The 72089-nt window shown below is 36.4% G+C and overlaps 2 protein-coding genes across 2 annotated transcripts; one reads left to right on the forward strand and one right to left on the reverse strand.

Annotated features, from left to right (window-relative positions):
* The first annotated feature begins 14709 nt into the window (after positions 1-14709).
* LOC120275356 (acyl-carrier-protein phosphodiesterase PptH-like) lies at positions 14710-35229 on the forward strand. Its single transcript, XM_039281898.1, has 6 exons — positions 14710-15505; positions 15594-15713; positions 15809-15862; positions 34088-34251; positions 34642-34818; positions 34899-35229. Exons 1-6 carry the CDS (start codon positions 14768-14770, stop codon positions 35101-35103), a joined length of 1458 nt encoding a protein of 485 aa, XP_039137832.1. The 5' UTR covers positions 14710-14767; the 3' UTR covers positions 35104-35229.
* Positions 35230-58473: 23244 nt separating this feature from the next.
* LOC120276171 lies at positions 58474-59457 on the reverse strand. Its single transcript, XM_039282897.1, has 2 exons — positions 59393-59457; positions 58474-59050 (listed from the first exon to the last, which is right to left on the reverse strand). Exons 1-2 carry the CDS (start codon positions 59455-59457, stop codon positions 58474-58476), a joined length of 642 nt encoding a protein of 213 aa, XP_039138831.1.
* Positions 59458-72089: the final 12632 nt, after the last annotated feature.

The raw sequence follows: 72089 nt of genomic DNA on the forward strand, positions 1-72089 counted from the left end.
GTGGTGAATGTTAATTAATTATTATTAATATTAATACTTTTAAAAAAATAATTTATGAAAAAAAAAGATTGGCGATAACTCTAATCCAACTCAAGGGGCTTGGCTAAAATAATCTGATCTCAAGATAAACAAGACCCAAGCTTGAGTATTGCAAGAGAAAATAAATAATGAATAATTATTAAATAAAAGTAGATATTTATACCTGCCTCCAGTCATATTATAAATATATGTTTGAGTTATAATTATAGCCTAAATGATTTGTATAGCCTACCCATTAAATGTGTCACAATGAGATTGAACTTCCTAACAAGAAACTAATCAAAATTTATTTAACTTGTCCAACTAACCATATTAGTGTATCAATATGCTTATATTTCTATACATTTATTTTGCATCAGTGATATGTCATATTTATGTGTTTTGATATAAATTTGTTATATTAGTTTACATTAAAAGGCTTTCATAACTTAACAAATAGTAGATGAGTTTTTAGTTTTCCACTCAAGTGGAATTTCATTTATAGATCCACCAATATGTGTGGCTTTTATTCATAATAGTACTTAACTTTTTGATGTTCTATATGTGGATATGCTACAAAATAATTTTGGGATTTTAATAATATAAATAATTTCAAGATTATGAAATTGAGTAATATATATATATATATAATGCATCATTGTAAAATTTTATCATTATTGGTGTACTCATAAAATTTCTCTATTCATATATATAATTTTAAAAATAATAATTATATATATATATATATATATTGCCTCTCATGGATTGTTAATTGCATGAATAATAACAAATTTTAAAATTTTAAAAATATAAATCTAAATGATTTATGTAATATTTGACTTAAAAAAAAGAACATTTCTCTTTTTTTTTTGTTAATTATTAAATAATAAGTATAATTAAGTTGATGCACAAGGTATAAATGGAGAAATCTCTACTCTATGTTTGTTATATGTTGGAAGTAGAAACTATAAATACATGGCAAATAAGAAAAAAAAACCTTATTTATTATTATTATTTTCAGAATCTTTTGGAGAACCACAACATAACTTGATCGTGAATAGATAAATAAATGGAACTTTAAGAATTAATAAAAAAAAATAAAATGCTTAATTTTTTAATCAAAATATTTTCAAAGGATGAAGATTTTTTTGTCCTCACTATATTTGATTAATTAGTCTTATTAAGTATAGAGGTGCACTAATCACAGTGGTTTATCGGCCCAAAAAACTTATTAACTTGGGCAGGCGCCACATAAAGCAATGAAAGTCCGTCATGTGTAAATTTAAAAAATTTGCAGGAACTATACTAAGTTAATAACCCCTCCTCCTACCATATGACCCTGGAGGCGAGAGATGTGACTCCTTGCATAGGGACCATCTTTTAATAAATTTAAACATTTCCTATACCCAAAACAATAGGTCTATAATACTACTTCGGTATCATGGCACAAAGTTTTGACTCTGCACCTGCCCATCCACTATTGTGTAATCGACCTGATATGCATTCTACCAAAAACTATCGGCCACAATAATTGCTTTTGTAAATACTGAATGACATAATTTTATTTTAATGAATTATATTTTTGGACAAAAACAATGTTTGTGGTTGTTTATTGACTCCAATATGATGTTATAGGACTTTAGAGTTTGAATACTAAATTTTTAATTTGAGAAAAATGTTTATTTTTCGTGTTTAATATATATATTTTTTAAATGTATTGTGTTTCTGATTAATTTACAAACTTCTTAACTTAGGTACATAGTTTATTTCAAATTATATGAATAAGATCATCTACATTTTGAAGGGTACAAATGTTAAGACAGTTAATAGTACACCAAAGAGAAGAATGTTGGGTTAGAGTTTGGTATAACAAACAATAAAAAGTGATCAATTGTTTAACCACATGCTCAATAAAATTTGTTTGGATGAAGGTTTCATGAACTCTTTTAAGAATTTAGTAAGTTTAATTGAATGAATTTTTTAATTCAAATGTTCAACAACCACCAACCAACATGAATTATGAAGTTATTTAGAACTCCATTTACATGCACACAAACACTTTTGAAGTTTCTATTGTTGTCCTTGATAGTTTGAGTAGTTATCTACTCTCATATGAGAAAGAACATTAATTTCACAAGCTTGAATGATTGCTACACTTCTATTTATCTCGCAATTGTCACATCATATTTATTTTACTATACAAAAAAAAAAATTATGAACCTGAAAGTAAATTAATCCTATCATGAAGTTTTGCAGGGCCATGAAGATAATTCAAATATTCATAATTATCATAAATTATTTGTAGTATTGTTTGACTCTATTTATTTAAATCGAAGTTTGAATAAGATTTGATTATTATAAATTTGGTGAAGTTTGGGGTTTTTATGATTCATAAAAATAAATTGTATTGGTGATTCTGGAGAGTTGTTGATCAATTTAAGCTTCTGTTTTTTTATAAAAGTTGAGCTAGATTGTGCTATTTTAAGGGAATTCTCCACATCTGTTTTTTTATGGGATGTTGAATATGTTTAATGTAGCCATCTTATTTTTACTTGTATTCCACTTCTAGTATTTTCTTCTCTATTTTCTTTTTGTTGTTCACTTTTTTTTTATAATTTTTGTAATTTTTTTTGAAAATATTTTATTTATTAAAGTTGTGATTTATCTACTTTATAAATAAACAAACAAATAAATAAATAATGAGAAAATTGTTATAAAAAATAAAATATATAAAAAAATTATGCAAGATTATTGGGACTAAAAAGCTGTGCTAATTAAAAGTTTTTGTTTGATTTTTTTGTTAAAAAATTGTTTATTATTTGATATTTTTATTTCCAACTTTTTTTTAAAATTTATTTCTTTAAGTAAAAGAATTTTAAAGTTGTGTTATGGATTAAAAAATGAGTCATGTATTTAACAAGTTGCACCATAAATACTAATTATTTGGGTATGATATGTTTAGTGAGCTCTACAAATATTATTTAACAATCTTGAAGATGAATAGTTGCAAAATTAGGCAATAAAACTAAATGAGCAAGTAACGAATATAAATACAATTATATTTTTTATTTTAGTTTTTTACTCATAAAATTACCTGAGCAAAATATTGAGAATCATATAAAAGATAGGTCTCTTTTAGCGAATGCCTTTTTTTTTATATAAAGAAGAATTACAACTCAAAACGACAAGTTGCCCAAATTTTTAATTTTTGTTTTATAAATAATTATGTTATTAAAAAAAATAATTTCAAAATTAGATTCTATCTTTTAAAATGAGCGCAGGGAAGTTGCATAACATTATTGTACTTTAATACAAATTATGAGAAAAACAATATATATATATATATATATATATATATATTTTGAGTTTATTTTTTCTTTGTTAACGATAGTGGATCCATTTATTTATAGAACTTTAACTCAGTATGAGTCATTCTAAAAACTTAAATATGGACATTAAAAAAAAATATTTCCTTCTAAACTTAATTAATATCAGATTGTAAGAGATGTTTATTGTCAACTATTTTAGTAATAAATTATATGGTAAAAAAAATTTAACTATCACTCTCCATCTATATTTATATATTTAATATAAAAAGCATGGAGTTATTTTTGTTTTTGTACTACACAAAACTATTTATTTCTATCCATGTCCTTGACAATTGCTAAATGCAAATTTCAACTTCACAAGCACTTATTCATTTCAATTTGTTGGTATGCCATATTTCAACATCATAAATGCATTGAAATTATTTGAATAGTTTGTTTTCTTATGCTATTGAAGTTCTTACACATGGCAATACTTAAAACTTCTCATTTTTGGTTGGTGTAGGGCTGGTACTTTGGTGAGGCGGGATGGGGATCCCCGATTCCCTAACCAAAGAAATTACTTGTCATCCCCGTCCCCATAGAGATCTCCACAGAAATTTTTTACTAGCAAACATTATTATTGCATTTTAGTACTTTATTTTTAAATTTTAAATTTTTTTTTTAAAATTTTAATATCAATACAACTATGAAAAATATAAAACCTAATCAACATAGAGCACAACAAACCATCAAACCAACATATAAAAACTTAATAAAATAAAATAAAATAAAATAAATACTCTAAATGGTTGTTAATATAGAACTAAACATCAAATTTGGAATTCATACAAATAAACAATACAATCTATTACATAGACTTAACAAAATTACTCAAAATTTGGAATTTAATACATAGACTTAACTAGTTTATGTGTTTGGTCCAATTACAGTAAAATTAAAGTTATTTGTATCATTACTTATGACTTTGGATTTTTTAATGTTGGGAAAAAATTATATATATACTAATATACATATATAAAATTTCTATCGGGATGGGAAGCCCCACGAGCCAGGGAAAGCATTACACGCCCCCATCCCTGCCCCCATGGGGAGGGAATCGGGGATTCCTCATTTTCATCTGGTCAGATCCCAATAGGATTGGGATGGTGCGGTAACGTAGGCAACACTTGCAAAATAATAATAATAATATAGGTAGATGATGATGTCGCATTTTAATAAATATGACATCTCATAGTATCATTTATGTTAGAGACATGCATTTCATACGACTGGGTCTGGGTGACTTATCAAAAGATTCAAAACTAAGCATGAAAACTAAAAAAAAAAAGTATGAATTATACAAATTATTTTAAAAACATATTTAATTCGATATAACAACAAGAGTTGTCATCAAAATATTTCCATGCACTATGACAAATAAAACGTACTCTTTAATTATATTTTCCAAAGCTTACTGTCATTGAGAATATATAATTTATTCTATTTTATTTTATTTTTTTAGAAAAGAGTAATGCATCATAAAAATTGGAAAGTTTGAAATGCCAAAACATGATGGCATGATGTCCGAGGAAACAAACACAATAATAAAAACTTGGCATGAATATTTGGGATAATACTATTCTTAGGTTTTTTTTTCTTTGTTTTTTTACAAAAGAGATAAATCTTTTGGTAATTAAAAAATGTATGTATGCAAAATTAATACCTCAAACACCCTCCTTTTGAATTATTGAAATCTGCACAAAAAATCTAAATTCTTACATAAGTAGTTATAAATTAACACCCCATATCATATCTCTTCTCAAGCTATACATAAAGACTCAAACATATGGCTTACCTTGCTTTAACGTGTGTAGATCAAGTGTGTATTTTTCTTTGGTATAAGTTTGTCATAGCACCAAAATTTTCATACAAAAGAAGACATAAATCTAGAGATAATGAAATGAGTTGGCAATTCAGTGCAATTAAAGTGCTTGTCTATCTTCGTAAAATATCTTAGTTGTGCTCCCCATTGAGTGGTCCTATTATGTGGGGCTCACATGAGGGAAAGATTTTGTATTAATGTAATTAAAAGCAATAAAGCCACAAAAAAGTTGTCCTATGAGTATGTGAAGATTGCAATCCATTATGTAAAACAAACAGAACTAGTAAGGTAAATTTCATTCAATAAAATTAAAAAAAAAAGTTATTTTAAACTTGTATACAATAATACAATGTTTTTTTAAAAAAATTATAAGATTTTTTTATATACTCATTTGAAAATTGGATTTTTTTTTTCTTTTTTTTTTTTATCTCAATCTTATTTAGTCAGTCATTAAAATAATAATTTGTTAGAATTCAAATCATTTTTTATTCATATACGTTATTTATTTATTTATTTATTGATAAAGACGTCAATAGTCGCTCCATAAGAGGGTTGTCAAAACGATATGTAGGTACGGTGGTGCACTAGTTACAATGCCTTAATCATCCCCTACAAATTTACCATCATTATAAAAAAATTGTAGTTTGCAAATAACATTTTTTAGTTTTAATCTGTTACTAATTCAGTTTGGAAATGGATTAGAAATAGAATTTTTCTGAACGGATTTGCAACGGAACAAAATTTGTTTCTAAATTTTGAAAATAAAAATGGAAATTATTTCATTTCAAATTTGTTTGTAAATTCAAAAACGGAGTTTATTCCTGCTGCAAATCCGTTTCAGAATTTGGAAATGAATTTGCAACAGAATTTGTCCTTTTTTGAATTTGAAAACAAATTTGAAACAAAAAATATTATGTTTTTATTTTTTTTAAATTAAAAACAATGATTTCATTTCAAATCCGTTGCTAAAATTAAAATATAAATATTATATTTAAATAAAATAATCTTTTTTTTATCCATTGCTAATTAGTTTCTAAATCCCTAATAAAAAAATTGTATTTATTTTGATAATTCATATAAATAATACTTGTTCAACTAACATTGTCGACAAATAATGATTCTATTAATTTATATAGATAACAGATGCCCAAAAATATTTGTTTGATAAAAAAATGTTGATAAATAACAAATAAACTACTACTCCTCCAGGTGAGCAATATTATGATAATCACTAGCTGGTTCCTGGTTGTGAGGTTGTTTGTCCAGAGTGAACTGTGAGCGCTTAGGGATCCTGGCCTCAAATTGCATTGTCATAAACTGCACCTAACACATCATCTAGTCACGATACTGATCTCTCTCCTTCCTCATCCCTTGCAGACTGTGCTGAAACTCAATACCAAGGATCCGTTTGTAAGATTGCAAACGGATCATTGATCAGTTTGTATTTTTTAATTTATTATACAAATTTTATTTTATTTTTTAAATTTATCTAATCTATAAATAGTTAATACATATATAAAAATTGTATATTTTAATGTTTTTGAAAAATTATTATACATGTTTATATATTTAAATTCTTATATCTATTTTAATTTTATAAGTATATTAACTCTTTTAAGAAAATTATTATACCTATTTATGGGCTTATTTGGATTAGCTTTTGGAAACCAAGAAGTGTTTTTTTATAAGTTTAACATTTCTTTGTTGAAAAAAAAGTTGTTTGTATTGGTTTTTTAACAAAAACTAAAGCTGTAAAAAAAAAAAGCTGTTTTTAGCTTATTTTTTTTTACAGCTTCTGCTTTTATAGAAAAGCTAATCCAAACACAAAATACAAGGAAATGCTTAACTTACTTTAGAGAAGCACTTTTTTCCGGAAGCACTTCTCTAAAGTGGTGGAAGTGATATGACTTCCACCACTTCCTGTGTTCATTTTACAGAAAGTGCCACTTCTATGAAGTGTCAAGTTTCTCACTTCCTGTGTTCATTTCGGTGTAAGTGGTGTCACTTTTGCAATGACTTCCACAATATGTTCATTTCAACGAAAGTGAGGGAAGTGTATAAAAATAAAAAGATTATAATAAATTTATAATTAAAAATCAGTAAAACTTTATATTTTTAGGAAATCAAATATTTTTAAATTTATAAGAATTTTTATGTTTATATTTTATTTTAATTTTTAAACCACAAGTTTAAATAATTATATACGTTGATATATTTTGATGTTAAACATTATTTATTAAATTTTAATAATGTTCTCTCTTGTGTAAATATTTTAATTTTATTTACTTTAATATGAATTTATTTCTTTTAAATAAACATGACAGGCATATTTTAATTAATCATTGTTTCTCCAAACATGCCCATATCCTTCAAGAGTAAACAATGATCACAATCCCCTTCTCCTTGCAAGATTTCATCATTTCTTTTGTTGCCAGAAAGGATGCATTTCTACCTACATATACCATATCACAAATAATTATTTATAATGCTTAACCAAGCAATGAAATTCTCAAATATAAAAATAATGATAATGGAGAAAACAATCCTGAAAGAAATATCAACTTATTTATAATGCTTAATCAAGTATAAATAGTGAAACAACACATGAAATTTGACAACCAAGCAAAAAACAAAATATAATATAATCATGATTCCATACAAAAAAACATGCAACCAACAACACATGAAATATTTTGAGTTCACAAGTACATAATCCAAATCCATGCAAACATAAAATCCATACAATATTCTTACAAATATAAAAACAAAATAGTAATTGTCTCATTCAAGATTCACTTCCTTCAACGAAAAAGTTTTCCATCCACCACTCCAAAGAACAATCTATGCATTCATGACAAAAACAATAAAGAACTCATTAAGTATATAGGTTTTAAATAAAACAATTTTTGTTGTATGATTAGAAACCAAAAAATACATACCTAGTTTGATGACCTCCTCAAGGGCTAGAGTTTCTCATGGAAGTAATAAAATTATCTATCCATCTTTTCCGGAGAGATGGCTTCCTCAAGTAGAAGTTCTCGGCCTTTTTTTTTTTTGTTGTCGATTAACTTATTGAAGACCATTTCCATATCATCATCATTATAACCTTCCATGTCCCACAACACATCGGTAAGTTTTTCTTTCCATGTACTTTTTCTACTCCTATCTATTGATGCCGCCAACTCACCTATCTTTTCTCCAATGTTTTCTCCTAAACCATTTTCACCATTGGTCCTTGTTCTATGGGTAGCCCTAGCAATGGTCTTATTCCTAGAAGACCTTAGTGCTTCATGTCTTTGATTTCCTGTATCCATAGGTTCACCGTCTAATGGTGTATTAGGTGGAGGAGTACTCTCATCCTCACCCGGCGTACCACCAAATTGGTCGAAGATGGTCCGTGCATGATCACCGGTAGCGTGATCATCTCCAGCAACCAAACATAGCTCATCAAAAAAGGGTATAGGCCTATTTAAATACTCCTTGACTTTTGGTTGCCCCTATGTAAAATGAAAGATAATGAAGTAAATAATAGTGTTAATAATCAAGTCAAACAAAATAAATAAACAAAACAATCATACCTCCACATATGTACGATAGGTCTCATTTTCTAGCACCAACTTCTTTTCTTTGTCATTGCATCCAACACCACTGAGGTTCATAAGCTTTTTAATGTCTTGATATTTTTGTTTTAAAGTGCACATGTGATTCTCCACATTATCGGCATCCATGCAAGCGGCAGGTAACCTACTATTCATAACATTAGCTGCTTCTACAAATGCCTGGTGTTTGAAGGATTTGTCAACTTTTAAGCCACTTCTTACCATGTCTACAAGTAATGGTATCAAAACATTATCCATTTCTTTTGTCAATCTTTTGTTTGGCATTCCTTTTTGCTTCTCACCCTGTGCACCTTCAGTATTGTTCATCCTACAATAACAACGAAAATAGACATTAGGAAAAAAATCCATCCACCAAGTAATGAATAAGCAAACCATTTAGTACAAACATGAAGTTTCACTATTACAAAAATTTACTACAACAGAAACAAAATAAATGTACAAAATACATCCAAATAAGAGTTTTCATAATGGTTCCCCGAAGACACAACCACTTGATATATAGTCATGCCACATGTCATCTTTAATTTTCACATGGAGTTCCATCCATTGAGCTTGTGGCTCACGTCGTTCACCTAAGATGTTAAGCCTCTCATGTATGAGTATTTCATCTTCATCTCGTATGTGTTCTTGTGCCACAATGTCGTCCGGATCAATCTCCCTTACAAAATTATGTAGCACACAACAACCAAGAACAATGTCCACTTGTGTTTTGAAAGGATAGAATGAGCTTGAGTCTACAATCCTAAATTGATTCTTTAAAATCCTGAACGCTCTTTCTATTCTTGTTCTAAGATGAGAATGCCGAAGATTGAATAATTCCTTCGCATTTTGGTGTCTACGGCCTGCTTGTTCTTGTAAATGATATCTTACTTTTCGGTAAGGAGATATGAAACCATGTGTTGTTGTGTACCCGGCATCAACAAGGTAGTATTTTTCTAGCATTAAATAGTAAAGATATTGAGTTCATTTTACGAAAGAATATATGAAAAAATATAACATGTGTTATATTATTAAACTTAGAGGTATATGCAATCCATATGGTGGTGATCGTGATAATGCATCTTTCAAAACCAAGTAGTCATTTGCCAAACCTTCCCAACCGGCACAAATGTATGTAAATTTTAGATCCAAATCACATGTGGCAAGAACATTTTGTGTAATGTCCTTGCGGCCCCAAAATTTACTCATTAGATCTGCACTTACCCTTGTGTCTATATGAGTGCCATCAACAAATCCAATGCAATCCTGAGAGCTAAAAGTTAATTAGGTTGGCCGAATAAAATTATTATTAATTTGAATTTAATGGGAAAGAAATACATCACACCTTGAAAAAGGGATAAAAATTGGGGTTGAATTCTATATCAAGGTGTATTGATGTCTCCGGTTGTTTCACAAGCAAATGTCGGATGCTACAAATATCTTGGAGGATATCATTAAAATATCTTCTCACCATCGCACCTGATCTAATAAAATAAATTTTAATTGCTCTGTTCTTTGCATGGTGCCCGACTATGTGTAAGAAAAGTGCCACTTGTTCCTCTACTGTGATGTGGATGGTATCACTCAAGTGACCACACTCTCTTAATATAGTGCAAAGTCTGAGAAAAGTATCCTTAGACATTCGTATGTATTCAACACAATTATGAATGCCTTCATCTAATATTCAGGCCATGTGTGTGTTTCGATGAATATCTCTAATGAAGGAAGGCTCTCTAGGTAGCATTTGTCGTCTTTGTCGGTTAGACAACATTGTTAAAATGACGGCCATGGTTACGAATATAGCGGTGTCGATGTGGATTAATTCGGATTACTTGTCATTGGCCATTATAAACCTATATTGACATAGAAATATTTTTTTGTGTATTACCATAAGTTTCATATTTATTAAAACATGTCACTAACAAATAATAACCCACGACATCACCCACAGTCAATTATGCAAGAATATTTGTGATTACAAACTAATTAAAAATGAAATAAAATATAACATTCCATTAAACAATTGGATTCATCTAAAAAGCGATTTTAATTAATGTGAAAAGAAAGAGATGGATATATTTGTACCGACAGAATGATATACATTCAATTAAAGTTTTTTTTTTTTGGAAAATAATTTTAGAAAAGAAAATAGTTAAGGATATAATTCTTGTACAGATAGAATGATATGCATATGATGCAAATAAAAATTTTAAATATAGGAATGGCTTACCACTAGTTTGAAAAAATAATTTTTTGTCTAACAACCAAGTGAGTGTAGGCATAAGTTCAACAGAATGACAAAAATAGCACATAAGAACATAAACATTGTTCCGATATCATAACATAGAAATAAAGTAAGGGTGAAAACAGAATGACAAAACATATATTAGGCGTACTAGAAACATTTTTTTTTTTAAAAAAACGTCTCAAAACCTATAATATAATAATTTGGCAGTAGAAGTAGCATAGAACATTGATGTGAATACTGAAATTTCACAGGCTGGTCATTCTAATATGGAGACAATGAAGCAATTTCACATCTGAAACAACAATTCACATCTAGAGAACAACAAACATGGCATTGAAACATTTAAGACCAAATGAGTTTGGTGATTTTGTTCGAGAAAATATAATTTTGGAATCAATCATTTTGTCCGAGAAACAAAAGAATTATGAAACATACAAACTCAAACATCAAAGAACAGATGTAGATATAGATATCAGAAAAAAGTAGTCTCATCATTTAAACATTAGAAAATTATAATTAATAAGCCTGAACAACATAGCATGTGCTATTATGGTGGTTGATAATCTTTTAATTCACCAAATAGCTTGTACCACTTGCGTTCACATATGTGTAAGCAATCACCCGTTTTGTGAATACAAAAAAAATAAAAAAAAACCCATTCGATCGTTGTTTTGCTTACCAATGAGGAGGATATCAAAAGAAAATCAATTACTTGTTAAAAAAAGTTAAACTCTTGTTGTTAAGGCCACCTCTACTTGTTAACTTTTTCTAGAAGAGAACTTTGTAGTTTAAATTTTTAAATAGGGTTTAGAACATCAAAAGTGTAAAGCTTAAGAGAGGGGAACAAAAAGAGAAAAATGTACCATTCAATCGAAGAAGATAAACATATGAGAAAAATACTTTTTTTTTGCTACATCAACCATGTTTTATGAGATTTGACGATTATGCACTTGTCATATAAACAACTGTAGTGTTAACAACGTTTTTTTTTGCTAGTTGGAAACCACAAAGTATTATTCTCCGACCTTAAATAGCAAAAGTGGAAACAATAAGATTTTTTTTAAAAAATTTTCCTAAGAAACTTTGGCCCCACAGTTTGATGCCATCCTTGCCCATGTTGCGTTGAACTTGGTTATATATGGCGGTTTGTTGTGGGGAAGAAGCACCTTCGAAAGTTGTACGCTAAACTCCATATATAATTTAATAATGCCAATATCGGGATTATTTTGTGGCAGTTGAACATCATCCGAACATCTCGGCATTAAGCAATTTGAATGACCGATAGCAAATCTTACCAGATCCCGAAAAAATTTGGGAGGCAGTATTGATACGTGAAACTCCTTGGTTGTCCTCCATCTCAATGCTTTCTTCAATTGATCTCTTTAAAGTTTCGTAAGAGATGTTGTCTTTAACATAAAAATATAATTGATCCTCCGACGAAAATATAATTGTGTCTTTACTTGCAGTGATTGAACCATTGTAGTAAATGAAAACAAGGGAAGTCTCTGCCATTGTTAAAGACAAGAAGAAGTAGTACGGGTGAGTGAGTTGAAAGAGAGTAAATAATGTGCAAGAGTGAAAATGGGCTACTTTGTGCTAAATATTGACCGATGCAGGTTTCACTGTCCTACTTTGTGTTAAATACTTGCCGGTGCAGGTTTGACTGTCCTACTTTGTGCTAAATATTGACTGGTGCAGGTTTGACTGTCATACTTTGTGTTAAATACTTGCCAGTGCATGTTTGACTGTCCTACTTTGTACTAATTACTGACAGGTACAGGTTTGACCGCCCTACTTTGTGCTAAGTATTGACCGGTGCAGATTTAATCGTCCTTACTTTATACTACTTACTAACCGGTGTAAGTTTGATTGACATACTTCGTACTAATTACTGATTGGTACATGTTTGATCAATGATGTTGGTTTGATTGTCCTACTTTGTGCTAATTATTAATGTTGTCAAACCCGGACTGACCGGAAAAACCAGGAACCGTCTATGAGGCCGGTCCGGTTATACCCTCTAACTCGGTTTGGAAGCAACCCGGTTAAAAACTAGGTGACTTGGCCGGTTTGCTCGGGTACCGTTGACTCGGCTGGTTTACTCGGATCAAAAATTAAATTTTTTTTTTTATAAAAGAGTGGTGCTAACGAGATGAAGATTTGAGGGAGAAAGAAGAGGGTGCACCGAGAGAAAGTATGAGTGTGTGGTACGTGATTTTTTTTTCTTTTCTTTCCGAGTCCCGATGGAAGAAGACTAGGGTGAGACGAGGATCATTAGGGTTTTTTTCTTTAAATTTTATAGTTTTTAAAAATCAAGAATGGATTGATGGTACATAAAATTAAATTTTTTAATATTACATTTAATTTTATTTAAAATATTTTTAAAATCTAGAAAATTATATAAAATTAAAATTTAAAATACTATATTTAATTATTTATGATTTTTAATTAGTAAAATAGAGGTTATATTATTTTTTTATCATTATTAATTATTATTATATATTTTTTTAATATTTTATTGTTGATCCCTGTTCAACCCGATTGAACCCATTGACCCTTGACCTCTGGACCTGGCCGGGTTAATCCCCGCGCCGGGTCTCACTACCTTGCTAATTACTTACAGGTGTAGATTTGATCGTTCTAATTATTGACTGGTGCGTGTTTGTTCGTCCTACTTTGTACTAAGTACTTCGTAATAATTTTTGACCAGTGCAAATTTGACCGTCCTATTTTTTTTAATATTTTAAGGATTTATAATTTTTTTTAAAATAAAACCTAAAAAAGATATAACTTAACTATTATTTCTAAAATAAATTTTTAAAAAAATTTAAAACGGCAGCCATACTTGGCGGTTAAGAAATTTTTTTAAAAAAAAGGAAAACCTGAAAGAATCTCCATTTTCTAATTTTTTTTATTAAAACATATAAAAAAAGAAAATGGGAGAAAATCTCCGCTTTTCACAATTTTTTAATTAAAAAAATAGAAAATTGGAGAGCTTCTCTGGGTTTCTATATTTTTTTTAAAAAATAAAAAAGTTGAAAACTGGAAAGTTTTGCTCTTTTCTCCCAAAATACAAATTCTGATAAATAATTAGAAAAATTACCTAAAAGTCCCTAAATAGTTTCCAACTTCCACTGTAGTCTCTTTGATATTTTAATTTTCCCTGTAGTCCCTCTTTTTTCAGTTTACTTATTTCTCAATCCTTGCATCAGTTTATTTTATTAAAAAGTCCAATTTTGCCCTGCTTAAGAAATTTACTTCCTGTTTATTATGTATATTTTTTATTTAATATGGTGTATTTATGTGTAACTACATAAATTTTTATTTAATATGCAACGTTTCTGTTTAATATTTGTTTTTAATATATAATATCTTAGTTTGTTGTTTAATATTTTGTGTTTTTGTTTAAAATCGTTAAATGACATTTTTGATAAAAGTACTGAAAAGTAAGTTGTCAGAGGTGTCAGTAAAAAGAAGGGTTTTTTGAGAATACTATATAGTTTAAGGATTTTTTTGATCAAGGAAGAAAATTAGAGAGATGATATAACCAATTTTCTCTAAATAATACGGAACATACATATTTTGGTAAATTTTTTTTACAATATTTAAAAAAACCGTTTGATGCCATCCTTGCCCAATGCAATAAATTTTTGTACCATAGGTCCATAACTACTCTCTCTCTCTCTCTCTCTCTCTCTCTTGTTCTGGATCCATGGCTTTGATCCTACAGTGTTCACCACCTTCTCCTTCTTGCTCGTTACCTCCCTTCAATTCCACCATTAATGCTTGTTCTTGCTACTCATCTGCAAACTGGCCCCGGAGAGCGATGGACCTGAGCTGTTTTTCATGGCAGCAAGTATTGCCTGCAAGCTGTTTGTATAATTGCCTCAGTGACAGTGCTGGGCTGCGAGTGTCTAACGTATCAGGCATGCGCACTGATCACTCAAAGAACATTCTTTGGGTGCAGCGTTGGAGAGGAATGGGCCTAAGCTGTTTTTCTCCACGAGAGCAAGCTTTGCCTGCAAGGTGCATGTATAATTGCCGCAGTGAAAGTGCTGAGACAAGAGTCTTTGTCATGTCTGGTTTGTACACTAATCCGTTGAAGAAAAGTATGTTGTGGTTGCGGCGACAGAAAGGGATGAATGTGTGCTGGTTTTCACGGCAAACAGAATTGCCTGCAAGGTATTTGCATAATTGCCTCAGTGATCGTGCTAGACCGAGAGTCTTTGTTGTGTCGGATTTGCACACGGATTACTTGGAAAACATGTCGTGGGTGCGGCGCTTGTCAAGTGTGTTGTATAAGAAGGATGTTCTTATTGTAGCTGGTGATGTTGCGGAGACGTACAAGAACTTTGTGAATACTATGTCAGAGTTGAGAGATAGGTTCCAAGTTGTTTTCTTTGTGCCTGGGAATCATGATCTTTGGTGTCGAAGAGAAGGGGAGAACTATGTAAGAATCCATTTCCTTCGATTCATTTCTTTTGGCTCCTCTTTGTGAAAAGGAACTAAATGTCGAGTTTGAGACTCATGTGCTCCAGCTTGATTCATTGGAAAAGCTAGATATGTTGCTTGATGCATGCAGAGAATTGGGAGTCAGTACTAGACCGAGAACTATCGATGGTGTGGGGATAATTCCTTTGTTTTCATGGTATCACAAGGTAAAATTTTGTGGATTTTTCATGGTCATACGCAATTTTGTTTTAAACATTATATTTGGAACTGTTGATTTCTAACGTTGTTTGATTTTGATTAGAGTTTTGACAAAGAAAAGGATGTGACAGGTGTTCGGATTCCTTCACTTGAGATGGTAATTCTTTTGGTTAAGAATTTGAATGTTTAGCTAGCCTATGATTGTGTTGCCTTGAAAATTTTCATTGCTAGCTACCTGTTAATCTAGTCAAACCATTAAAGCATCCATATGTGACTGTATCCAATGATTTAGATAATTATTAATTATCAATTATTATTATTATGACGTCTTCAATATACCAATGTTGAATATATGTTGATGCTTGATAATGTAGATTAACCAACAAAGGCATATCTATTTAACCTCTAGCTTGATTAATTAGATGTTAGCATGACCTTATTTGTTCCAACAAGTTAAGTTGATATGATGAAAGATGAAAATGTATATATTCATATCCTTAATTAGTAACTTAACTATAGGATCATTAGTTACTTTAATGAACCTTTTTGTGTGTGTGTTAATCTATTTTAACTATGGACATTGTAAATAAACTCATTAAGTTATGTACTATATTAAATGCAAAACAAACAAAATAACAAATCGAAAGTAGAGAACCATGAACTTGTAACTGAGCCTGGAAAGGCAAAATTAGTCACAGTGACACTGATGTCATATTTGACAAAGTTTGAACATAGATGTACAAATGCATATAGCGGCACCAAATGAGCCAAGCCATTTGTGTTCCTCGATTTGTGTTCCTCGATTTTTGTTTAGCTCAAGCTCGTTCAATTATAAAGAAAATAATTTGTAGCTGAAACTTCAATTTTGATATAAAAACGGGCTGAGTGCAAACATGCTTGGGCTTGTTCAATAAGGCTTGGTAGTTATATAAGTATAAATATTAAATATGTTAATTAGATTTTAATTAAATATATAAATTTATTCAATCAAACAGAAGTTGTGCATTAGGTGGTTAGTTATAATAGAAGGTCTTTAAAATAGGCTGAACTCCTATATTTTACAAGTGCACAGTGTTTTCTTATTGTATTTTAAGGATCTTAAATGTAGGCTTGGCCCAACTTCCAAGCTGACACTTAACTGACAGTGGAAGCTCAATTAGCCTCTCAAGCTTGTATGCGTAAGCTCAGTGCTAAGCTCAAGCTCAAGCTCAAGCTAGCTGAGTTACAATTACTCTGAGTCGAGTGATAACAAAGCTGGGCTCACCAAGCACGTGTTTTCTATAACCCTCCTTGTAGAAGCAAGATCCCGTTTGATAATGAATTGAACTAATCAAGAGAACCTCCCATGGTGGCCTAGGATGGGTTACGGAAGAAAAAAAACCTCCCACCTTTCAACAAAAAAGGAATCGCTTTTGAAGATGAGATATGTGACAGTATAGGAAGGCGGTATTAATGGAAAATGGAAACATCCTATAAAGTTTTATGTAAGGATAAAGAAATCAAAGACCAAAGTCCAAGTTTGATTAAGTCAACTGTCTTTTAGCAAGGTCAAAAGCCTTTTGGTTTCCATTAGCACTCCTTGGATTTTTGTGGGAATTTATGAGTCTTCTACGGAGGGGGCCATCCGCAGTAATATTAATATGCGGATGGCTGCCTGGCAATACACACCTTACACATACACACTTATATAATAGATTGTAGGGGCTGGACTTTTTACAAGTGTGTAATCCTATTAATTACAACAATGCCACTCCCACCAAGAGGATTTAGAATTAATGCCAGGAATTTATTTCTGACTTATCCTAAGTGTTTATTGGCAAAAGAGCACGCATTAGAAAAGCTTAGAGCTGTTAGTCTCCCTAACAACAAAAAGTTCATCTGGGTAGCAAGAGAGTTACATGAAGATGGAAGTCCACAGTTACATGTATTAATACAATTAGAAGGAAGAGCACAGGTAACAAATCAAAAAATATTTGATATTGTTTCTCCCACTTCTTCTGCTATTTTTCATCCCAATATACAGTCTGCAAAGTATAGTAAAGATGTCAAGGCATACATAGAGAAAGGTGGTGATTATGTGGACTGGGGAACATTCTAGGAAGATTCCAGAAAATCAAGAAATGGAAGACAATCATTAGCTGATGTTTATGATGATGCTTTACACTCAAGTTCCGCAGAAGAGGCATTACAGATAATAAGAAGGAATGATCCCAGAATATTTTCACTTCAGTATCACAATTTGAGGGCAAATTATGAAAGATTATTTTACAAGCCTCTTGATCCTTACATTTCTTTCTGGGCATATTCATCATTTAATATAACCAGTGTTATGAATGAATGACTTGAGAATAATTTTCAAATTAATGATGCTGGGCAGCCAGATGGAAATATAATTATACACAAGGAATAGTGTATCAGGCCCATTAGTCTGATTGTTGAAGGCCCAAGTCAAATTGATAAAACTGCTTGGGCCCGTTCGCTGGGTAAACACAATTATATCTGTGGTCATCTGGATTTCAATCCAGCAACATATCAGCAAGATGTTATGTATAATGTAATTGATGATGTATCTCTAGCGTATCTACGTCTGAAGCACTGGAAAGAACTCATTGGTTGCCAAAGAGACTGGCAGACTAATTGTAAATACGGTAAACCAATCCATATAAAAGGTGGGATACCATCTATTATTTTATACAACCCGGGTAGTGATTCAAGCTACGAAGAATACCTGGACAAAAATGAAAACATGGGCTTCCGTCATTGGACCTTGAAGAATGCCAAGTTTGAGTTCATATACGACCCTTTGTTCAACTCGGCCCAAGCCTAAGATAGCAACACTAGTCATTCATCTGGTTGTTCTGTCTAAGAATGGACGGTAGAACTAGAGAATTACACACAGAGGAACAGGCAAATACGGGTGTATTCTACTGGCAACTATGTAATCCTCTGTATTTCAGCGTCAAAGATCACCTGGACAGACAATGCAACAACAACTGGGACAAGATCACAATGGAGATTAGATTCAACTACAATCTTCGTAGAGTTCTACGTATAAATAAATGTTGGTTATACTTTCGTATATGGACAACATTACGTCCACGTACAGAGAATTTCCTACATGTATTTAGATGTAATGTAATGAATTTTCTTAATAGTTTTGGAGTTATATCTATTAATTCTGTAATCAGAGCTGTTACACATTTTGTGGGACGGTTCGAAAGACATGTTATTTCTGTAGAAAACCGGCCCAAGTTCAGTTCTACTTGTATTAATAAAAGCATTGCTTGTTTGGTTACTATTGTACATCTGTAAATTATTTATCATATTTAAATGGATACATATATTATAACATAAAACATAGTAATTATTTTTAGGGAATTATATGCAATCTGCAAATACATTAAAATACGGATAATACAACCATACTAATCATCATAATCCGCTCTAACCGGATGGATTAGAGGTACCCAAACCTGCTGGATCATCTGCTTTCATTTTTTTATTAATGGCATCACCTTCAATAAACGAATTTGCATATGATAGATCTTCATCATCCCTGTCTACACTCGAGGCTACTAGTAACATATGAAAAATAGATTCTTCATGTTTCTGGAGTGTGTTGACAAAGTTAATGAGTGGTTAGGATGCTTCCTGATTGCTTAGGCTATACATATGCCGTTGATGCATTTAATGATCATTGCAGGACCGTATTCTAGAAACAAATAATATACGGCCATGATATCTTGTTTCTCCATCTTCTATAACAAGCTATAAGTGGAAGGTCATATATATAGTGTTAACATGTAATGCATTAACTTGCTGTTCTTGTAACGGACACATCCTTCTTGTCAAAATGTAAACAGCAAAAGACATGTAGTGTCTAGGTAATTATATACCTACTCGGTACGTCCAGCCGTCATACAGTAATTATTGTCTCCTAATTGTACATATAACAGAGAATATATTATTATTATATTTATTGGTGGGACCCACTTGTTTGAATTCTCCGACAATTTTCTCGAAGAAGAAATCGAGGTATTTTTTTAAAATTTAATTTTGAATATTTATAAGAAAGATTCTTGGCGGTAACTTTAATTTGAAACTGACCAATCTAGCGACGCCACGTAGCAGTACGGAGGGGGCCATCCGCAGTAATATTAATATGCGAATGGCTGACTGGCAATAGATACCTTACACATACACATTTATATAATAGATTGTAGGGCTGAACTATTCACAAGTGTGTAATCTCATTAATTACAACAATGCCACTCCCACCAAGAGGATTTAGAATTAATTTGAAACTGACCAATCTAGCGACGCCACGTGGCAGTACGGAGGGGGCCATCCGCAGTAATATTAATATGCGAATGGCTGACTGGCAATAGATACCTTACACATACACATTTATATAATAGATTGTAGGGGCTGGACTATTCACAAGTGTGTAATCCCATTAATTACAACAATGGCACTCCCACCAAGAGGATTTAGAATTAATGCCAGGAATTTATTTCTGACTTATCCTAAGTGTTCATTGGCAAAAGAGCACGCATTAGAAAAGCTGAGAGCTGTTACTCTCCCTAGCAACAAAAAGTTCATCTGGGTAGCAAGAGAGTTACATGAAGACGGAAGTCCACATTTACATGTATTAATACAATTAGAAGGAAGGGCACAGGTAACAAATCAAAAAATATTTGATATTGTTTCTCCCACTTCTGCTGTCAATGGCACTCCCACCAAGAGGATTTAGAATTAATGCCAGGAATTTATTTCTGACTTATCCTAAGTGTTCATTGGCAAAAGAGCACGCATTAGAAAAAGTCGAGAGTCGTTACTCTCCCTAGCAACAAAAGTTCATCGGGTAGCAGAGAGTTACATGAGGCGAAGTCCACATTTACATGTATTAATGCATTAGAAGGAAGGGCAGCGGTAACAAATCAAAAAAATATTTGATATTGTTTCTCCCACCTGGCGGCGAGTGGGAGAAACATATCAATACTACTGCTAGCGGTGGGAGAAACAATATCAAATATTTTTTTGATTTGTTCACGTGCCGCTTCCTTCTAATTGTATTAATACATGTAAATGGGACTTCATCTTCATGTAACTCTTCTACTGACAAGTGGGAGAAACAATATCAAATATTTTTTGATTTGTTACCTGTGCCCTTCCTTCTAAATGTATTAATACATGTAAATGTGGACTTCCGTCTTCATGTAACTCTCTTGCTACCCAGATGAACTTTTTGTTGCTAGGGAGTAGACTCTCGACTTTTCTAATGCGTGCTCTTTGCCAATGAACACTTAGGGATAAGTCGAAATAAATCCGGCAGTGATTCTAAATCCTCTGGTGGAGTGCCATTGTTGTAATTAATGGGATTACACACTTGTGAATAGTCCAGCCCCTACAATCTATTATATAAGTGTGTATGTGTAAGGTGTGTATTGCCAGCCAGTCATTAGCATATTAATATTACTGTGGACGGCCCCTCCGTACTGCCACGTGGCGTCGCTAGATTGGTCAGTTTCAAATTAAAGTTATCGCCAAGAATCTTTCTCAGAAATATTCAAAATTAAATTTTAAAAAAATAGCTCGATTTCTTCTCCGAGAAAATTATCGGATAATTCAAACAAGTGGGTCCCACCAATAAATATAATAATATATTCTCTGTTATATGTACAATTAGGAGACAATAATTACTGTATGACGGCTGGACGTACCGAGTAGGTATATAATTACCTGGACAATACATGTCTTTTACTGTTTACATTTTGACAAGAAGGATGTGTCCGTTACAAGAACAGCAAGTTAATGCATTACATGTTAACACTATATATATGACCTTCCACTATAGCTTGTTATAGAAGATGGAGAAACAAGATATCATGGCCGTATATTATTTGTTTCTAGAATACGGTCCTGCAATGATCATTAAATGCATCCACGATATATGTATAGCCTAGGCAATCAGGAAGCTTCCCCAACCACTCATTAACTTTGTCAACGCAGTCCAGAAACATGAAGAATCTGTTTTTCGTATGTTACGAGTAGCCTCGAGTGCAGACAGGGATGATGAAGATCTATCATATGCAAATCCGTTTATTGAAGGTGATGTCATTAATAAAAAAAATGAAAGCAGATGATCCAGCCGGTTTGGGTACCTCTAATCCATCCGGTTAGAGCAGATTATGATGATTAGTATGGTTGTATTATCCGTATTTTAATGTATTTGCAGATTGCATATAATTCCCTAAAAATAATTACTATGTTTTATGTTATAATATATGTATCCATTTAAATATGATAAATAATTTACAGATGTATAATATTAACCAAACAAGCAATGCTTTTATTAATACAAGTAGAACTGAACTTGGGCCGGTTTTCTGCAGAAATAACATGTCTTTCGAACCGGCCCACAAAATGTGTAACAGCTCTGATTACAGAATTAATAGATATAACTCCGAAACTATTAAGGAAATTCATTACATTACATCTAAATACATGTAGGAAATTCTCTGTACATGGATGTAATGTTGTCCATATACGAAAGTATAACCAACATTTATTTATACGTAGAGCTCTACGAAGATTGTAGTTGAATCTATTCTCCATTGTGATCCTGTCCCAGTTGTTGTTACATGGTCTGTCCAGGTGATCTTTGACCCTGAGATACAGAGGATTACGTAGTTTTTAGTAGAATACACCCGTATTTGCCTGTTCCTTTGTGAGTAATTCTCTAGTTCTACTATCCATTCTTAGACAAAACAATTAGATGAATGACTAGTGTTGCTATCTTGGGCTTGGGCCGAGTTGAACAGAGGGTCGTATATGAACTCAAACTTGGCATTCTTCAAGGTCCAATGACGGAGGCCCATGTTTTCATTTTTGTCCAGGTATTCTTTATAGCTTGAATCACTACTTGGGTTGTATAAAATAATAGATGATATCCCACCTTTTATACGGATTGGTTTACTGTATTTACAATTAGTCTGCCAGTCTCTTTGGCAACCAATTAGTTCTTTCCAGTGCTTCAGACAATCTGTATTTGTCAAATATATCTATTCACCAGCAAACTAAATGTGATATCAGTTATGGACGAAGGATGTGAAATCAGTCTTAAAATAGTATTTAACATGCCTAATTGCAAGCTTTGAAGTTCCAACTCATATTTAATGTTTTAATTTAGTTTAATTATATGCTATAATCGAGACATATATTCCAACATTGTAAGACCAATCTCCTCTTTATTATGCATGCTGAAATCACTATTATTTGGGTTTTTGGTTAAATTCTTTAATTGAAACTATTATTAAATTAATTTTGTAATCACTGTTAGGCATGATTAAAATCACTGGTGAAGCTATTCCGGAATTACTGTTAACAACTATTTAATCTCTGTAATATTGTTCTGAAATTATTGTTAAGTCACTATTCAAACACTGTTATATTGATACTGAAATTAGTGTTAAGTCATTATTTAAACACTTTTATAGTGATTTTGACGCAGCGGATACGCCGATCACTAGAATGAGAAAAACTTGATGGAAAAATTCTTTGATCCCTTCCTAGCTTCAAAGTTACAAGCATTTATAATAATGGAAACCCTAAAAACCCTAAAATGCAAAGAGACCCCTAAGATTAAACAAAATTAAAATAAATAAAATAAAACATAAATAAAACTAATTAAAAGGCTATAAAAGTAAAGATCTGGCTTCAGTCTGCATCAGTCTCCTCCACTTGGGAAGAACTCTTCCTCGAGGGAAAATCAGAGTACAAAGGAGCTTCTGAATCACGGAACAAAGATAAATCTGCAACATTGAAGGTTTTGGAAATTCCCACTCAGGAAGATCAACCACATAAGCATTTTCATTAATTTTTTTGAGTATGGCATAAAACCCATACTTTTTAGGTTGTAGTTTGTTGTAAGTCCCAACTGGAAACCTCTCTTTACGCAGAAACACCATAACTTGATCCCAACTTGAAAGCTTTCATGTCTCCGATGCTTGTCAGCTGCTTTCTTATATCTCTAATTTGCATCTTCTAACCTCTGTTTGACTTCCTTGTGTACTTCCACAACCTATTTTGCCATATGCTTAGATGCAGTGCTAGAAATACCTCTTAGGAAGTTTGATCAAGTCAAGAGTGTGTTGCGGTGGTTTAGTGTTCACAATTGAAAATGGAGACTTGCCTGTAGAGCTATGAACTGCATTGGTATAAGCAAACTTTGCTTGTGGTAATGCCAAATCCTAGTGCTTTGGTTTATCTCCACAAATACTGCGAATCAGATTACCAAGAATTTTATTGACAGCTTCAGTCTGACCGTCTGTCTGTGGGTGAGCAGTGCTACTAAAATTCAAAGAAGAGTCAAACATTCTCCACAAGGTACGCCAAAAATACCCAAGAAATTTACTATCCCTGTCAGAGGTGATTGTCTTGGGAACTCCATGCAAACGAACAACTTCTTTGAAAAATAATTTAGCCACCGCAACTGCATCCGAAGTCTTCTTACAAGGAATAAAATGTGTCATTTTTGAAAATTTATCAACCACTACAAATACTGAATCGACACCTCTCTGAGATTTAGGCAATCCCAAAACAAAATCCATAGATGTCTTCCCAAATATTTTCAGGTACTGGAAGAGGCATGTATAACCCAGTATTCTTAATCTGTCCCTTCGCTCTCTGGCAGATAAAACATCTGTCAACAAATTTGGTCACATCCCTTCGAAGTTGTGGCCAATAAAACCTTTCTTTAACCGATGCAATTGTCTTATCTCGCCCTAAATGCCTTGCCAAACCTCCTCTATGCAAATCTTAGATAACCTTCTCTCGTAGGGAAGTTCTAGGCAAACACAACTGATTTTCATGCATCAAATAACCATCATATATATAAAAGAGATCAATAGACTCGTTGTGCAACACCTTATTCCACACTTCAGCAAAATCTTAATCATCCTCGTAAGTCCCCTTTATCTGCTCAAAGCCTACAATCTCATTACTTAGGGTAACTAATAAAATAGCTCGCCTACTCAAAGCATCTGCTACTTTATTATGTACACCTGATTTGTGCTGTAATTTAAAAGGGAACTTCTGTTAAAACTGAATCCACTTGGCATGCATATCACTACTAACTCGCTTCTGGCTATTTGTATATTTCAATGCTTCATGATCTAAGTATAGCACAAACTCTTTACCAATTAAATAATGTTCCCAGGTTTTAAGAGCACGCACCATAGAATAAAATTCTTTATCATATGTGCTCCACTGCCTTCTGGCATCACTTAGCTTTTCACTGAAAAAATGCCACTGTCCTTTTTTCTTGGGACAAAACAGTACTAATTCCAACTCCACTTGCATCACAATTCCACTTCAAACAGCTTCTCAAAATTTGGGAGGCAAGAACCAGTGCAGTACACAGTTTCTCCTTCAAGATTGTAAAACTGTTATCTGCCTCCTCACTCCACTAAAATTTACCTTTCTTTAAACATTTTGTTATTGGGGCTGCAATTGTGTTGAAGTTCTTGATGAATCTCCGATAAAAAGTTGCTAACCCATGGAAACTGCGAAGTTCTGACACATTTGTTGGTGTAGGCCAATCTCGAATCGCCTTAACTTTAACCTCATCAACCTGTATTCCATCTGCAGAAACCACGTACCCCAAGAATAACAGTTTGTTGGCCATAAAACTGCATTTCTTAAAATTAATATATAGCTTGTTTTCCTGCAAGGTAGTCAATACCTCCCTCAAATGCAATATGTGGTCTTCCTCAGACTGGCTATAAATCAAGATATCATCAAAATATACCACCACAAATTTCCCAATAAAATGTTTCAATACATGATTCATCAACCTCATGAATGTGCTTGGGGCATTAGACAATCCGAATGGCATTACCAGCCATTCATGCAACCCTTCCTTTGTCTTGAAAGCTGTCTTCCATTTATCACCAGGCCTAATTCGAATATGATGGTACCCATTCTTCAAGTCAAGTTTGGAAAACCACTTTGCCCCATATAATCTATCGAGCATGTCATCCAGTCTTGGAATAGGGAATTTGTACCCTACAGTAATTTTATTTATAGCCCTGCTATCAATACACATCCTCCAACTCCCATCTTTCTTTGGAGTCAATAAAGCTGGCACAACACAAGGGCTCATGCTCTCCTGGATATGACCCTTCTGTAGCAACTCTTCTATCTTCTGTTTCAAGATCTCACTCTCTTTCGGATTCATTCTATAATGAGGTAAGTTTGGTAAACTGGCCCCTGGAATCAAATCTATGTGGTGCTATATATCATGTATAGGCGGTAATCCATATGGTATCTCCTCTGGCATCAACTCCTTAAATTCTTAAAGCAAGGAACGCACCACTTCAGGTTGTGCTTCTTCCTGAATTACACCATTCATTAATGTTGGCTTCACAACCAAGGCGTGGACCCGCCTCGTCTCTTTAACCTCTGCCTCAAATTCCCTGGTGACTGTCAAGAAAGTTTTTTTCTTAGAAGACACCTGATTGTTTGTTGGTAACAATGTGTATTTAATTCCATCCTTCTCCAATTTGTACATATTATTCCCCCAGAATGACGTGCATCTGTGTCATATTGCCATGGCCTATCAAACAACAAATTGCACGCATCCATATCAACATCACAATATACCTCATCATGGTACTCACCAATAGAGAAAGGTACTCTACAGCATTTTGCCACTTCAATGTTTCCTACAGCTGTTTTGATCCATCCTAATGTGTAGGGATTAGGATGCTTTTCTACAGGTAACCCTAATTTCTTCACTGTCTCTTTCCCAATACTATTTTCACAGCTACCACTATCAATAATAACACCAAAGATCTTATTGTTAATAGTGCACCTGGTTTGAAACAACCGATGCCGTTGAGTCTGATCTTCATGTTTTGGGGATAGCATCAGTCGCCTTACCACATAGTTCTGCCCTTCATCAGCTTCATAATCTTCATCTTCTTCACCATCTAGCTCACAGTAAATTTCTCCATCTTCTTCCTCCTTTTCTACGATATTCACAGTTTTCCTTAAGGGGCACTCATTGGATTTGTGTCCAGGTTGATTACACCTAAAATACTTCCCTACAGTATGTTTAATGTAGCAATTTTTTGATCTCCTGACTTCTTTATCTTTCCCTTCAACAACAGGCCGTTTTCTAGACTCCTTATCTCCTTGATAGCGAGGTTGTCTCGAGCAGAATATTCTTGAGCTCCTTGAGTGGTCTTTAATTTTTCATTGGACCCCGCAGTCTTGTAACCATCATAATTTCTCCTACTTCGCCCTTGCTTCATTAACTCTGCCTTTAGGGCCATATTATTCGCTAAGGTGCGGATAACTTATACACCGATTCTATCTCTGATTGCAGGCCACAACCCCTCCAAATATCTCGCAACTTGCTGCCCTTCTGACTCCAGGAGGTTGTTTCTTTCAGCCAGTCTCATGAATTCTGCGGTGTATTCATGGACAGACCGACTACCTTGTTAACAATGTTGGTATCGTTGAAACAGGATCTACTCAAAATCTGAAAATAGAAACTCCCTCTTAAATAAATACTTACCAAGTTCGTATAGGACCTTTACCTTCTCGTTCTCTCCTAGATTAAATCCGTTCCCACCATGCCGACGCTGCCCTTTTCAAACGGTATGCCACCAAATGGACTCGCTTCTCTGGAGAAGTCTCCATATAATCGAAGAATCGGTCTATTTTTGCAATCCAGTCCAGAAATTCTTCCATATCCATGCTTCCATTGAAAGAAGGAATGCCCACCTTCAAGCGGAAATCCCCATTGTCCCTTTCAACAGCTCTATGATGATTTCTCGCCCTTTGACCCTCATATGGTTGATGACGACCAAACTGATTTGGTTCATAATCGTTTTCTTCCTCTGAATCATCATCGTCGTAGACAATCTGTCTACGGATAGGAACAGGACCACGTCTGTCAATAGGATCACCGCGAGCCAACTCCACTCCCGGCCTTCTATTGTCAAGCCGTCTCCTGTGTGCATCAATTCCTAGAGCATCCAGACGATCCACAAGTTCTTCAAAGCGCTCTTCAAAACGGCGGAATCTAAGATCCATCCGTTGCTCCAGACGACGCTTCAATCGTTGCAACGCCCCGTCCCTTAGAAGGCTTTAGCCTCCTGATCAACGTCATGAAGACCATCACCGTCGCCACCAGTTGACATCCTCGCTCTGATACCATCTGACGGAGCGGATACACCAATCACTAGAATGATAAAACTTGATTTTTTTTTTTTGGAAAATTCTTCGATCCCTTCCTAGCTTCAAAGTTACAAGCATTTATAATAATGGAAACCCTAAAATGCAAAGAGACCCCTAAGATTAAACAAAAATTAAAATAAATTAAATAAAACATAAATAAAACTAATTAAAAGGCTATAAAAGTAATGATCTGCCTTTAGTCTGCATCAGATTCTGAAATTTCTGTTGTAAATATATTGATAACACTACTCAGTTCAATTCTGAAATTACTGCTGACAGATTAGTAATATCATTGCTGAACTGCCAAGCTGATTATTCCTTCAATCTCTTATTATCTAAAATCTGTCACCATAATATTGTCCATAATCACACTAGTTTTAAATTACGGCTTAAATATTAGTGCATTACGTTGTCACTGCTGATTTAATGAAATTGTATTATCCTTGCTGGATGGATTCACTAAATTAAGTACTTAGCAATTCATCTCTGTTCAATACTTGCATTGTGAAACCGGCTGCTATGTTATCAAGACCTTGTTATATACAAACTTCTGACCAGTCACTGTTCTGCTAAGTTTACTTTTTTCTGCTTACTGCATTTTGCTGCATTATGAGTTTTTCCAAACGTATTTTTGTATGTGATTTGTTTTACTTTCCAGTGTTGACACATTAGTAGTCTTTCACCCTTAATTATCATGCACATTGCACGTTATGTCCGAAGAATAGGGTTGTCAATCTACCTTTGCCCCTATCATGGACTTGGTCCACCACCAATGACCCATGTGGTACTTGATTGTCGTCCCTTGCACAAAGTCAACCTTTCCTCTGAGTTTTACATGGGATGCTAGCCATACCTAGCTAAGAAATTAAGGAAGCCAGAGAAGGATGGAGAACCAAGAGAGTTTATATATTCTTAAGTATGTTTCAAGTTTACAACTTTCTTGGGCGCTTTATAATGGAAGTTCTTAGGGGCATTTATATCCCTCCACATACCAAAGGGATAGCTAGGATATATTTGATCCAGTGGCTTCTCAAGTAGACTTCTTTTCAAGGTTGAAGCAGTGGTCGCTCAACGAACTAAGAGTTAAAAAAAAAAGAAAGCGCAAGCTAGAAGATCTTAGAAGACTTGATTTTTATTGCTAAATTTCGATGATCATAACAAAGGAGAAGTGCCCCTTATATAGGCATTGAAAGGGTTTCTCCTCGACAATACTCAAAGAAAACCAGGGGCAAAAATAAGGTGTTTTCATGGTTTCATAGTAAAAGTTAAATAAGACTTGAAGAAAATAGTAAAAGCTAGACACGACTTAAAGAAAACCAAAACCAGAGACTAAGTCCATGGTTTTTATATAGTAATAGTACTCATAGTATCCTAGGCTAGGATTCTAGCATTCCATCATATTCTCCAGATTCGGTTCTGTGATAGAGTCAAGTCCTTCTGGAGTTCCTTGGGGACTATGAAAGGGGACCATCAACTCGTCAGATGGAATGCTTCCTCGTTTGTAATCTCCAAATCGGTACTCCAGAGCCTATGCATAAACTCGCTTCATATGGTATTTCCTGGCTGGCATATGTGATATCAAACTTGTAAAAGAACAGTAAAATGGATACATGTATTGATCCTCGTATACCTTCATTACTTTAGTTTCTAAGATGAGGTGGCATCTTTGGTTATCAATAACAGTGGACCCATTCTCTTCCAATCTGTTGACAAGGCGCATGCTCTCCATAGTTTCAATTGTGCTTTGATATCTTTTGGGATAATCAGATTAGTTAAGTCTCTGTGAGTAAGTATTGTCTGGTACGGCTTGTGATATCTGAGCAGTCATTTTGATATGGTGTCTAGCCTCATTTGGGTATCCATCTTTATAACATGATGGTATGGAGTTGAATTTACTGGTTGATGAAGCCGTCCATGTCAGGTCCTAATGCTTTGAAGAATTTGTGAATAAGATGACTAAACTACCAATAATCATTAAAAACATTAGCTTGTTCAGGTTGGTAAAAATAACTCTTTGGCCAAATATCCATGGCCTAATAAATTCAATATCATCATTTGAACGCCATCGATCTCTTGATCTTTCCATCGAGTAATATTTAATGAGCATCTAATAACTGTGAAGCCTTTTTCACATTGGCAACCGGAATCTCTATGTTTTGGCTCCCGAAAAGCATTGCCCGGTAGTGCTAGGCCGGCAAGGAGACTTTCTTCAGTAGTCAACTTTTTCAATATGTCTTGTTCTGCTACAAATTGTTTATAATGGTATCTCATTACTTCCTTGAAGATAATTTGTTTTACTTTTGATATGGAGTTTGGAAAGTGTTCTAATTTCTCCATTCATTGTTGTCTATCTTCTCTCATTACTTGCTTCAAAGATTCTACTTCTTCTGTGAGTTCTTTAGGTTGGGCTTTGGACTTTGTTGTCTCCTTAGTCTTGAGAGTAACTTCTGTTTGTAGACTTTTAATTCTTCTTTCTTGATCAATCATGTAATCTAGAGTTTGTGGTCTAAAAGAATATTGAATGCTGGAGGAGTTTGTACATGGTGGAAGCGGGGTGTGGTGGAGATTTTTTTTTCTTGGTAGAAAAAGTGGGCTAGGATATGCAATAAGGGTACTAGGCTTTTAGGATCATGCCTATTGGCCCATATATTGTCGTTGATGACGTGCTGTTGAATAGAAAGATTAGCTGGAGTTCAAAATCTCAATGAAGAGTTTGGTGGAAAAATAGGAAGGTTTAAGTTGGGTTCTATGGGTATTGGATGTTCTGGTGGCTTCATCCTGCCATTCCTACATTAAAATTTTGTAATTAGATAAGCAAAATATGAACATGATTTCAGATAACCACGTTTTCACCATAATAAGGATTGTGTATGGATCTACTGGTGTTGTAGCCATAATCTTGATTATACAGAAGGACAAACCCTTGTCTTCTATTACTACTAGGACAGGGTTACACAGTTCCCACAGTAAGAAAGATCGTGAATGGTCCGGTTGGTTTGGCAGCTCCTGTCTTTCTTAGCGCATATGGACGAACTATGGGTTAGGGTTAAAGGTATCACGACTCCCACAATAATGAAATCTCAGAGGAACCTGTAGGCCTTACTTCGGAAATATAGTTTTTACTGGCCCCTGTATCTATTTTTCCTTTCTCAGAGAGTTTGTAATAATCTTTAAATTCTAAAAGAAAACCTACATTGATCAAATTATTATTATTCCTAAATCCTGTGGGATAAAGGTGCAAATTGTTCTTCTTGAATTTCTGCTTCTTCAAACCTTTGATCTTACTCTGCAAGTTCCTCTATCTGGATTCCCTTACCTTTATCTTTAAGTCTATTGTTCTCTGAAGTTTGTTTCTCTATCTTTTCTTCTTCTAGAGTTTTTATTCTTTTTAATAGCTGTGCAATTAGTAATTACTTCTTTATTTGTGTTACTACTACAACCTGGATTTCCTAAAAGTCTTTCCTTTTCTTCAAAGATAAAACCAAATAATTCTCTAGCACATCTTCTACAGATAGATAATTCACACAGGGTGTATGTAACTCTATGTCTCAAAACATGGAACTTATAACATTTATCACACTTTTCTTCTTAGTTTGGTTTAAAAGGTTCAAACTTATGGGAGCATTTAAAGAAATCTTTTAGTTGATTATACTGTTCTAAAAGAAATTTTGGATTATTATCCACATTATAAATTAAATTGATTCGTTTATCCATTCTGGATTCCCGTGAGCTTCTTCGAAGTCTATTAATCTTCCCATCTCTACTATGTTATTAAATTTATCTTCTCCAAAGATACTACAGATATCACTATCATTGCTATCTATATTTACAATATCAATTTCATATGCTAATTCTAGTTCTTGATACATATAAAGAAGCATTGATAAATAAAATTTAAAACACTGTCTAGATGGGTCCACAGAGATCAGTGTGCACAAGCTCCAGTCGAGTTGATGCTCTCCATGCTTGGCCAGAACGGAACGAACTCATGGTTTACTTCCCATACAAACATCCTTCACATACGCCAATGTGCTTAATGTTAGGCAACCCATTAACCCTATTCTTTTGGCTTAGCAGCTTCAACCCCTTTGTATTAAGATGACCATAGCTTAAAGGCCAAAGGCTTATGTCTTCCTATTCTCTAGTGATCAAGCTGCGACTCCTCGCCTTCAAGACTTCAAGGGGAACATTCTGTTCTGAGTCATGTGAACTGTGGCCATCTCCAAACCTGTTTTCTTATCTTTGATAGAACATTTTGCATCATCAAAGATACTAAATAATCACACATTAGCACCTGGCCAACTCTCAGTGGATTGTGTGCAATGTTAGGAGCATATCGCACATCTTGTAAAAGTCTCACATTTCCCTGTGATGTTGTGAGCGATACTGTACCCTTGCCTTCAACTTGGGTCTCTTTGCCATCACCGAGTCTTACCTTTTGCCTCTAAGTCTCATCAAGTGCTTCAAACAATTCTCTTACTCCTGTCATATGGTTAGAACACCTGCTATCTAAGAGCCAGACATTGCGTGCAACAGGGTTAGTATTAGGTGTCACAAAGAGAATGCTTACATTTTGTTCTTCAGCTAGATTAGCATTCTTCTCCTTGAACCAGTACTCCGCCTTCACATGGCCCAATGTCTTATAGTTGTGACATTAAATGTTGCGTTTAGAGGTCTTCTGAGCACCATGCTGCTGCCTTGTGTCAAAGCTTCTCCCTCTGCCTCAGCTGTGGCTTTTCCCTTTGAACACTCCTCAACCACGTCCTCTACGAGCATCTCTGTCAGCTTCTATTGTGTTGTGTCTCCCCCCTGGACTTGAAGAGCCTTCTCCTCAGTCTTCTCAGACGATCTATAGATCCTAGTTTCATGAGCTTGCAGTTCATCCACTGTGTAGGTTGACAAGTCCTTGGACTCCTCTATAGCAGCTATTGCATGATCAAAATTTGAAGATAGACTTCTCAATATCTTTGCAACAACTGTTTGATCAGTGATGAAGTCACCATACCTTCTCAGCTGATTTATAATGCCCATCACCCTTGAGATATAGTTCTGCACAATCTCACTATTCTTCATGCTTAAGGTCTCAAATTCTTGCCTTAAAGTTTGGAGCTTCACTGCCACAACCCTAGATGAGCCTTGGAACTCTATCTTCAATATTGTCCATGCCTCTTTGGACGCATTGGCAGCTACTATACGAGAGCAGATAGACTCATGCACTGCCGTTTGAATGAAAAGCATTGCTTTTGAGTTTTTTCTCCCATCGTACTTCAGCCTTGTTTCATCATTTGGATCAATGTAGCCATGCACTACAAGACCCCAGAGGTCCTGTGATTTGAACAAGGTCTTCATCTCGGGACTCCAGGACTTGTAGCTCTCCCCTTTGAAGACCGGCAATGAGGATTGAGCAACACCAGCAACATTGCCGTTGGTTGCCATGACAATTCACACCGAGCTTGGATTCCAAATGTTAATATATAAGATTGAAAGAGGAGTTATTCAAAACAGTGAGACACTTGTGTAGATAAACTGAAATCATTCTTCATTACTACAACACTACCTGAGTACACTTAGTTTAAAGATAAGAACATGCCTTAACTGCATGCTAACGATGAGGAACAAGCATTCAAAACTATGCTAGATATTATCACCAGCTTATGAAGATCACAAACTGATGTATGACTTATTTTAAGATTCAAATAATACTCCACGTCCTTTAACTCAAGGCTTCCACTGATCTGCCACATCAGCTAGAACATAGCTGCCACACAAGCTCCATGCATGCAGCTTTAATCAATCCCAACAGGGTTAGCTAGCAAAATCGGTCTTAGGGCAGTGTTTAATACACTTAATACCATGCTTGGAAGTTTTAACTCCTATTTACTGATTAAATTAAATTGCCTGCTATAATTGAGATGTATATTCCAACTTTTATGCTACTCAACTTACATTTTAAAGTTTTCCTGTATCAATTAAATATTTTGTTTGTATAGTTGATTTTGTAGCCCTTTATTAGATTAATGGCTCTATGGTCTATCACCCTGTCACTGTTTCATTTGTGATTGTAGATATTATTTTCCAATTGCACCTTTTTATTTTTGTAATGACTTAATTGGTTTAATATGGGCATGAGCAGGCTTGCAAGGACTTCCATGCGTGCAAATGGCCGGAGGAGCTATCAAATAATGATGCTTCCCTTTCTCAATACTTTGATTTGTTGAATGAGAAGAACCTCAATGCAATGGAACAGATTACGAAAAAGAGTAACCAAATAATAACATTCTCTCACTTCATTCCTCGGTAAGCCAAGAATTGCATTTTGCATTGCTACACCCTCAGAATTATACATGCCATGCAACAGATAATTTCTGTAACATTCTTGCGAGATCTGCAACGTTGTTAATCTTTATCTAGCATCATAGTAAAATTTCTACTTGTTCATAATTCTATGATTGAAACGCTGCTTTGACTGCATTACTCTAGTCTTGTTACCTGCATGATGTACTGATACATGCATACAGTTATATTGCTAATCAGTATGTTCTCTACAATGTGCTATTCTAATCAATGGTTGTTTGAAATTGCAAAGCTGAAAAAAAAATTATGTCCATAATTTCAAGTATCTTGTCTTTGACTATTATGTACCTTTAACAATTATGCAAACCTTGACTTCTAAAATGTTTGATGCAGGCAAGAGTTATGCCCAGAGAAAAGGATGCTTTTTTACCCAAACCTTCCAAAGATCATAGGCTCTGATGCTCTAGAGGTTAGAATAAGGTCAATTCATGGACAAAGGGGTAGCACATCTGCTTGTCATGTATTTGGACACACACACTTCTGTTGGGATGCTGTACTTGATGGCATCAGGTATCAGAATTTGAATTTCCTTATTTTATAATCGACAATGAAAACAAGGACAGGAGCATCATTTTGCCTCGAATTAACAGGTATGTCCAAGCTCCATTGGCTTACCCTAGAGAAAGGAAAAGAAGAATGAATGGTGGTGAAGACTGGTTGCCTTTTTGTGTATATGATTGTGGATTGACTGAGCAACTATCTCCTTCATTCTGGTCTGATTACTACACCAAAAACAAAAGAGAACCTGAAAATACAGAACTTGCACCATGGGTCGCCAGATTTTACAAAAGGTAACCCTGGATAACTTGTATGTTCTATTCATTATTTGGTTTGAAGCCAACTATTTGTTCTGTAACCTAGGGCCATTGTTTGCTTTTGTCTCTCAGCTAAAAAGAACAAATATTCATTTTGGTCCCTCAATTGAATGACTTTTTGAGGGAAAAGAGCCACATAATGGCTAATTTATTAATGATCAAAAAATGTTCAAACAAACTGACACAACAAACTGAAAACAAACAAAAACACCAAACCAAAAGCTAAACCAACAAGGTACAAATCAAAACCAAAAACAAAACAACAAAATCAACAACCTCAAAAGGAAAAACCAGATTGGTTTAAAAGCTTCATGAGCCACTTTGGAATCTCTATGCCACGATGAAACAAAGAAAGCTGGGGAGCTTGCATGCCACGAACGGCCAGCACAACAGCAACATGATTCAAGCGATGAGGAATGGTTTCAAACTGAGGCTGATGTAGACAATTGAGCAACTGGAGGAGAGCTGCCGAAGATGCACACTGACGCCACGAGAGCAGATCATCCTTGAGAAAGAGAAACCGCCATAACTCCTCAGAACTGGTATAAATATTGGAACATTTCTCCCTCGCATTCACAAGACATTGGAGAGACCAGCAAAGAGCCTGAATATCCAATTCTAATTTGACAGCCAGATGAACAGGACAACAACCTGCAAAACAGATCAAAGCATTAGAATCAAACACAATGAAACCCAACCCACTCTTACCTGTTGCATTGTTCCACGCAGATGCAGAAAAAACACCCAAGAAACCAGGGCGGGGCCGATTGTTCATCATGTAGTTGCGCATCAAAAGGTTAGCAGAAGGGGTAGAAAAATCTTTAACATGGATCATGATCAAATTAGCAATTTTTGCAATATCAGGGGAGTCTTGCCGGAAGATCAAGTTACACCTGCTAATCCAAATCGCCAAAGGGTAGCAGCGAGTAATAGACGCTAAATATTTAGAATTACCCCGAGCATTGAAATCAAGCCACTCACCGAAAGATCCGAGCATTTAAAAAAATAAACTTACAGTTGAGAAGAGATTCAACCAACTGCCAAACTCTACTAGTAACATTACAAAGCCTAAAAAGATGGTCAGGAGATTCCAAGATTAAACCACAAAACACACAGGGATCAGGAGGACCCAAATTAAGGCGATAAAGAAAGTCATATGTTTTGAGTTTACCATGCATCAACAGCCAAATAAAAGATTTAGCTTTAGGAGCAATATTGAGTTTCCAAATATTAGACCAACCACACCATTGTTGATCCACCCAAGAATTTTTATTAAGAAACTTATAGATATTAGATGAGAGCCTGTTGCCACAAGAAGCAGGAATCCAAACCCAATGATTATCAGTCTCATGGCAAATACTACCAAAAGAGATAACAGGAGAGCTCCAGTTGAAGCCAAAGAGGCAATACATGGCCTCCAGATTCCAGCTACCATTGTCAAGCAAATCACTGATTTGGAAGTCATCCACATTAATACTCATGTTGAGATACACTGGTTTAAAAGCAAGAGGGGTATCAAACGACCACGGGTGGTATAAGAAAGAGGTAACAGCAGGATTGAGGCAATTAATCCAAAGGAAAGGCTTAAGAACATTGGCATTATAGTACAGGCCTCTGAAGAAAGCAGAGCAATTGGCAGGAGGTTTCATGGACCAAAAATTAAAATCCCCATATTTCAAATGAGCAATATCCACCCAAAAAGAATCATGCTTATTAAGAAAATTAAACAAGTTCTTAGCCATAAGAGAGTGCTTGACCTTGAGTAAATTGCGGATACCTAAACCCCCCTCAGATCTACTAGATGTGATAATATCCCAATTCACCAAGGGCATACCACTGCCATGATCAAAATTAGCCCAAAGAAATTTCCTAGCAATCGTGGAAATCTTAGCCAAGATAGAATCAGGAATAGGGTAAACAGCAAGGTAATAAATGGGAGTGGACATAAGAATGCTGTTGATCAAAACTGATTTGCCAGCCTTAGATAGTTTAATCTTACAGCAAGGAAATCTTAGCCAAGATAGAAACTGATTTGCCAACCATGGAGTCAAATTGAGCAAGGGCTAGACGCTTGGGGGAAATGAGAACACCCAAATAAAGGAAAGGAGTTTTTCCATGATTAAAATTAAGGATATTACAGATTCTGATCGAAACCTTTTTATTGAACCAGTGGGGAAAGAAAATCTCAGATTTCACCTGGTTGGGCTTTTGACCAGAAAGGTGGGCATAAAGGTTAAGGCAAAAAGCAATGTTTCTAGCAGCCCTTCTAGTTGCCGAGGAAATCAAGATGAGATCATCCGCATACATGAGATGGTTAAAATTATGAGTCAAGCTATTGGAAAAACCAGGAATGAGACCAAGAAATCTAGCATGATTCAAAATTGCAGTAAGATTCTGGGCAACCAAAATAAAAATGTAAGGAGATAAAGGGTCTCCTTGTCTAACACCTCTGTGAGGACAAAACCAAACAGAAGGTTTACCATTAAGAAGGATAGAGTAGGAGGTAGCCTCGAGACAAGCACGAATGTAAGAGACCCAAATACTAGGAAAGTTCATTTTGATAAGAGTAGCATAAATGATATTCCAATTGATAGTATCATAGGCCTTTTCAATATCCACCTTGAGGATCATCCTAGGGGGGATACTCCTATCTTGATTAATAGAGTGAATCATTTCCTGAACCGCAATAATATTGTCAACAGGAGAGCGGCCAGGCACAAAACCACACTGTTCTTTACCAACCAAACAAGCAACAACATTCTTGAGACGATTAGCCAGAATCTTGGTAACAATCTTGTAGGCCACATTACACAAAGAAATCGGGCGAAAATCAGAAACAAATTTAGGGTTCTCTCTTTTGGGAATTAAGGTAATGTAGGTCCTACCCCAGGCTCCAGGCATCACAGCCTTCTCAAAAAAATAGAAAATGGCAGGCACTAGGTGTTTCTCAAGATCATTCCAGAAAAATTTGTAAAACTCAACATTCATACCATCAGGACCAGGAGATTTACCATTAGGAAGTGATAAAAGGGTAGCATAAATCTCATCAATAGTGACAGATTTAGTTAAAGAGTTTTGTTGCTCATTGGTGAGGGTGGGCAGATCAGGGGGATAGCTTCCAGAACCAGCTCAGTAGTTCTGGAATCAGAAAGCTGCCAAAGAGAAGAAAAATAATCAAGAAACACTTGTTCAATTTGCTCAGGAACAAACAAGCACCCACCATTATTATCAGAAATGCTCGCAATAGTGTTATGGTGTCTACGAACTTTGACGTTTCTGTGAAAGAAAGAAGAGTTCATATCCCCACTCATAACCCAATTGAGCCTAGATTTTTGAGCCCACCGACTGTGATGTTGTCTCAACAAAGCTCTGTATCTGTTCTGTAACTCATTATAAGAAACCAGATTCATGCTAGAGCTTAACCTATCATCGACCTCTAAAGCCTGGAGCTGGACCTCAATAGACTTAATTTCCTTATCAAGAGCCCCCAAACCTAAATGTCTGATAGCACAAATACTACGTCTAACACGGGCCAACACATGAAAGAAAGCATGCATTGGATTAGAATTGGCATCAGAAAATAAAGCCTTACGGATTTCCAGAATATAGTTAGCATGCTCCAACCAATAGTTCTCAAAACGAAAGACATTATAAGAGCCATGATTAGAGTGCACAATACAAATAAGCATGGGCGAATGATCAGAGAAAATCCTAGGAAGATATTTAAGATGAATAGAGTTGGAACAAGCTAACCAAATGTCATTGACCAAGCAGCGGTCAAGACGAGCCCACCGTCTCGCGAGACCACACTGGCCATTGCACCAAGAGAAAGAAGCTCCCGAGAAACTGACGTCAAGAAGGGAATTATCATAAATGAATTTAGTAAAAAAGAATTCTTTTCTGGCGTAATGAGAGAAATTACTTCCCTGATGATCAGCAGAAGACGTGATAGCATTAAAATCGCCCAACACGATCCAGGGGAGGTCAAGTTTGGACACAGAAGACAACTCTTTCCAGAGACGCTGTTGGGCCTTGATATGTTGGGCATTGTACACTACCAAAATTATCCACGGATGGTCTGCAGAGGAAGAAAAGATTAAATGGATAGCACGATGCGAGTGGGCAACAGGAGTAATTTTGCCAAGATGTTTAAGCCAAAAGACAATAATTCCTCCAGAATAGCCATTGGCCGGAATAGCAACCCAATTCCAAGCCCTCGCAAACTGGTTACAAAGACGAAAAACCCGGTCTTCATTTGCTCTCGACTCCACCAAAGCAAACAAATCCACTTGATTCTCTTTCATAATACGACGAATTCTATTAATCTTATCTCTACCAGTCGAGCCCCTGCAATTCCAGCCCAAGATAGTAAGTTTGTTAATCATAAAGCAAATAATAAACCTAGAACCACAAACCATAACAACAAAAACTGATAGAGCAAAAGAAAGCACAAAGGCTAGAGCAGGATATTAAGAAGAGGGGGGAGGTTTCGGGAGATTCGGATAGGATCCCCGTCATCACTGTCCCCATGCCTTCCCTTTTTTAGCATAACCATCTGAGAGTTGCTGGCTTTCCGGGCCAAGGATTCCTTCCGCAGGCTATCCTGAAAATGGCCAAGAGTGGTCGAATCATCCACCTCATTGAACTTCTCCAAGTCCTCATCATCATCCTCCTCGGACTCAGTCATGGAGTCCCCGGAGAACTCAGAACCTTCATCCTCCGCAGAGAGAACAACCTCAAGGCTCTCAACGGCCCTTCGATGCTTGTCAAAGTCTCCAGCAGTCTCAGAGGGAGAGTCATCGATTCCAGAAAGGAGAACAGGAGAAGATTCAGGACCGTTGAGAAGAGACCCCGAGCCACGAGCCATCTCTTTTTTCCAAGACGGGACCGAAGCAAGCATCTGACCTGCTACAGACCCCGATGTTTCAATTAATTTCTCTTTGCCCTTCCGATCGATAGGTCCAATCAGAGGAGTGGCTTCGCTAGTCTGCAGATGAAGAGAGATGTCAGTATCCATAGTAGGCCTAGGGCCAGCATTGGTCTCCATAGCAAGGGTTGTATCGATGTTATCAACATCCACAGTAGTGAAAACATTGGGACTATCAGAAGGCTGCAAACGGTCAGAAGCAAAGCGGGAGAGGCCCCCACGACCTCCACCACGAGCTTTGAAGCCGCCACGCGTCCTAGCCTCCGTGTCCCTATCCACCACGTGTCGATCATCGGGAGTGAGATTGGAATTGTGCCTATCAGGGTCTGATCGGATGGTGGGAGGAACAGGAACTCTGCCCTCCTGCTGCACGTGAGGACCACGTGCCGAAGAGAACCCCACACCGCCTCCACGACCTCGACCATGACCCCGCCGGCGGGTTGCGATCATCCATGACCCGAACTTCGAAGGGACCTCTTCGGACGGGACGTCATGAGTCAGTGTCTCAGCCGTCCGAGTAGCTGCCTCCTTGGCCTGAGGGATCTCCGGACCAGACCGAGAATGGACTAAGAGGTCGCCTCCAGCGCAAGCTATGGCATCCTCCATCATCTGGTCATCCGGATGAACCCCAAGCCGGCGGCTGCAACTGGACGCACCATGACCGATAATACCACAACGATAACAGAAAGTAGGAAGCCGCTCATATAGAATCACAACAAACACTTTAGAGTCACCATCTTCTAACCAGAAACCCCTCTTCAACGGAAGAGACAAGTCGATCTCTAAGCAGACACGGGCAAAGCGGGCTCTGGCAAGGGATAGAGTAAACTCATCAACCTTTAAAAGTTTTCTAATAGACTCAGTAATGGACTCCAAGGTTTCACCATCCCAGAACTCAACCGGTAGGTTGTGAAGTTGAAGCCAGACCATAGCGCGAGAGAGCTTAGTATGTGCAGGCTCAAAATAGGGTTGCCACGGAACCAGTTGCAAGGTTAAGCCATTGACCGACCAAGGACCATTGAATATGAGCTGCTGCTTAGTTGATTCGGTCTCACACCGGATGAGCAAGTATCCGTTTGGCATATCAGCAAGGTGAAAGACACCATATGGTTTCCAAAGACCAAGAAGAGCAGCCTTCACCATCTCAAAAGGAGGGGATTTTCCAAAGAGTTTCCCATACAGGGCCAGACTAAATCTCCGGTGAGCCTTTTGCTTAACCTCAGCATCCACTCGAACAGAATTAGTCACCGTAGCCTTGAGTCTCGCCAGAGTAGAATCATCCACCGGTGCCGAACCAAACGGACGTTTGTGAACGGCTCCGGCAATATCAGCCCAGGAAGGAGGAGGAGGGGGTTCGCCAGTAGAAGACATACTGCTGTTTATACATCTTTCATAAAAATATTGTTGTGTTATAGGATATGCATACATACAAAAAGACAATGTTCAATCTTCTCATTTGTAAGAAGTTCTACATGTTTTTATTTGTTAAAAGATTGTATGAAATGATCTGTTTGCTCTGTTGTAATATTATAATAGCTTGACGAAAGGAAACTTGAACACTTAGCCTCATACCCAATGCGATAAACCAATTATTGAATTTTCAGCTTCTATTTTGTTTATCTTAGAAGGTATGTTAGAGAAGTCAATGAGTTCTATGGTTTCCTTGTTTATGGATCTTCATGTGTGTGAGTTGCATATCATTCTTTGTTGACTCCTTCCTGCGTTGCAAGGTTTATTGTTTTACTCTGTTCCACTGCTTGATGGCCATAACATTTTTTTTTTTGCTAATTATGCACAAATGCAATCTCACTAAGCTCTCCAAACTAAGTAAGCCAGGAATGATAGGTAAAAAACTACGCAGGAAGTCTCGATAATCTATACATCTAATTACCGAGCAAGGTAATTAAGTTTTTTTTTGGGGGAAAGAGCTCAAAGAGCTAATTTTATTAAATAAAATAAAGTTTACAAGAGTTCAAGGATTACAAAACAAAGAAAAGAAAAACAGAAACAACCAAAACAACAACAAAACAACTGGAGAGGAAAAAACAGAAAGCTAGAAAATAAAACCATGCTCAGAAATTATCTTCATGATCCACCTAGGTAAATCGCGACCTGATAGAAATAGGCAAAGAGAGTGGTTGTTGCTGCCGGCAGAGGCGAGAGCAGAAGCTGGATAGTTCCAGTTAGAAGGGATGTCGATCAGTGTGGGATTGCCAGCGATTTGAAGGAGATGAGTGATATCTGAAATTTCCTGTGCAGATCTCCAAGCAACAGGGTTCCGACCATCCTTCAGAGTTTGAGAGAGATCATGATTGCAGTGAAGAATGCGTCGAATACCCAGTTGCCTATCAATAGAAGTTCGAATTGCAATGCTGAATGCTTTGATGCCAGCTTCAAAGTGCGACTCTGCATTGAATGTGCAGCAACCTGCACAAGAGATAACATAAGCATGGTTTGAAATAAAAAAAAGCCCAACTTACCAATCTTGCTGCTGTCAAGCCAACAATGAGCATAAAAGAGAAAGAGGTCGTTGACGTGGGAGAAATTATTGAGGAGAAGCCTGCGACCCAATAAAGACGAATTCTCCTGCATAAATTCCTTAACATGGGAAACAACTTTAGAAGCAATGTTAGTGAAATTGGGATTTACATTGTTAAAGATAGCATCACAACGAGCGTTCCACAAATACCAAATACTGGCGGCAATGACAGAGATAGTATTAGTTGAAAAATTGTAGTCATTGATCCAGAATCCGGGAGAGATAATATCAGGGAAGGAAATATTTATACCCAGATTATGATTTAACATAGTCTAGACCAGCTGGGCACAACGACTGTCAAGGAATAAGTGTTCAATGGATTCATTTTCAATGTTGCAAAAACACATAAAGTTCTGGGGCCAAGATTGATGCTATTAAGAAAATCAGTAGTAGAAATTCTACCATGCAACATAAGCCAAATAAAATGCTTGACTCGCGGCGCAACATGAAGCTTCCACAGCTTATTCCAACCTGACCACTCCATATTCAAGTCAGAATTATGGTTTAAATGATGATAAATAACTGAAGAAATTTTGATATTTGAGGAATGAGGATGCCAAACCCAGAAATTGTTACCCTCATGATCATAAGCACAAATATTAGGAACCAAAGAACCTAAAAGATCTCCAAAAGTTAAAATAAGCATGTTATGATTCCACAGGCCATTTTCAAGAAAGTCAGAAAAACAAATAGCATTCAGATCAGCATTAACATTTAAGAATGTAGGCTTGAAGGCAAGAGGGATTTCAAATAACCAAGGATCAAGCAAGAAAGAGGTCTGAATAGGATTAAAAGATTTGATCCAAAAGTTTTGTTTTAATGTACTAGCAGTGCGACAAATACCCCTGAAAATTCAAGAACAATTGGCAGGTATAGAATCAATCCAGAAATTTAAGTGACCATACTTATGACGAATAATATCAACCCAGAAGATATTATCCGAGTTCAGATATTTGAAGACATTCTTGGCCATAAGGGAAGTCTTAGCCAAAGCAAGGTTCCGGTGATCCAAGCCCCCCTCAGATTTATTATCAGTGATACAGCTCCAATTCACTGCATGGATGCCCTTTCCATTGTCCCCTTTAAACCAAAAAAATTCCCTGACCAGCCTGGTGATTTCCTGGAGAACCGAGTCGGGAACAGGGTAGGCGGAGAGATAATAGGTTGGAATAGAAAAAAATAGAGGAATTTATAAGGATCGATTTAGCAGTAGAGGATAGCTTATAAGTTTTCCAACGGGTGCACATTTTTTTGATCTTATCAATCATAGGTTTGAAAGAGAGAACACTGAGTTTTTTAGGAGAGATAAGGATTCCTAAATAAGTCAGTGGAAATTGGGCTTGGGAAAATCCAGTGATGAAGCAAATATTGTGAGCAACCCTTTTTATTAAACCAGGAGGGGAGAAAGATCTGAGTTTTTGCATGATTGGGACATTGGCCGGTCAAACGGGAGCAAATGGATAAACCAAGATTTATGTTACGAGCAGCAGATCTAGAAGCTTTAGTAATCAGAATAATATCATCAGCAAACATTAAATGATTAAAGTTGGAGTGCAGATTGCAATCAAAACCAGGGATGATATTGGTAGAAAGGGCTCGATTCATAATGGCCGAGAAGTTTTGGGCAACTAAGATGAACAAGTAAGAGGATAAAGGATCTCCCTGACGAATACCTCTAGAAGAGGGGAACCAAGGAGTGGGAATACCATTAACAAGAATAGAGAAAGAAGAAGAAAGAAGAGTAGCTCGGATCCAGGAAATCCATTTAACAGGGAATTTCATTTTGGTAAGGGTTGCAAGAATTGCACTCCAGTTCATGGTATCATAGGCTTTCTCAATATCAATTTTAATGAGCATCCTAGGGGGCCTATTACGGTTAAACTCAAGTGAATGGACCACTTCCTGAACAGCTATAGCATTATCAAAAGCCCCTTTTTCCGAAATGAAACCAGCTTGCTCTCTACCTACTAACATAGGGAGAACATGCTTGAGTCGATTCGAAAGGAGTTTTGAGATAATCTTATAGCAGACATTGCACAACAAAATGGGACGATAATCCGAGACCAACCGGGGATTCAATTTTTTGGGGACAAGAGTGATATAAGTTCTACCCCAGGAAGAAGGGAGGTGAGAAGTTTGAAAAAAATATATAATAGCAGCGACTAAATGATCACCAATATCATCCCAGAAAAAACGATAAAACTCAATATTGAAACCATCCGGGCCTGGATATTTACCAGTGGGAAGATCGAGAAGTGCAAGGAAAATTTCTTCCTTAGTGACTTCCCGAACAAGATGAAGCTTAAAATCAGAAGAAATACTAGGAAGATCATTAGGCAAAGCATTGAGAATATCATTAAAATTATCATGATTATTGAGTCTAGAATTAGACCAGAGATTAGAATAGAAACTCATGAAGGCGTGCTCAATGCTAGAATGATCAGAATGACTGTTACCTGAAGGGTCCATAACGTGAGATATGAGGTTGTGATGGGCATGAATGCGGGCTGATTTGTGAAAGAAATTGGTATTTTTATCACCATCACAAACCCACAGGAGGCGCGCATGCTGAGCCCACTTAATAGAGATTTGACGTTGAATAGCAGCAAGTCTAGCATACTGGGCCGACAAATTAGTTTGAGAAACAACAGTATCATCCATACTTTCTAAAATTGAAATATTTGTTTCAGTCTGTTTAAGAGCATGCTCTAAAGAATTTACAGCATTATGCTTCCATAAGTTAAGCTTAAATCTAATACAAGAGAGTAAATACGTAACAATATGAAGAGGGTTACCATGGGCAGGAGATCGAAGAGCTTCTCTGACAGTATCATGACAACTAATAAAATCCAACTAGTAGTTTTCAAATCTGAACAAGTACCGACAAGAGGAGAGTGGTCCAAAAAACTGCGGGAGAGATGAAAAAGAGAATTTTTTAAAACGGGAAATCCAATCTAAGTTTACAATGCAGCAATCCAAACGGGCCCAGCGACGAGCTAAACCACGTTGGTTATTACACCACGTGAAGGGAGAGCCAGAAAAATGAAGATCGAAAAGATTATTAGAATCAACAAAACCCCGGAAAAAAGAAGCTTTACAGGAATAGTAGTAGAAGCGACCACCCTTATGCTCATTTGGAAACAAAATAGAATTGAAATCACCGATAATTAACCAAGGGAGGTGAAAAGACGAAATTTTAGAAAGCTCATTCCAAACCGCACATTGGGAAGAGACACGACTAGAATTATAAACAACAGATATAATAATACTGGAAAAACAGCTAGAGGATATCATAGATGAAGGACGCGTCAAGAGAAAGCAATAGGAGTTACCAGGCCCAAACCTTTCTTCCAGCAGACGAAGATGCCACTGGAGAAACCCTCGGCTAGGATAGAGGCCTAATCCCAAGACTTAGAGAGTTTAGAATAGAACTTACCAACGCGAGCAGAATTAGCTCTGGTTTCCACTAAACAAAGAATAGTAAGATCATTCTGACGAATAAGACGAAAGATGCGAGCAATGGTTTCCCGGGAAGAGAGACCCCTACAATTCCAGCAACAAATCTTTTTAGCACTCATCATAAACAAATTACAGAAAGAAATAGAACTCCCTGAAAAAGGAGACAAAGTGGAAACGAAGTCAGGAATGACTGGTTTCACCCATCTCCAAACGTCCCTTCTTTTGGGATTCCACATCTAGGAGAAAACCCTCGCGAATAAGAGCAACTCGCCCGGTTTCCTCCTGGTACTGATCTAGGGTCATGAGATCATCAGGTTCTTCCTCTTCAGACATTTGGTAATCTGTATCCTCAGAAGCTTCATCATTTTGGTCACTATCCTCCTCCATGGAACCATCGTCCAGAGCAGCAGTGACCTGATTAACAAGCTTGGAGTGTTCTGGATTAGGGTTTACAGTATTGAGAGAAGGGTCTTCAGCAATAGAAGACAAAAGGACAGGGGGTGGAGATCGATGCCTGCGATCCAACGGTTCATTTGTCTTGTGATAGAGTTGCAGGGATTGAGTGGGATGAGAGGATTTCTCCAACGGGGTGTGGGAAATGACATGAAGGGACGTGTTAGAGGGCACAGTGGAGTCCCAATGTACATTGGGATGGCGCGACTCAGAGTCCCTAGGCACATTTGGCAGAGCAACGGGTGGGGCGGCAATGTCAGAGGTGTCAGAGGGAACAGAGTCCTCTAGACATAGGTTATCGTGCAAAGTGGCATGGGAATTGTGGCACCGCCCACTAGCACCACCTCGCAGCTTGCCACGTAAGCTATGACCAGTGACGCCCGGGGAGGACCGATCGTCGCTTCTCGGAACAGCTGCCGAACCTTCAACCGCGCTGGGAGTGCGAGCACTGCCGTCGCGGGAGCGGGAAAGACCTCGCCGGCGAGAAACGAGTAACCAAGGTCCATAATCTGTTTCAGCCTCAGAGATCGTAGAAACCAACGGAGCACCGATTTCACTAGCTGGGGGGAGGAGACAGAGTCACTTGCGCCGGCTCCAACATACATGGGAGAAAGCTCCTACCTTACCTCCTTCCCTCGTTGAGAACGAGGGGGCTGACTGACATTTGCTTTCCCGGTTACTGGAGCACGGCTGCAAGAATTGGACCCATGCCCTATTACTCCACAGGAATAACAAAAAGTTGGAAAACATTCATATTGGACAACAATGAAGACACGATGGAGGTCATCTCCAAGCCAGAAGCCTTTGCAAAGAGGTTTGGAGAGGTCTAATTCAATACAGACTCTGGCATACTTGGTACGGATTGGAGAAAGGGTAAGATCATCAATTTTCAGAAGCTTTCTTAGGTGGCCAGTAATGGTTTCAAGGGTGTCACCACTCCATAACTCAATGGGTAAGTTGTGAAGTTAGATCCATATTGTAGCCGTTGTGAGCTTGGTAAAGGTAGGTTCGAAATACGGACGCCAAAGAGACAATTGGAGTATAATACCATTGATGGTCCAAGGTCCTTCAGAGAGAAGGCCCTGCAAAACAGATTGATTAGAACATCAGATAAGGATAAAACCGTCATGAAGGTCTGAGATAAAGATTTCTCCAGTGTTTTCCCATTTCTTCAAGAGAATGGTCTTCACTTGTTCGAATATTGGAGGCTTTCTGAAGAATTTGCTAAAGAGAGAATGCTGGAAGCGAAGACTAGCTCGATTCAAAGTATCACTATCAAGCTTAATGAATTCCGAGGTGGTTTCTTTGAGTTTATTAAGGACTGCAGGATTATGGAGGGGAGAAGTCTCTTGAGTAGTGGTGAGTTTGGAAGCAATTTGAGCCCAAGAAGGGGGAGTGGGGCGTTGGGGGATGGTTGAGGGAACTGACCCCCCGCTTGCCATAGCAAGAGGGGGAGATAAAAAGGGAAACAGTAGCAAAGGAGAGAAGAGGAACGCTCAGAGTAGCAGAGAAACAGAGCCGTTGTGTGTGAACCTTTTAGTAGAGTTACTACAAGTTTTTTGACCAAGAGACTAGAATATTAGTCTCAGAAGCTCAGCACCTTTGAACAACTCAGCTAAATACACCCCAATTATGCCTCCACCACCTTTCTAAAAGGTGATGGCTAAAAGCTCTGGCAGCTTCATTACTTCTCATCAGTGACCTGTGCTTGAGGATGTCTGCATCAAAGATTATGACTGTGGCTGATGATTTGAGTTTATGGTGAGGTTTTCAGGTATTGATTTTCCTTTCTTTCTTCTTTATTTTTTATGGTTAAGGATTGATAGGAGAGATGGTGAATAGATATTGCAGCAATATTGAAGGAGCTGCTGAATTGGACTGTCCCCTTGATAGAGAATAGATATACATCACTCAGATTCTCTGTGCCGTTGTGCTTAAAGCCAAGGTCATTTATCTCTCTATTTTCTTCTGCTTATCATGATCTTGGTCTGATCAAATGTTTTTTTTTCTTTTTCTTATAAAATGTGTTTTTAGTTGGATGTTGATTGCCATGGTTCTTGATTTTTCTTCTCAGCTTCTTGATTTTCATACTTGGTTTTTTACTAGAAAGTCTCAAATTAGACAAGTCCTTGGTATTCATAATTATCACCATGAGATTCCTTGCACAACATTCCGATTCACTGTGCCATTGTACTTGTCAGCATGGTCCTTTTTTCTCTCCATTTATTTCTAGTTATTATGATCTTTATGGCTTGATTTAATGAGAAACTCAACTTAGCTCATAGTTATGATTTAAAACTTTTTGTGATGGTCATTTGAAAGTAACTAATAATCCCATCCCAAGATAATTTGAAAATTGTAGGTTTAAATATATAAGCTTTGGTTTTTCATCCTATAAGCTTAAGCCTTAATACAAGGTTATCTTTCAATGCTCTAACCCGTGTGGTGCTTGCTCGACGCAAGTCGGCCTTCACTCAAAGTTTCCCATGGAAAAGCTAAGAAAAGAAGAAAGAACAAAAAGGAGACCGAATGTAAGAGAGAAAAGAGGAAAACTCTCTATTAGTTTGAAAGAGTGGTTTACGACCCAAGCCAAGACTCAAGGTCTCTCTTCCTAGAACATTCGTTAAAATTCTTTATGAGAGAACACTTGATGATCATTTCAAGGAGAATGGGGGAATGTTTATAGGCTCATTCCATCAAGGGAAAGTCTCTTGGGCTGATTCTCATCCAAGAGCTAGCCAACGAATCGAATTCTGTTCAAGAGCTACCAAATGATGTTGGTCATGTTCGTCGGGACTCGTCGGCACCGCGTGCTCTCCACTTGGTTTACCACTAGCTACAATTTGTCCTCCACTGTTTACAGTGTCGCCATGTAAGCATCCTATGCCTAGGAATTACTGCTCACCTACGTGCCTGGCTCTTGGTCATCCTGTCGACCTACCGAGTCTCGCCCGGTGCCGCCCTTGACAGTCTCTGCCCGTACATGTTTGCTCGTATGGGTAATGATCGGGTGTGTGCGTGCCTGTGCGCCTGTTTGAGTCTTGGCCTTGATTGTGCGGGTTGTCACTCATGTTCTCAATCATGCAACTCATCTCCGAATATCATGGCCAACCGTACATCTCAACTGTTCGATCCTCATGGGATGCCTCGAATTTCTCGCCACCATCGGACAAGTGGCCCGGCCACAGCTGTGCCATGGGTTGGCGCCATATAACCCTGTCACAAACCTCTTCCACTGGGAGAGTCTGAAGTCCTTGTCAGAGGGTAATTAAGCAAGCCCTCGATCAGCTTCTTAAACTGTCATATTGTTGTCTTTTTCCCAACTTGCCTTCGAATCAAGGGGACTCTTCCACTTGAGAAAGAAATAAATCCGGCAGTTCTTTTTTACTTTACCCTTCTACCTTCTGATCTAAAATCTTCTCGGCCATTCGAATAAATTCCTTCCGCACGGTCGGTGTGGCCGGCTTGGTCCGGTTCCTCTCCGGATGATTCAAGTAATTCATATGGAAGGTTTGGTGCAACTTAAACCTTTCGGGAATGTTAAGTCGATATGCAACATTCTCTGCTCAAATGATTTCGAATGGTCCATCATACGGGAAATCTGCCCTTTGTGAATATATTTTCGGTGTAGCTTCTTCCAAACTTATAGTGTCAACTTGAGCATCTCAGTCAACCACCTGGAATTCCAAGGATCGCCTCCCTTGGTATGTATACTTCTTCATGCGCCGAATGGCCTTGGCTAGACTGTCCCTCTTCTTTTCCATCATCTCATGTTGCTCTAGTGCCCAATTGTATGCCGCAGGACATCCGCCGCTCGCATGGCGTTTGGCGATCTTAGGTGGAGAGAGGGGCTAGTAGCCATAAGCCAATTCAAAGAGACTCTGGTTAGTCAATGAAGACTAATGCATGTTGTATGAGAATTGGGCTGTATCTAGCAAATCAAGCCAGTTTTTCTGAGATGTCAAAACGTAGTGATGGAGGTACTCTTCCAGTAACACGTTGATGCGTTCTATCTGTCCATCGTTGGGGTGATTGGCCGTTGAGAACTTAAGTTCGGTTTCCAAAAGACTGAACAAGGTAGTTTAGAACCTATCCATGAATCGAGCGTCTTAATCACTCACAATGTCATGTGTCACACCAAAATATTTCACCACATGATGGAGAAAGAGCGCTACTACTTGCTCAGCTGGGAATGTAGCTGGTGTAGGAATGAAGATGGCATACTTCGTGAGCCGATCAATAACCACCATGACAGAAATCATGTTGTTGATCTTAGGAAAACTAGAGATAAAGTCCATTGAGACCGACGCTGAAATACTTCATCCACAAGAAGGAGATGGTGGTGATCCACTATCTTCAGGTATGGCGTATTTATCTTTTGGGTACTGACTTTATGATCAAGACAGATAACGCCGCCAATACCTACTTTGCCAACGAGAAGAAGCTCTCACTGAGAGAAGCTCGCTGGCAGGGGTTTCTTCAAGAATATCACTTCGAGTGGCAGTACAAGCCTGCCCGACATAACCAGATTGCCGACATTCTCAACCGAAAGCAAGTCGTGAAGTATGCGACCGCGCTCTCTCAAGTGATGATGGACTTGACGAAGGAAGATGGGTTACTTCACGCCAAGGACGGGCGGTTGTTTGTACCCAAAGAAGAAAAGTTACGACTTGCTTTGTTGAAGGAGCATCATAATACTCGGTGGCCGGGACATCTCGGTCGGGAGAGGATGATGGCCCTAATGGCCCGACACTTCTACTGGTCGGGCATTAAAGGTGACATAGAAGGTTATTTCAAGTCTTACTATGTGTGCTAGTAAGACAAGCCCAATAGGAGGCTTGAAGCGGGTCTACTTCAGCCGCTACCGGTCCCGAATCAACCATGGGTGTTGATCTCAATGGACTTTGTCTCTGGTTTTCCTAAGATCAACAACATGACTTCCGTCATGGTGGTTATTGATCGGCTCACGAAGTATGCCATCTTCATTCCTACGTCGGATATATGCCCAACCAAGCAGCCAGTATCGCTCTTTCTCTGTTATGTGGTGAAACATTTTGGTGTGTGACATGACATTGTGAGTGATCGAGATGCTCAATTCACGGGTATGTTTTGGCCGGCCTTGTTCGGTCTTTTACGAACCGAACTTAAGTTCTCAATGGCCAATCATCCCAGACCGATGGGCAGATAGAACGCATCAACGCGCTGCTGCAAGAGTACCTCTGTCACTATGTCTCGACATTTCAGAAGAGTTGACTTAATTTCCTAGATACAACCCAATTCTTATACAACATATATGAGTCTTCATTGACTGGTCAGAGTCCCTTTGAATTGAATTATGGCTACCAGCCCCTCTCTCCTTTTGGGATCGCCAAACGGCATGCTGGCGGCGGATGTCTTCCTGCGTACAATTGGGCATTAGAGCGACAAGAGATGATGGAGAAGATGAGGGACAGTCTAGCCAAGGCCATTCGGCACATGAAAATGTATGTATACTAAAGGAGGCGACCCTTAGAATTCCAGGTTAGTAACTGAGTGTGGCTTAAGTTGACGCTACAAGTTTGGAAGAAGCTGCACCGAAAAGATGTTCACAAGAAGCTGCACCATTCGAAATCATCTAACGACGGGGGAATGTTGCATATTGACGTAACTTTCCTAAAAGGTTGAAGTTGCACCCAACCTTCCATGTGAATTACTTGAAGCCTTGTCACACAACCCTAATCATCCAGAGAGGAACTAGACTAAGCAGGCACCACCGACCGTGCGAAAGGAATTTACTAAAATAGCCGAGAAGATTATGGATAGGAAGGTAGCTATCTCCTGGTAACCAGTTATGATCTACTCATTGTCTTTAGGTGTGGTGCGTTTATCTCTTAGGCACTAGCTTTGTGATTAATACCAATAACATGGTCAAAACCTACTTTACCACCAAAAAGAAGCTCTTATTGAGGCAGGTTCGGTAACAAGAGTTCTTGTAGGAGTACCATTTTGAGTGGCAATACAAACTCGACAGGCACAACCAAGTCACAGATGCTCTTAGTTGTAAGCAGACCATGGAGTATGTTGCTTGCTTGACTTAAGTGGTGGCCAATGTGATGAAGCCGGTTTGGGATGTGGCACAAAATAACTCCTAGTACTTGAAGCTGGTGAGGGATATTGAAGAAGTGGTGCGCTAGTATTAGATAAAGGAAAACGACTGGCTATTTGTGCCAAAAGCGAAGGAAAGCTTCAGTTGGGACCGTTAAAGGAGCATTATGATACTAACTGGGTGGGGCACCTTTGGGAGAAAGAAGATGAAGGTACTATTGTGCTAGCGCTATTATTGGCCGGACATGGAGAGGGATATATTGGCTATATCAAGTCTTGCTTTGTTTGCCAGCAAGACAAATCAGACAAGAGATGGGAGGTAGGTTTATTGACACCGCTACCTGTCCTGAACAGGCCCTAGTCTTCCATATCCATGGACTTCATATCCAACTTCCCCAAAGTTAATGACATGATTTAAATGATTTTGGTTGTTGATCGACTCACAAACTATGCTATTTTCATCCCTGCTTTAGTGGCGTACCCAGAAAAATAGGTGATGGTTTTTTTCCTTAAGCATATGGTGAAGCACTTTGGTGTGCTACAAGATATAGTGAGTGACCGAGACGCCTTGTCAACAAGTCGATTTTAGATGCCCTTGTTTGGTTTGCTGGGGACCAACTTCAAATTGTTGAATCGCAATCACCGCCAGGCCGATATATACACTATATCTCGACCTCGTAGAAGAATTGGCTGGAGTTGCTTGACAATGCTCAATTCGCATATAACTTGTATCAGTTTTGAGCCACTGGCTAGAGCCCATTTAAGCTAGCATATGGTTATCAGCCTCTTCCCGTACCAGAGACCGCTATGTGGTACATGGGTAGCAAGTGTGTCGTCGTGCATACTTTTTCCATTAAGCGATAAGAAATGATGAAGAAGGCATGAGACAGCTTAGCCAAGGCCTCTTGGCGCATGAGGAAGTATATGCCAACCAAGAGAAAGACCCTTAGAATTTCAAGTTGCTGATTAAGTGGGGCTAAAGTTAATGCCATAAGTATGGAAGATATTGCACCGAAAGGACATGGATAAGGGATTAATCTCGTGGTATGATGGGCCATTCGAGATCATCTAGAAAGTGGGGTATGTTGCTTATCAACTCAACCATCCCGAGGCTTGGAGTTATATCTGACCTTCTATATGAGTTTCTGAAAACCTTACCATGATAACCTTCAACACCTGGAGTGGAATTGGTCTGAGCAAGCACCCTCAACATGCATAAAGAGTCCACTCGGATAGGCTAGAAGATCCTTGATTGGAAGATGAAAGGGGAAAGCAAGAAGAACTGATGGACTTACTTCTTGGTCCAATGGAAAAGTATTCCAAAGTCGAAGGCAAGTTGGGAAAAAAATACCATTTTGTGGCAATTTGAAAGATTAATTTAGCCACGTGGCGGTGGGCCCGAGGAGTGGCCATCCGATAATATTAACTCGGATGGCCGTCGCTAGTGAGAGGTAATGACTATATATTGTCACCAATTTACTTTAAGTAGGAATCTTAAAGGAGCTCCTTCAGTGACACTCGTTTATTACAATTATGCAACTTCTTCCTAGAAGATTCATTTCAGTGCTAAGAATTTCTTCCTGACCTATCCTCGTTCTTTGTCCAACGAAGAGGCATTGTCGTAGTTTCTTGTCATTCCATTGTCAAGTGATAAGAAGTTCATTAGAGTTGCTAGAGAGTTTCATGATGATGGTCAACCGCATCTACATGTGCTGATTCAATTAGAGGGCAAGGCTTAGATAACAAATCAAAGATTGTTTGATCTGCAACATCTTCCTTCCTCTAGAATTTTTCATCCTAATATTCAAACTTTAAGGTCTTCTTTCGACGTCAAGGCGATTGTTGAGAAGGAAGGTGACTTTACTGACTGGGGTAAGTTCCAAATAGATGGGAAATCTTCAACAAATGGCCCCCTCAATTTAGCTGAGGTTTATGCTGAAGCCCTTAATGCTAGTTGCGCTGTGGATTCATTACAAATAATTAAGGAGAAGGATCCCAAGTTGTTCTTTCTTCAGTATCATAATCTGAAGGCTAATGCTGACCGTATATTCGCTCTGCCCATCTCTGTTTTCCAATCTAAACAAGATTGTTCTTCTTTCGTTATTGATGCAGGTATTGCGCAGTGGTTAAAGGATAATTTTATTGTTATGGGAAATAATAAATATGTTCTTAGGACTGATATTGATCGGCAAATGAGTTTGATATTAGAAGGCTCGAGTAGGATAGGTAAAACGACATGGGCTAGGTCTTTCTGCCCGTATAACTATATCTGTGGGCACATGGACTTCAATGCAAACACCTTCACGAATGATGTCATGTACATGTGATTGATGATGTAGCTCCTCAGTATCTCAAGTTAAAGCACTGGAAGGAGTTAATTGGTGCGTAGTGAGACTGGCAGTCAAACAACAAGCACGGGAAACCTATTCAGATCCCAGGGGATGTTCCTGCTATTATTTAATGCAATCCTGGACCTGATACCAACTAGTCAGAGTTTCTTGATAAATCTGAAAATATTTCTCTCAGACACTGGACCCGTCAGAATGCAGTGTTCGGGTTTATTTACTCTCCTTCTTATGACTATCGGATGACATGTCCGGTTCTATGTCAATGATGCGATGATGATATGGATTTCGCAATATCATACGGATCTCCGCTCGGCCATTGCAGTAACACTGATTCATATACAGTCGACTCCTGTAATCATCAAGATGTACGTTACAGGTGCAGCCTGGCACATCCCACTGGCTATGCTGATTGAACACACCATCCATCTCTTTAGCAGACCGCGAGATGACATCGCCAGCGCGTGCGCAGCTCAATCCATTGCCTGAGCAGCGGCACGCATCATTCACACGGTGAACGACCTCGCATCTTTGACATCCCACGTCCGCGCACGGTGGAGCCCTCCATCTTCCAGAATCGCATGTCACCCGCTGGGTCAATGCCGCTCAGTGCCATCTTCGCGTTACACGTGACAATCTCGCGGCTGTGCCTAACTCATTAGCTAGTAATCGTACTCAACATGTACCGACGTAGAATAGATTTCCAATGTACATCACTGAGCATTTATTAATATACGAGCCCATTCGACTTTTCCTTTTCTTGTGTGAGCTGGCAACGGAGATGTACCTGGCCTGTCCAGATAGATACATGCATCACCTTTACATACTATAAGTACATATTTTAATCTCCCACTTATAATCACTGCGTTATTTTCGACAAGCAGTTATCTCACTGCGTTCCTTCCGCTGCATCAGCATTGCCAGCCCAGATGGCACTCCACTCACTAGACTCGGACAGCTCCCACCGGCGGCCTCGGAGCCACTACCATGCCCAGCCCGACCCCATCTCGACCTGAATCTGAACTCCACGCACGATGCACTCAGACCAGGCACAGCGCTGCAATCGAACTCCACATTACAGTGAGCCGACTTTCACAACGTGTCAACACATGCCTGCATACTATCTTTACTCTCCGCGTGCGCATGATTTCTCCCTCTTAGCAGTCAAAGATCCTCATAGCCTTCTTGCAGGTCGTTTTTCGGCCTTTGCTGAGCAGCATCGGGATCTGCACGTCGATCCCAAGCACGGACGTGAGGGAGGGAGATGTAGCCGACGCGACGGTGACCATTTTGGGACTTTCGGGCCCGCGTGGAGTCCACCGGATAGCATAGTAGACAGAAGCGACGATCGCGAGGATGGGAGGGAACCATGGCGCGTCGACATTCACCTCGAAGCCTTCGTTAGAGCTGATGACGCGCAACTTCATATGCATTACGCGGCGCTTGATCGCCAAGTGGCGGTGGGCTCAGGTCAGCCCATCCGCACATTAACTCGGATAGGCGCCGCTGCAGAGGCAGATCAGGCATTGTCACCAATTTACTTTAAGAAGGAACCTTAAACAAGCTCCTTCAGTGACACCCATTTATTACAACCATACCACTCCTTCCTAGAAGATATTATTTCAGTGCTAAGAATTTCTTCCTGTCCTATCCTCGTCGCAACTCCTTGCCATTTTCGTTGCCGAGTAATAAGAAGTTGTTCTTGTTACTCGGCAACAGAATGGCAAGGAGCTGCAACAACTCTAATGGAGCTCTCTAGATGTAGATGCTTGGTAATAAAACTTCCATAGAGGTTTTTAGCAACTCTAATGAACTTCTTGTTACTCGGTAACGGAATGGCAAGGAGCTACGATAATGCCTCTTCTTTGGACAGAGAATAACGAGGATAGGTCAGGAAGAAATTCTTAGCACTGAAACGATATCTACTAGGAAGGAGGGGAATGGTTGTAATAAACGGGTATCACCGAAAGAGCTCCTTTAAGATTCCTTTGTAAAGTAAATTTGTGACAATATATAGTCCTTACATCTCACCCAGTGACAGCCATCCGAGTTAATATTATCGGATGGCCGCCCACCGCCATGTGGCTCAATCAGTTGTCGTTATTCAAATAAAAGTTGCCGCCATCTGTGGAGAGCTCGTGATGGAGTGGTGCGTCGTGGGTCCCTCTTGTCCTCATAGTCGTCCTTCTATCCCCTTACTACCTCCAAGTTGGATCCACGTGACCCGAAGTCCCTCTCTCTCATCACTGTCCATGTGGCTACATCTCCACCCTCCGTCTCGTTCTGCCAGATCGGTGACCAGTAATGCCACCTTAACTTAAAAAACAAAAACAACCTACAAAGGTTATAAAGGATACTAAAATGTAAACTAAAAAGAAAAAGATGTAGTACCTGACAAATAAAATAATATGCAAACATATGTTATTTTGTTGTAGAACTCAATACCTATGTATGTAGGTTCGATCACCCGTTATGCCTGGCCTAGGCTAGTCATCATTACCCGTCGTCTGGATTTCAAATTCGAATAAAAGGAATCGAAAAACAAACATAATAAGTGAAATTTTCTGAAATACATATAGGAAAGATAGCTTCTCGAGTACAAGTAAATAAATACCCATCTAGGTCATAATGCCTGATAACGAGAAGAACACAATGAATTGTAAGTAAAAGTAACACACAACGAATTGTAAGGAGAATTAAGACATGTATGTATAAATATAAAAGAAATGATACATGTATAAACAAGACAAATAAATACATCTCCAGTACCAAAACATAAGAAAAATAAAAAAGAAGTGAGGTAAAATAAATATATTAATCAATGTCATATTGTACATTAAAATCCTGTTCTACGTTGAGTACATGTTGGTCTATTTTGCTAAAAAATTTAGACACAACACGAATTACATTATTAACGGAAATAACACCAAGATTACTTAGAAATGACAATACACGATTACGAAATACATAGAGGAAACCACAGCCATTCGGATGTAGGGTAGTAAAAAATCTGAAAGTGAACCACCATTTGTGAATCTGAATTGCCCTCCTCAAATTATAATTGAACTGCATCTGAACAACGATGATGTCATACGGTCTACCAAAGGGTCGTTGGTGATGTTCAATCAACTTGAAATACATGGGATTAACTAACTGCCAAACATATACGCATTTCTTAGCCTGTGGTGCAGTAATTAGGAATTTGGTACGGGAATCAGCATTGTACGTAGCCGACATAGATTTGTACTTGATAACAAAAATCCGTATATCACACCGTCACCAACGTAGAACCGAACAGGTCACCCGATAGTCATAACAGTGAAGAATAAATAAACCCGAACCCCGCATTCTGACGGGTCCAATGTCTGAGAGAAATATTTTCAGATTTATGAAGAAACTCTGAATAGTTGGAATCAGATCCAAGATTACATAAAATAATAACGGAAACACCCCCTGGATCTGAACAGGTTTCTCGCACTTACAGCTTGACTGTTAGTCTCGCTGCACACCAATTAACTCCTTCTAGTGCTATAACTTGAGATACTAAGGAGCTACATCATCAATCAAATTGTACATGACATCATTCTTAAAGTTGTTTGCATTGAAGTCCATGTGTCCACAGATATAGTTATACCGGCCCAAAGACCTAGCCCATGCCGTTTTACCTGTCCTGCTCGGGCCTTCTAATATCAAACTCATTGGTCGATCAATAACAGTCCTAAGAATGTATTTATTATTTCCCTTTGGCCGCGAAGCGCCATTAACAAAAAAATTATCCTCTAACCACTGCGCAATACATGTATCAACAACGAAAGAAGAATAATCTTGTTTAGATTGGAAAACAGAGATGGGTCGTGCGAATATACATTCAGCATTAGCCTTCAGATTATGATACTGAAGAAAGAACGACTTGGGATCCTTCTCCTTAATTATTTGTAATGAATCTGCAACGGAACTAGTATTAAGGGCTTCAGCATAAACTTTAGCTAAATTGAGGGGACCATTCCTTGAAGATCTCCCATCTATTTGGAACTCACCCCAGTTAGTAAAGTCACCTTCCTTCTCAACATACGCCTTGACGTCGGAAGAAGACCTTGCAGTTTGAATATTAGGATGAAAGCTTTTAGAGGAAGGAAGATGTTACAGATCAAACAATCTTTGATTTGTTATCTAAGCCTTAACCTCCAATTGAATCAGCACATGTAGATGCGGTTGACCATCATCATGGAGCTCTCTAGCAACTCTAATAAACTTCTTATTACTCGCCAACGGAATGCCAAGGAGCTGTGAAAATGCCTCCTCCTTGGACAGAGAACAACGAGGATAGGTTAGGAAGAAATTCTTAGAACTGAAATGAAATCTTCTAGGATTGAGTAGTATAGTTGTAAGAAACGGGTGTCACCGAAGGAGCTCCTTTAAGATTCTTTCTTAAAGTAAATTGGTGACAATATATAGTCCTTACCTCTCACCAGCAGAGGCCATCTGAGTTAATATTACCAGATGGCCGCCCCCCAGGCCCACCGCCATGTGGCCCAATCAGTTGTCATTGTTTAAATAAAACTTACCGCCATCTGTGGAAAGCTCAAGGTGGAGTGGTGCGCCATGGGTCCCTCCCATCCTCGCATCCGTCCTCCTGTCCCCTTGCTGTCTCCCAGCTGGATCCACGTGACCCGAAGTCCCCCTCTCTCGTCACCATCCACGTGGCTACATCTCCACCCTCCGTCCCATTCTCCCATATTGGTGACCAGTAATGGGGCCTTAACTTAAAGAAACAAAAACAACCTACAAATGGGATGCAAACTTATTTTTTGTCTATCATGTTCCGATCCCAATAAAAGAAAGAATCAAGAGGTGGCGAGCTTATTCTTTGAGAGTGGCCCCAAAAAGATGCAAACCTGTTAACTTATAGGAGAACAACCACATTTGAAAATCTACTCAACAGTAAGTGCCAGATATTACAAGTATTCTATACAAGGAATACTTGTAAGCCAAGCCTCACTGAATATTTGAAAGGCACAAAGCAGCATGGCATGAAATTACTGTGGAAGACAATAAAATTCATGTTAGTGAACAAGATGAAGATATGCTAGATTATGCTATTGGCGCAATCAATACTGATGGTCTAGATGCTTTTAATGAAATTGGAGGGGCAAACATAATCAATGCCATGGAAGCCTGAAGATAAAAAGTTCTCTTCTCGAAGGATGTAGCCATAATAGCTGTACATAACTAGAATATAGCCTAGAAACGTGTCCTGACTTTATTCACTACCCTTAATAGGAAAAACTGTTCAGGATTCGTTCTTATCCTCCACCCAAAAAAGAAAAGAAAAGGTACAAGTTCAAAGTAGGCTAAGATGCCTACTACTGGTACCTTTCTCAATTTTTCTCAAAATACCCTCAGCATGGAATAAATCAAGGGGTATTGGAGTCATGTAAAAAGTTGTGTGTGTATATATAAGAGTCAGTTTTAAGGTTGAGATATCAAGCAAGAACCAGAGCATATCTCTTGTAACTTGAGTGTGGTAATCCAACAAGCTTCCTATTAATAAAGTCAGTTTTCTTTCTTAATTAGAAGTAGAAATAGTAGTTTATTATCTTTTAATGTCAAAGCAAGTAGATTTTATGTTAGCTTAGTCCTTCTTCTTGAAAGGGAAAGGGAGATATGTGGCTCTATATTCTCACAATCCAAAGAAGCAACCGGTAATCAACACTGAAGCATCCTCAGGTTAGTAAGACCAGTCTAGTGTGAACCCTATGATATGAAGGTATTATGATTGCTTATATGAAAACCCACGCTAAAGGACCGATGAAGAAGTACTCGAAGAGGCATGATGGCCATAGAGGAAAAAGTAGCATAGTTTGTCTACTATAAGAGCATTATATAATACCTCTATCTTGAGGTAGTAGTGTAGGTCCTTTTTCCTAAAGGGATCTTTGGTAAGTTTATAAAAAAAAACAGAAAAGTGAGAATCGAACCAATTTTATCTCCTGAGCATTGAGTAAGGGATATTTTAATTATGTATTAAGTTTACAATTTACTAAGTAGTATAGTTTATTTCCTACAAGATAGTATAACTTTCTTTTTTCAAGGTAGTTTAATTTATTATCTTCAAAATAGTATAATTTATTATCCGTAAGATAGCTTAATATATTTATTAGAAGAGGATTTGATTTATTTATTTACCAGCACAATAGTTTATAGGGTTTATGATAATATTATAGTTTTATTTCCGCAAAGATTTATACTGTAGGCATGGAGTATATCATATCTTTTAAGAGAGCCATGGGCAACAAGGAAAGTAAGGAGACTCAGCCTGGTCTGGTCATTTCTTTGCTACCTCAAGGGGATCTATTGCACATCTCTCTGGAATACATGTACTTTATTTAGATCCTAGGCTCATGTATTATTTAGCTATGATTACAGTACCATAATTATATTTATATATTAATAGTCTATATAATAAAATGTATACCACATTTATTAATGAAGAAGACTTAGGGTATAAATTAATATACTATCATAAACTAATGCATTATCATAGTATATTAGAAGTAATATATAATGAGTATACTTACAACAGTGATTATGAGTAGTAAATCTTGCTAGTATAATATAGTAGACCCCCTTAAAACTAGTATCAGAGCCTTGGTTAAAAATGATATGATTAGTAGATCTCCCAATTAGTAGAAATGAAGAGTTAAATATAGCATTACAAAGAATAGAAAATATTTTAGGACCCCTAAAGCAATATATTACTAGGGAAAATAGAAGGAAAAAAGATATAGTTAAAAACAGAAAAGCTTTATAGTTAATAGAACTCAAAAAATATTTGAAACATAAAAGCTACCATATTAGAAGATGGGAACAATATTGTAGAACTTATAATAAACAGACAGATGTCCAAGGTAATTAATACTTTTATATGACATGGATAAAAAGAAAAGAATGGAATCCTAGAGAACATGACCATTGTGAACAACAAATAAAATTTTATAAACATAGAGTAATTGATCAATATCATAGTATTAAAAGTTTTCAAGAATGAGAGAATTATTGAAAGAAACAAATCCAGAAACAGTGGAGAAATACTTTATACCACTAAGAAAATATTTGATTACATTAAACATACGATTAGAAAATCAAATTAAAGGTAGAAGGGTTGCATGGTTATTAGGTGTAAGGGAATATTTAAGATTAAAGAGAATATACTTTTTAGAAGGAGAAGAAGTAATAAGCCTTAAAAGAATAAAAGAGGCTAATGGAGAATGGGTAACTAGGTTTTATAGAAGAAAGAAATTATACCCAAAAGAACACCAAAGAAAGTTAGATTATTTGAGAAAACGGAAAAAGGTACTTTTCTCAACTTTTCTCAAAACACCCTCAATATGGAATAAATCAAGTGATATTAGAGTCATGTAAAAAAGTTGTGTCTGTCTATATAAGAGTCAGTTTTAAGGCTGAGATATCAAGCAAGAACCAGAGCATATCTCTTAGAACTTGAGTGTGGTAATCCAACAAGCTTCCTATTATTAAAGTCAGTTTTCTTTCTTAATCAGAAGTCAAAATAGTAGTTTATTATTTTTTTAATCTCAAAACAAGTAGATTTTATGTTAGCTTAGTTCTTCTTCCTAAAAGGGAAAGGGAGATATATGGCTCTATATTCTCATAATCCAAAGAAGCAACCGGTAATTAATAGGGAAACATCCTCATGTTAGCAAGACCAGTCTAGTATGAACCATGTGATATGAAGGTATTATGTTGGCTTATATGAAAACCCACATTAAAGGACTGGTGCAGAAGTACCCACAGAGGCATGATGGCCGTAGGGGAAAAAGTAGCATAGGTATGATGTGTGGCTTACATAAGAGCGATATATAATACCTCCATCTTCAGGTGGTAGTGCAGGTCTTTTTCCAAAGGGATCTTTGGTAAGTTTACAGGGAACAAAAAACAAGAAAGTGAGAATTGAACTAATTTTATGTCCTGAGTATTGAGTAAGGAATCTTTTAATTATGTATTCAATTTACAATTTACAAAGTAGTATAGTTTATTTCATGCAAGATAATGTAATTTTTTTTTTCAAGGTAGTTTAATTTATTATCTGCAAAGTAGTATAATTTATTTTTCACAAGATAGCTTAGTATAATATTATAGTTTTATTTTGGCAAAGATTTATACTATATGCATGGAGTATATCGTATTCTTTAAGAGAGTCATGGGCAACAAGGAAAGTAAGGGGACCCAGCCTGGTCTGGCCATTTTTTGCTACCTCAAGGAGCTCAATTGCACATTTCTCTGCAATGCATGTACTCTATTTAGATCCTAGGCTTCTATATTATTTAGCTAGTACCATAATTATATTTATATATTAATAGTCTATATAATAATATGTATAACACATTTATTAATGAAGAAGGCTTAGGGTATTATCATAGGATATTAGAAGTAATATATAATGAGTATACTTACAACAGTGATTATAATAAATCTAGCTAGTATAATATAGTAGACCCCCTTAAAACAGTTATGGTATTAAGTTGGGCATTTTCTTGGTGTATTTCATGGTGGAAGCTATTTTTAGAGGTATTAAAATAACACTTATGCCTAAATTGTTCTATTTTTACTACTTTTTTAAGGGGGTCTACTATATTATACTATCTAGATTTATTACTCATAATCACTGTTATAAGTATAGATATTACTTCTAATATGCTATAATAATGCATTAGTATATAATAGTATATTAACTTATACCCTAAGTCTTCTTCATTAATAGATGTGTTATACATTTTATTATATAGACTATTAATATATAAATATAATTCTGGTACTATAATCATATCTAAACAATATAGGAGCCTAGGATCTAAATGGAGTACGTGTATTCCAGAGAGATGTGCAATTGAGCCCCTTAAGGTAACACTACAAGAAACTTGACTAATTTCTACGGTAAACATTCGTAGGGAAATATATTAAAATCGTAGGTAAATTTTATTATCTACAAAAAAAAAATTGTAGAGTCAAATGTAAAGAACGCCCCGTAGGTAATAGTATTTAGCTACGATTTCCTATTTTCATAGCCGAAACTTGGAACCTTTCTCTACGTTATTTTCGTAGAGAAATGTAAACAAAATTTGTGGCTAAATTTAAAAAATTGTTTAAGGAAAAAATTATTCGCTACGAATAAAATTGTAGCCAATGGCTTCGTTAATTCTCTACGAAATTTAGTTACAAAAGTGGATTTGTCTTGTTCCATTATGCTTTCTCCACGATAATTTTCGTGGAGAATTGCGGGATTTGTCTACAATTTTCATATTGGTAGTGACTTTGTCTTGTTTTATCATGCTTTAGCTATGATTATTTTTGCAGTCAATGTTTAACAAATTATAGGCCATGGTTTAAATTTTCACTGCAATATGAATATAAAAATCGTGCTAATAATTCATTGTTAATATAAATATTTGATTTCAAAGGTATCCATTACAAATATTAATTTGCAAACATTGAATCCAAAAGTAAAATGTTCAATATAGCCATTTGTCTACAATCATTCCAAAAACTAAGTTATCATCCAAATACAAAAGCATCAAAAGGCCAAAGTATCAATGCTAAGTTGTCTCTACCACTTGTACCATAAAAGAAATCCATGCAAATTTGTGTCACACTCCCTTATCAATACTTTTCGTGCAATAAATTATAAAACAAAATTACTATATATATATATCACATATAATATTTCATAAAAAAAACTTAAATTTTTATTTAAGAGTTGCTCGTAGAATAAGTTTGTTATTTAAGAAAAAGAAGTAAAACCAAAGATATCAAACCTAAGAAAATTACAACAACCATATAGTGTTATAACAAAGAAATTACCATACCAGGCTTGGTCTCCTTACTTTCCTTATTGCCCATGGCTCTCTTAAAAGATACGATATACTCCATGCCTATAGTATAAATCTTTGCGGAAATAAAACTATAATATTATTATAAACCCTATAAACTATTGTGCTGGTAAATAAATAAACCAAATCCTCTTCTAATAAATATATTAAGCTATCTTATGGATCATAAATTATACTACTTTGAAGATAATAAATTAAACTACCTTGAAAAAAGAAAATTACATTATCTTGTAGGAAATAAACTATACTACTTTGTAAATTGTAAATTGAATACATAATTAAAAGATTCCTTACTCAGTACTCAAGAGATGAAATTGGTTCAATTCTCACTTTTTTGTTTTTTTGTTCCCTGTAAACTTACCAAAGATCCCTTTGGGAAAAAGGGCCTGCACTACTACCTGGAAGATAGTGCTATTATATATTGCTCTTATGTAAGCCACACATCATATCTACGCTATTTTTTACCCTACGGCCATCATGCCTTTATGCTCCTTTTCTGGGTGGAGGATAAGAATGAATCCTGAATAGGTTTTCCCATTAAGGATAGTGACTAAAGTCAGGACATGTTTCTAGGCTATATTCTAGCTATGTACAACTATTATGGCTACATCCTTCGAGAAGAGAACTTTTTACCTTCAGGCTTCCATGGCATTGATTATGTTTGCCTCTCCAATTTCATCAAAAACATCTAGACCATCAGTATTGATTGCGCCAATAACATAAGCCAGTATATCTTCATCTTGTTCACTAACATGAATTTTATTATCTCCCACAATAATTTCATGCCATGCTGCTTTATGGACTTTCAAATGTTCAATTAGTCTTGGCTCAGTTATAAGGGTTCCTTGCATAAAAGACTTGTAATATTTGGTACTTACTGTTTAGTAGGTTTTCAAATGTGGTTGTTCTCCTATAAGATAACAGGTTGGAATCTTTTTTTGGCCACTCTCAAATAATAAGTTTACCACCTCTTGATTCTTTCTTCTATTGGGAGCGGAACATGATAGACAGAAAATAAGTTTGCATCCCATTCATAAATTCTTGGTTTTCTATAATGAACAACATCAATTCTAATAAAATGTTGGGCCGGGGCAAGGTACTCGTGGTAATGTGGGGGAATACTTTGAATTTTGAGTACAGTAAGCAATGTTCAAACAGTCTGTCTGGAGTGATAATAATATTCCTGATTTTTATTTCTCCTTTCCAAGTCAAGAGGTTTATAGTTGCCTGTACTATAGAAAATCCTTTAGCACAGATGCAGGCTTGGGCCTCTGGGTGTGTTTGAGTTTTGTACTTGGTAAGGCAAAAGCTAAGCCCATCCTGTTTAAGTAATGGTGAGGAGGCCAATGTGTGCAGTGAGTCTATTAATTCAATGTATTGGGATGTTTTTCAGAGTAAACCATTTTCATAATTACCATCTTTACTGGGCTTTAGATTTCCGGGAGCCTTTCATATTTTGTTTCTTTTTTGGTAATTTCTTCTTCCCATTCTTTTTTCAATATTTCTTTTTCCCTTTTTTTCGTTGCATATTCTATCTTTATTTTTTCCATTTGTTATTTCAAATCACTTACCTCACCAGCCAATATCTGGTTTGTATGTTGTAATTTAAAGAATACATCAAGAGATTTTGGTCGTAGGCTTGGATCAGCTAATTGTGTTTAGAGGTTCTTTGAGTGGAGATAATTACAAAACTGAGTGAGGATTTTTGGAAAAGAGGAGTTCCTATTATTAGCCCATAGTTTGTCAATATAATTCCTTTCCTAGTGTTCTATCATGAGTTTTAAAGGTAGGTTGAAGGACAAGGGGATCCTAATGGGTACATGGGCAGGCCAATGTTTTGATTTGTAGGGTAATGGACTTTGGTGCCTGGGAAAGTCAAGCTTTTTTACAAAAATTGTGCCATCCTGTATATAAGAAGTCTTTGTCAGTACTAAATTTAAGTAATATATTATAAAGGTAAAGTTTCATTAGTTGTCACGTTAACACATAACACATAGGAAGTTACTTGCTTTGTAATCCATGTTATGGTTAAGCATATGAACCAACTAAGGTTTGGTGCAGGATAGCTTTGCTTCCACATTAGCAAAAATACAGATGAACCTACTAACTTTGTAGTCTCCATTTATTACTAAGCATATGGACAAGCAAAGGGTTTATACTTACATAATTGGCAGGGTTGGGAGCACGTCAAGGAGGTTCTTCTTCAATATTTCTAGATAACATGTCCGCCATACCATTATCAGTACGCTTAATGTGTTCAAACTTAGTATTATATGTTGAATTAATAATTCTAATCTTAAATGCTAACCATCTTCTTTGGCTAATCTTTTGCTATTTTTATTCTCATAGAATTTTACTATGGCCTCACAGTCTATCTTTACTAAAATTTCCTTTTAGCTAAGTAAAAATAATATGGAGCTATCTAGGCTATAAACTACTGCTAATACTTCTTGATCAATGCTTGAAGTCAAATTCTTTTCTTTATATTTACCACTACTGTATCTACAAATTTGTTCATCTACCTTGGGAGAATACTTATGAGGTTTATTTTTTAATACTGCCCCCATCCAAATTCACATCCATCTGATTCAATTATTAAGTAGTCTGATTCTAATGGTAGTTTTAAATCAGGCAAATCTTTCACAAGTTTTTTAATTTTGTCTATTTGCTTAAGATCCTCTGAATTAAATAACTTGAAACCTGTTGGTCCTATTTTAGAATACAATAGTCCTACCAGTTGACTAAGATGTTTTATAAAAGGTCTAGCATAATTAACTAATCCTAAGAAATCATGTAATTCTTTTATAGTTCTAATGGGGGGAATATCTAGCACTTTTTTACTAATATGGGGTTGTAGTTTAATTTTACCATTTCCTACGTCTACACATAAAAACTCTATGTTTTGTACTGCTTATGATTATACCTTGCTTATAAAATTCATTTAAAACTGTTCGTAGGTGTCCTACATGTTCTTCTTTGTTACGGCTATGGACCAGAATGTCATCTATGTATATACATACAAATTCCTTATATTTCTCAAAACATAAGTCCATTTTTCTCTGAAATATACTTGGTGCATTTTTAAGGCCAAAGGGCATAACTAACCATTCAAAATGTCCTAAGGGGCATGTAAAGGCTCTCTCCATTGTATGCTGTCAGGATGCATCCTTATTTGACAAAATCTAGACTTGCAGTCGAATTTACGGGCATGTAAAGGCTCTCCATTGTATGCTGTCAGGATGCATCCTTATTTGCCAAAATCCAGACTTGCAGTCGAATTTACTAAAGATTTTGCTATGCTGGATATTATTAATTAATTTGATTTTTTATTAGGTATGTTATAACCGTCATCCACAGTGTTATCATTCAATCTCCTATAATCTATAGCCATCCTAGATTTTCCTCTTACCTGTTCACTATGTTTATTAACTATAAATGCTGGACTCCGATGTGGACTAATGCTTTTTTGTATAACTCCTAATTTCTATAAATCTCTAATGTGCATTTCAAATTCTTTGTAATTTTCATTAGAAGCTTCTATCTCTTTTTAGTTGCTATTCTGTAATCAGGATCTTTTAGTTCAAGTTTGCATTTTAGCTTATTTCTAGCCCAATGTAATTGGGGGTTGTCTCCTATAATATCGTCCCTCTCTAATTTACTAATAATATCATCTATTTCTATGTTTCCACTACTTAATAAATTATAGATTCTACTTGGATTTATGACTAAATTGTGGGAAAATTTTAATTCTTCCAGGAGCAATATATCAAAGAATTTTTTTTATCTATGTCGTCTATGTCAAGGTGATTGTAATCTATTGCTAGACAGTTACAATGACTTGTGTTACCACAATTACAAGTAGTTTTAGAAACTGTGATAGCCTTATTACATGCCTTAGCTATTTCAGATGCATATGGTAAGAAGGAGCTATAGCAAATTGGAGACCGTTTGGCAAAAAGGAGTATCCATGGAATGCGCCGAAATGAAGTTGAGCCCAATAATAAAGGCAATGTGTTTTAGATGTAAGTCTCAGAGGCAAATTCGGGCATTTGGTGATACAACATTTGTTAAGGTACTTTCAGAAGTACAGAATTGGAATTTATACTTAGTAATTTCAGTATCATATTTTAATAGAGTGTCATCCATTTGTTCTGCAAGAAATTGGGAATCTATAGGTATTGGCTTATGTTATTGGGAGGGAACTAATTTTGAATCTAGAATAGTATTTCTACATCCTGTATCAACTAATCCTATTACTTCTATTTGCCATTCTTTTATGGATATTTTGCATTTTATATAAATTCCATACATTGGTATTGAGGGAGATTTTGCAGGAAATTGGCTTAGTATTATATCATCTACCTGTAAGAGGTTGAAAGATTTTTTTCAAATAGATTGTCATTGGCCATTATAAACCTATATTGACATAGAAAGAGTTTTTTGTATATCACCATAAGTTTCATATTTATTAAAAAATGTCACTAAAAAATAATAACACACACCATCACCTAGAGTCAATTACGCAAGAATATTTGTGATTACAAACTAATTAAAAATAAAATAAAATACAACATTCCATTAAACAATTGGATTCATCTAAAATGTGACTTTAATTAATGTGAATAGAAAGAGATGGATATACTTGTACATACAGAATGATATACATTCAATCATAGTTAATATGCACTATCAAAACCAATACAACTAAATAGGAAATTAATATGCACTATCAAAACCAATATAACTTTATATATTAAATACATAAGTATGGTTGAAGCTTAATTTAAGCTTGACAGACATGTGCAAGCCACCTCCATCTCTCTCACCAGCCAAGCACTATCAATCAAGGTTGTCAAACCCGGACCGGCCCGGCCGGTTCAACCAGAAAAACCGGAAACCGGCCATGTGGTCGGCCCGGGTATACCCCATTGAAACGGGTATTAAAAAACCCGGTGTTAACCCGGTGACCAGGGCGATTCAACCGGGAACCGGTTGACCCGGCCGGGTCTATCGGGTCACAATGTTTAATTTTTTTTTACAATATTTAATAATTTATTATTATTTTTCATTAGAAACCACAAAATCGTGTATATTTATTAATATTAATTTATAATTTATAATCAATAAATAGAATTACAATATATATATATATCATAAACATACCAACAAAAATTAACATTTAAAAATAAAATCTATTAATGTGTTATGTAAATACTTTTTAAAAATTTAATTTATTAAGAAAATAAAACAATAAATGAGTGTAACTTTATTATAAAAATATAAAATTAAAGTATTCTAATTAAATAAAAAATATAAGAAAATTTAGAACAAAATAAAAACTCAATTGAGATATAAGAATTAGTGAATTAAATTTCTTATCTATTTTAACAAAATCAACCAATAAACAAATAAATAAATAAATAACACCGAGAGAAGTTCGATAAGTATATATTAATATATTAAATTTGTAAATATTTAAAAAATGTAAAAATAAATGACATAATTAGAAAACTCTAATGTATATAAGGTCATTTATCAATTTAAATATCAAATTTGACTAGGTTTTTATATTATAATTATGGGTTTAATATTATATTTGCTCATTATTAATTATTATAATATTTTTTATATTTAATTATTAACTCCGGTTCAACCCCGGTTCAACCCGGTCGAACCCATTGACCCCTGACCCCTGGGCTTAGCCGGGCCATTGCCCGGGCCGGGTCTGACAACCTTGCTATCAATGGAATTAATGATATTTTGTTGGCATCACCTTATCCCAATGCCAAAAGAGCACTCACTGCTCAACTAATTAACATGCATGACTAAAACCTTTGCTTTTTGAAACCTTAATTATAGGCAGTTAGGAACCATGGCCAGCATGACAAATTGAACTCTATATATATATATATATATATATATATATATATATATATATATATATATATATATATATATATATATATATATATATATATATATATGTATATAAGCATTAGACTTTACAAAATAAATACATGACCTTCACATGAATATAATAAACACATGAAGTTTCAATCTTATGCAGCAAAGGATAATTTGAATATCAAATTGATATTTTCCACTTAATTTTTTAAGGAAAAAAATGAGATCACTAATACAACATTAAAAAATAAAAAATGTTTCCATAAACTTTGATTTCATAATTAACCCTAGAACACATACAGAACAAATATAATCATGAAATCTAGGTAAAATACCATTTTTTTCTGCTAATGGAATGTAGACATTGGCAAGTCTAAAGATAAGCTTTATTCTAGGATCATCACCAATTAATTCCCACACCAAACTAAGATTGTGCTCCATATTCCTCCTCAATTTTTACAGTGCATTCCAAAAAAAAAAAAAAAATCCTCCCAAATTTACATACTTTTCATTCAAATTATAACATCAATGTATAAAAGGATCAAATCTCATTAAAAACATCAACTTTCACAATTCCAAATTTCCAAGCAATCAAAACGTTCTCCAAACCAACACTCAAAGCATTATCAAAATTCCCAAAATTACACAAAAATCAATATCCTAATCACTGAATATTCAATAAAAAAAAAGTTAAATTTCATTCACAAAATGGATCAAACACTTACCCTGGTAATTCTGACTCCTCGATCCAAGCAAAGATGAAGATTCCGGGAACCCTTCAACTCCGAGACTGCTCTTGATTCCTACCAAATGAAATCCAATAAAAACAATAGAATCGACAGATCAGTCAATGAGGACAACATCGACCCAAAAAAAAAGAAGAATGCTGGGTGTTTTTTCCTGGTTTTTTTTTTTAATCCTTCATAAATGCATTAGAAACTATGAAGCAACAAACCTTTATGATTTGAACTTAGATCTGACCACTGGAGGAGAGATCTAGCCTCTACCGGTGCTCTTCGAAGAGATCTAGTCGTTTGCCGCTAACGGTGCTGGTGCCGTTGTCGGTGCCGGTGTTGGTGCCGATGTCGTTACCGGTGTGTAGATCTGACCGCCGGCACAGTTTTTCGACCAAAGAGAAGGTGCGGCCTGACAATGCTGAGGAGGGGAGAGAGTTCCACTTCCAATGTGACTTCAAAGGGGTTTTGGAAGTGGGTGGAAATGGGCTTTTATAAGGGGCTCACTTCCCCACTGCAGTTAAAAAGAACATAAAAAGTGGGGGAAGTTAGTCCACTTCTCCCCCACTTCAGCCCACTTACGGCCAAATGAACACCCCCTAACTGGTTTTGGTGT

Source organism: Dioscorea cayenensis, chromosome 14, assembly GCF_009730915.1.
Source record: "Dioscorea cayenensis subsp. rotundata cultivar TDr96_F1 chromosome 14, TDr96_F1_v2_PseudoChromosome.rev07_lg8_w22 25.fasta, whole genome shotgun sequence".
Classification (NCBI taxonomy): Eukaryota; Viridiplantae; Streptophyta; class Magnoliopsida; order Dioscoreales; family Dioscoreaceae; genus Dioscorea; species Dioscorea cayenensis.

What these genes read in the sequence shown, in the direction of transcription:
- LOC120275356 (XM_039281898.1), top strand. Translation starts at nt 14,768, where the DNA reads ATGGCTTTGATCCTACAGTGTTCACCACCTTCTCCTTCTTGCTCGTTA. An exon ending in GGATTCCTTCACTTGAGATG is followed by an intron (nt 15,863 to 34,087) that starts GTAATTCTTTTG and finishes GGGCATGAGCAG; the next exon opens with GCTTGCAAGGACTTCCATGC. An exon ending in TTCTCTCACTTCATTCCTCG is followed by an intron (nt 34,252 to 34,641) that starts GTAAGCCAAGAA and finishes TGTTTGATGCAG; the next exon opens with GCAAGAGTTATGCCCAGAGA.
- LOC120276171 (XM_039282897.1), bottom strand. Translation starts at nt 59,457, where the DNA reads ATGGCGGTGGGCCTGGGGGGCGGCCATCTGGTAATATTAACTCAGATG. An exon ending in ATGGCCTCTGCTGGTGAGAG is followed by an intron (nt 59,051 to 59,392) that starts GTAAGGACTATA and finishes TTCCTCTAAAAG; the next exon opens with CTTTCATCCTAATATTCAAA.